Raw genomic sequence first — 70,714 nt, forward strand, 5'->3', positions numbered from 1 at the left:
ACATGAAATACGTATGTACACATTGTACACACAGAAAAATAATTATTCTACAGCCAAGAAAAGCACTTACTTATTTTATTTTACTTCTTTTAAATAAGTTTTCTTACAACAAAGAATATTTTTTTACTAATAGTTTTCAAATATCTTGACACAAGTCTTTGAAAAGCCAGAATATTGTTTTAAGTAAATGTAATTCTTACAATGACTTTATGGACCTTACAAGGTTATGTATCCCGCAAATCTACCATAAAGTCATTGTAAGAATTACATTTACTCAAAACAATATTCTGCTTTTTAAAGACTTGTGTCAAGATATTTAAACACTATTTAGTAAAAAAATATCTTTTGTTGTAAGAAAACTTACTTAAAAAAAGTAAAATAAAATAAGTAAGTGCTTTTCTTGGTTGCGTAGAGTGATTATTTTTGTGTGTATATATCCAAAGCAGTAATGAATATTATACTTCTCTACATATATATAAAAGTTATCTTTACACATCATGCTCCAAGATGGTCTGGCTGTACTAATGTCAATTATACATTTTACATATATTTCAGACCTCAAACGTCAGACTGCAAACCGCAAGCGTTGCGTGAATCACCATATCGTCAAAAGAAGCCCGAGACAAAGCCCGCGGGAGAGATGCCACTGTTCGGTCAACTGAAAACAAAAATGAAAGAAACGTCGAGGAAGTTCCAGGTCCTTTTTTGCGTTTCTCGTCTCTCCGTCGTTGAAATATTTCTGCACAAGTTGAAGGCTCTCAATAGATAACTTCCAACAGAATCCCTTGCCATTTTTTAAGAAGACTACGAGTCGCGCCGTGGCGAAAGTGAGGTTTTTGTGCAACGGCCTTAGGGCTAAACGGGTATTGGGATTCAAGTGCAACTTGAAAAAGTGCGACAGCACTTTAACGAATTGCAGCGCTGGAGCTTGTAGGAAAAAAAGCATGATTTTTGGCGAACCCAGTAATCCATGCGGTTCGAAAACGGCCGATTCTAGCGTCAGCGACATTTCGACAGGGTCGAGTACAAGTGAAGATAGGTTTTAAACTTGTGATTCAGATATCGATATGTTTTTGTTACTTACTGTATGCTATTTCTCATAAATTCAATCTCTCAAGAGCTTCAAACATTACTCGATTCGCTGATTCAAAAAGGGAGAAAGGAAAAAAAAAATAGATAATAAAATTCGGGATTGTCAGGTACGTTCTTCGATTTACGCGAGCGTTAAGTAGCGATATATCACTGCCTAGGCATACAACAGGCAAATCGACTTTTATTGCTTTATAGCGCTTGTAAGCCGCGCACCATTCCAAGTCGCACGTGTAATCTGGAATGTAAAGAGCTCGTTATTATGGCTGCGCTATTCAACGGACTGCCAATTGACAACGAGATTACATGTAAGATGCCAGATTGAGGATGTGGCTCATGACTCTTCTTACGTACACAAAGACGACCTGTTTCTCTGACTTCAATATTTTTTGTAAACGTGCGAGTTATTGTTATCGTCGATTTTATTTTTTTTGCGACCGACAGAAAATTTTAATTATGTTCAACGAAGCATAACATAATTTACCTTCTACGTTATATTCTTATAAATTCTTACGCTACTATCAAACGCCAAAAATTGACAGCTAAAAATTCCACAATATCATATTCTTAAGAAACAAATTCGATAAAAGCACAATGCAGTAATTAAATCAGCTATTGTAAAAATATGATTTTGAATTGTTTTCAGAAAATTTGTATTTAAATTTGATCACTTACATTTTAATTAATTTTAAAGCGAAAATTCAAGTTAATTTAATTTGGTTAATTTCGAGGGAGAAAAATTCATTCTCGTCGACCTTTTTTATTAGCTGTTCAAAGTTCAAACGTCTATAGCCGCGTAATCGAGGAACGATGATGTGATTCATGCGCGATATCTGTTCACCCAAAATGTGATCCCTCCGCTCTCACCCGCGTGGATCGCATAAATCGCGTGTTTTCCGTCTTATTGGCTGATTGAATAATACATGTAACCGAATAATATTAAACCGGCTGAGCGGGACACGCAAGGTCCATGACGCCTGTCATGTCGGGCGGGTCATGCGTCAGCATTTTGACGAGTTGTTTAGGTCTCGATCAATTTATCGCTTAAGTCACACGCGGAATGGTTGTTGCGCCTGTATTTGTCGATGCAGAATTAACGACGCGATGTAAGATAAGACCGCCGATTTATGAACGCTGTCTACTATATCAATTCATCATTTTATGCCTATTATATGTCCGTCTTAACGTTAGGCTATTCGATCGACACGTCACGTTCGTAACTATTATTTACATTATTGCTCATATTCGGAAATGAGAGAGATATCTCGAACAATAGTCACTTAATGTAACAAGGATTTGATACGAGGAAAATTTTCCCTCGCAATTTTCCAAATTCATTCAGTTGTCTGAAAGGTGATAGACACTCCCGACACGTTTCTTCTGTTATTATAGTATTTTTATACAGAATGAGACATTATAGTTGAGCGCACAGCTCTAATGATCGTCGACATCCGTAAACGCGCGCAGGAAATTACGGTACAAGCAAAACGTCAAAGTACTGACAATGAGTAATATACAATTTCCATTACGCTTGCGTTTTTGCGAAACGCATTTTTGCGAAGACCTCGGATTCCTGGGCGATACCAACTATCGCATAATGGATCACCTACGAAGGAGATCCCCGCGTCGTATTAACCGCGTGTAATTTTGCGACCAAGTGTATCAAAAATATTATTATTTCGACGCGCATGAACGGCGGACGGAGGGAAAAAAAGTATTAATGACAGAGTATTACGCGGCCGAGTGCAAAAATCACCGCTAAATCACCGGTCGGCCGCCTATAATCTCGCCTATTCAACGTAATTTATTACGCATTGATATTTACAATCCTTTAAGGTTAATATCTCTCTCCGCGTCACGACGATTGCCACGCGAGTCCGCTGGTAATGTGAAACCTCCTCGTTCGAGAGAACCGATGATGATCCCCCCTTGAGATTGCATATTTAACGCGCGACCAACAAATTGACCTTCCTAGCGCCCCATTATACGACATTTGCGAATCAATCAAGACAAGTGGGCGGCGAATTTACATCTAATTATGGTGCACGTGGATATATCCGAGAGGTACATTATATGCTGCTATTTCTTTGATCTCTTGCGAAACGGCCGATTGTGCGTTGTTACGTTGCTCAATAATTGAATTACTTATATTTAACGGCAATTGAAGGGTTAACATCAACAGGATCGAGTTGAGAATAATCGCTCCTAAAGGAGCCAATTTCGTGATTCTTTTTGATTCATCACAGATTACATGCAATGTAAAAAATCGCTAAATGATTCTCGCGCAAAGCGATCAGTTGTAAACGGAATAAACCGATGAGTGAGAATAGAATATGAATCAAACACCAATCTCTAAGTTCTTTATCAACATCGAAGATTGACTGACTTATCCTCCGATGGTTCAAATTGTTAGCTCTCGGTCCTGCTTCAATTCCGCGTGTCTATTCTACGTGAATTTACTGTCGAGCTAAGGGAGAAAAAGAGAGAGAGAGAGGTGGCCCCTCGACGCACACAAACGTAGCTCCGGCCGTTGCATAAATCACAATGAAACGCACGCCTCATTATACTTGCAGGCACTCGTGTAATTGCGACGGGCGTGTCTGCGCGTATTTACCCGTGCAGATCCACCGGGCCGGCTGGTTGCCGAACATTATCGCCGCGTATGTGTGTTTGCATTCAGTTTCTATTCTTTTTTTCTTTCTTTCTCGTTCCGTCCACACATCTCGCTCTCTTCCCTGTCTCTCCTCCTCCGTCTCAACGCCATCCGCGACTCACCGATGCTTTCCGCGACCGGAAACGGGAGGCCGGATATGGGCGTGATGCATGACGCGGTCTTAAAAGCCGTCGCGTATAACGCGGAATTATACGTTTTTATTTGCAAAAATGTTCTCGCTGATCCGAATTGACCAGAACTGGCGTCGTGGCTGTCTCTTCGGTCAAGGCAGATACCCCGTCGTTCCGGTACTTTTTATTTACAAAATCGATAATAGCTGCCTAAATCTCGCATCGGCGTACGTATTATGAATGATGAGAGATCGTATTCAATAACCAATTTTACGTGTCAATCATGATCTATTATGACAGATTCTCTTCTGCGAATTCAATGATGGCCTTTACTTCGAAGAAAACTGTAAAATTACCTTTATTATTATAATAGCATTTACCTTTTTTAGAATTTTTATGCTTTTTACTATTCAAAATCCTTAAAATAGATGATGTATGATTCAAGATAAATAGAAAAGCTTCTGAAAAAATTTGCTAAACTGTCGAGTCATTTATGGTACAAAGATACCGATTTCTAAAAGAAATAGAGTCTTAAGAAATGTCAATCGTAGAAAAATAACGTACAAATAACTTAAGGAAAATATGGAATAGTTAGTATATTGAATGGTCAGTATCACGTGGTGGTCCTCCGTGACCGGTACTTGACTTTCCAGGCACCCTAGTGATCATTAATGGTGACCGGCGCCATCGGAACTTTTGTAAAAAAAAAAGTAAATGTCATCCAGTAAAATGACGAAATTTTGAACGACGCAGATAGTTGGACAGCAATGTAAAATAAAAAGTGCGCTATTCGATAACTAATACATTTTATTTTTAATGACGTTAGACAATATATTATTATTATTATATACTTCGGTAATAATGGAAGTTCTATTTGTGGCGTATAGGGTAAATTATACGAAACTCGTCTACTTAGGTTTAGACACCGTGTTAATGAGGCACGTTAGAATTTGTTAGAAACCGCATGTTTTTTTTTTCAAATTATTTCTCTTCAATCGAGTGAATTATATACACGATATATTAAAGTATTAAGCACTTGTAAAATTATTTATCTCTATAAATTCGCGATATAAATCACGGAACAATATTAATAATTACTACATTAGATAGCACGATACCTAGAGGCGGCTAGAGGAAAGGAATGTCTATCTAGCCGCTTCCACCATCGATAGATCACGGCAAATTGCCCGGCGAGCGCCATCGGCATAAAAATAGCCGCGGCCGAGGAATACGCGCGTATCACTATAAAGACGTCGACGCAATTAATTACGTCGGACACGTGGAGCCGAAGCGTACCGTGGCCGGCGATCGTTATCGGTTTAATCTTTGAGCTACGGTATCGATACTCGAAAACCTTATTTCTACCTTGGCTCCTTTTGATGAATTGCGCTGCGCAATCACGCGGCTTACCGCACTCAACGAGCGCTGCACCGTGGAAAACCATAACTCGCCGTGAAACAATGAAGGTGAAAGATATCCCCCAAGAAAAAAAAACAAGCATAAAAAAGGAGAAAAAAGGATGAAACTGAAAGAGGGAGAGAGAGAGAAAAAAAGAGTTTAGCTGAGAAAGAACGACCACCCACAGTGTGTTTGTACCGCAGTTCCGAAATTTTCACGCTTTTCTAGCGGCCGGTTACATCTCTTCTCTCCGCTCCGATATACGTCGCCACTCCTTCCTCCCCGCGTCGTATCTAGCGTCTCATGTAAATGGAGCACCGCTGTCGGATGAATACCAACCGGTGAGACGGCTCAGGTGTCGGGCCGTCCGCCGAATTCGTCATGGATCGTTATTCAAAGTCGACCGAGGCCGGGGATGGGAAGAACGAGTCGGAGCGGTGCGCGCAGCGCGACTATTAACCGGCGCTTAAGATGCACGCGGTATCAGGGTTATTGATACCTCGGCGACAATTTATTGCGGGACTTCGCGTTTTAGGCGCCGCAAAGGCGCACGGCGACTCGATGTTTTACGTTATACGTGAGCGCTGCTACGTGGAATCTCCCGAACCACGCTTAGATACCGATATCGCGTTGGACGTCGAGGCCCACTTGGGAGAAATAACGGTCATTTTGTTCCATGCTGAAGCGGCAAAAGTTACGGAATTATTTAATATGAAAGATTAATCCGCCATATAGACGGATAGAAAATAGTACGTGAAGGACGCGATACAAGAGTATGTACCGCGATGTATTTTGCATAAAAAAGTAGCGGACAATCGGAAGGGTTGTAAACCCTTCTTTTTCCTAACATGCGGTATCACTAGAATTCTATATAAAGCTGCAATTGTGTGTATTTGACGTCACTCACGTAACGATTGAAATCCTCCGACGAGATGGATCTCAAAAATATGAGACGTTTAATTTACTCGCTCGACAGCTCTGTCATTATAATTTTTGTATTATCATGTATTTATCTTTGATTTCTGTGTCTATTTTTTTTTTTAGAATAAGCCACGGGTGCAACCAGGTGCAACGCGATCGTACAATGTCAGGTTACAATTCATAGTCGTTGAGTTCGCCATTAGTTTTTTCCACTGAAGTACCGCGCCATAAGTATGCTTAATGAAACGCCGCCGGTGTCTTTTTAGATATACGATACGTATCATATTTCTGGCGTGGAGCCATCTCGGGTCTCCCCTGCAATTCCGTGCTACTGTGATATGGTTTAATCTATGTTAATTGGCCAAGTTACGTTTCCGAGATCGAATGTCAGATGGACTCGCTGATGAATCACACTTTTTTTTTCGAGATACATTCTTAAAGAGATACGAAATATACGTTCTTGGCTCATTCGTTTCTACCGCAATCATAAATTAACTGAGTCGTGATGGGGTCGATCATCCGAAATCTTCATAAAATCGCCAGACCAAGTGATTTCTCCTTACAATTAGACGACGCGCCGTCTGATTGCAATACGCGCAGAAATACATACATATCCGCTCGCGAGTTCCACCGCGGTTGGTATTCGCGGCGGCTAATCAGCGATCTCGGGCATTTGATCTCGCGGATATGCCTGTCCGTCGGTCACGCGTATATACGTGCGCCGCACGCCCACGCGCGCGGACGCACGAATCGGGCCCTCAACGCGATGCGCGCACCAGTGCAACGCAATGCAACGCAGCGCAACGTTAAAGCAACGCGCGCAATCCGCGCGCCGCGCCGGTGCCCCGCGTCCAGATGATGAAACGGTGCACTCCGGGGCAATTTGACTTACGACATTTTGAAAGCGAGCCGACCGCTCGTGGGCGTGTGTTGAAACGTTGGGATGTCGGACGGGTTTTGCGTGGGCCACGGCATATTACATCTGGCCAGGTACGAGGCCTTATGATGGACGAGACAGGTGATTACGCGTGTGGAAACCACCATGCGAAGGTGCGCGCCATTCGAGACACTTGTGCGTGCGAGTGTGTAGGTGCGCGCGCGCGTACGTGCGTGCGAGAAACGCGTGTAGGTACACCGGAGGATACACACCGGAACAACGAGCGCGTCCCGCGAAGAGGATCGCGAGCGCGCGTTCCGTTCTTATCCCGCGGGATCGCGCCGCTAAGAGGGAGGATGATGGAGATGAATTTCTTGAAGAAGGATGCTCGGCGCTTCGATAATTTGACAGCTGGGCCTTACCGCGCGCGTTAATGCGACCGTGATTCGCACGACTAATGCGTCGAATGCGCGCTACGTTATTTCGTGGGAATGTCGCGTAAATGCGTCTTATAATGCTGATTAATGTCGCGTCAATTATGGAGAAATAAATAAAGTAATTCTACGTAATTCGTAATTTTCGCGAATAGCTGCCAGTTTTGAAAGCGAATTCAGGAAACATTTCAAAAGTATGGGGAAAGTCGGTATGGGGATACATGGATTTAAAGTCTCAATGTAAGGGAATCGGTTATGCGATTTGGAGCGTTCATCGGAATAAAAGTATAATGAGTTTGGATACTTAATGACGCCGGCGCACAGTTATAACCGACTAAAATTGCGGTATGTAATGGGAGGTATAATGGAGCCTGAAATTGTAATATGTGTAATTTATAGCAATAGCAATTACGTGAGGTGATATCCTCTTTGTCGGCGTCATTCTCTTCATGTATAATTATACATTGCGTAATCGCATGTATTAGCGTTATTCCGGCAATCGGCATTAAAACTGGTTCATTATAATGACGTGCGATGTTCCGTAATGTACTCGATTCGAATCACAGTCTAACAATAAGAAAAAGATCGTTTTAGACGTTTCTCCTTTCCTCCTTTCTGCATGTCTACTAAATTTAATTTGACGTAAATACTGGAATATTTTTATTTTGCATATTTTTTTCACTGATTCTGATTCCGTTCGCTTGTATATTTTGTTTGACGGAAAGAGAAAGAGAACAAACAAATTTTCTCCCGTTTCAGATATGTGTAGTTTTCTCTTTTCCTCGTGTTCCCCATTTGTTTGCATACAACCACAAAACGCAAGCGCGCGAAATGATGACGCGAGAATCGTTTCGAATCTCGATTATTTTCCCCGCGCGACTCCGAGAAGCCGATACGACGGTGTGCGTGATCGGGCGATGGCAATCATCGCGGATCCATCGTAGATCGTTAATGTCTGTCTGTCAAGCTGTCGCGTGACTCGCCTACGTCTTCCTCCGAAAGCCGAAACCTGGCCTGTCTGGATCATCCGCGCGTACGATCGCTACTTCGAGACGTCGCGTCAGGACAAACGGACATCAGCTTGCTTTTTGAAAATTATTGAATATATAAAGCCATTTAGTATTGAATGTCTCTTAGGCATAACAATAGTCTAATAATTTTCAATCTTATCAGATATTATGAATTCTAATTTAAAATATTGTGTCACATTTTTGCTTGTACTATTTTCAGATTTTATCTCTTTTCCTTTGATACAATTTTCGGGACTTGAAATATTCCCCAGCATTGCTTGATTTTTATGTAAAAGATACAAAAAACAGAGTTAAGGAATAATCATGCAAAAATTGAGTTATCCTAAAAATGTCCTCGCTATATTCTGTTCTTTTTCTCTTTTTATCGTTTGGTGTATACTGCACACTTCTATTAATTATATATTTTTATGTGCTCCTTCCTATTTCTCATTCAAATTTTATGCGCATATATCTTCTGCGGTCCAGGGAAAGAATGCGCAGAATCTCGTCCTATATGGTCGCGCACGCCTTTCGCCGGTGCACGAAGGCCGCCATTTTTAGTTGTTTCGTTAATTAATCCTGAGTGGCTAGCGTGAAAGCCATTAGTTTTTGTCCCCGAGTGAACGCGTACGGTTAATTTCGCTGGTAGTGGACTCCTGGCGAAACATGGCGGACCTTGGCACGCGAGTCGTGTTACGATCTTCTTGCCTCTCTTTCCAATCGTTCGCCCTTCGTTTCTTTCCTCGTTCTCTTTCGCTCGCCGCGAATGCTCGTCGCGATTCGGCTTGCGCGTTCGACCTGCTTGCCGTTTCTTTCACAGAGATTTTTCATTTTCGACCCAGTTTTTTTATCTCCGCCGTTCGATTAAAATGCAAGCTCTTTTTATGTCCGCAGGGCACTCCACAAAGTGTAAACGTTACACTGCTAAATTCGTTCGCGACATACAATTATCACGCGGTGACACACGACATCATTATCTGCGGAATTTATTGCCCGCCGACAACATACATATTGCACAAACGAAAAAATATCGCAAAGCGACAGGTTTTAATGTCGACAATAAAGGTTCGCAGTAATGGAAGATAATATTATTCGTATCCGAGAATTTTTTAAATTTCTATTTGCTTTAATTTCCGCTTTCATCAAGTTCCACGAGAATTCTAATAATCTTACCGCGCGTGTGTGTGAGTATGTGACATTATATTAATAAATCCAGAAATTTATTAATATCACTGATTTCATCATCAATTATTCACGCAAGTATATCACATTCTATGAACGGTATAAAATATAACTCTTTTATGCAGAAATGCTAGGAAACGGATATGTACATACGTCATGATTGTCTCGTTCCTAAAATTCTATTTGTGTCATTTTAGACAATAATTATATTTTAATAGCATATGTTATATCTTTATTCCCCCTTCGGTATAAATATTTTTTTATTCGCTTATCTATGTATATCGATTATCATCTGTTATATATTAAAATAAAATCGTCCAAATCATGATTAATTTAAATATGTTGTTAGTCTATCAAACAAAAAAATATACGTATATACTTTCAAAATAATATTCTCTATAAATAAATACATCTCGCAGTTTTTTAAGCACCCAAAAGTCATGCTTGGACAATTAAAACGTGAATTTTAATAGAATTCGCATTTCTTTCCACACACCTGACTTCCTGAGCTGATTCTCGCTAATAACGAGATTATACATAAATGTACAAACGATAAACCCGACGTCAATTTCCGCTCAGGGAACATCGCTGGAATAACCGTGGCTGTAATTCATCGCTGAGGCATTAACTGTGCAGAGAGTAGATTTTTTTTCGAGGCCAAGACGCTTGCAAATATCGCCGCTCGTACGTACGTAACGACGAGCGAAGTCGAACGAAACGATCGGGTCGACTCGTGCGGCGTGCCGCAAAATTGAGAGTTAACGAACCTCGACGAACCCGCTGACACTCCGGGATTGCACAATCCCGGTGACGGGTGTACGCCTATGCACGCACACATACAAATACAGCGTTTCTAAAAAATCATTCGCTTTCCATTGTAAATTTATTTAAAATGGATTTGGAATACGATAGGGGTAAACAGTGCAGTTGTTGGCCACTCTACAATGATTGGCTACATCTTAAACAATTAAAGATTATAAAGAAATACTATTAAAATGTTTTTAATTGTAAATACAAAAATATTTAACACACTTTTAAAAGAAACACTTTTAAACATTTTAATAATATTTCTTTATAATCTTTAATTTTTAAGGTTGTGGTCAATCATTCTAAAGTGGCCAACAACTGTACTGTTTACCTCTACCTTCTTTTGTTCGGCGAGGACTCAACGAAACGTCACTTTTAACTTTTAACGACTTTGCTTAGGAAAATTCTAATCGTGAAGATTATTCGTGTCTTTAAAGCTTCTCAATTTACCATTTAACTTTCCATTTTACGATCTATGTAAAATTGTGCTTAAAACACGGAAAAATTTCCATTTTTCCTGCAATTAGCACAGCTGATATTTGCAACTCGGGATAATACCGACTTCTGGGACATCCACATCGTGCGCACATACGTGAAGACACACTTCGCAATTTATCGCTCGCGGCTTCTCGCGCGCAATCTACGGCCGCGAAGGCGCGATGTGTCGAGTCTGAGAACGTATGACAGGTAATTTATTCACCTGCAAAATATCGGGACGAGTTCGAGTTTCCGGGCACGTACCACCGACAGGTCATTTCCCTAATTGCCTGGTTAGTCGTTTAACGGTTTGTTTACGAGAGACGAGAAGATCGAGAGTAGCGTGGAATTTCCGAGCTCACGATCACCGGTGAAGAAACACGCTTCTCGTCGTTTCATGGATCGAGAGGATGCGTCTTAAAAACGATCGTTTACTGTGGACCAACGTTTTTTTCATCATCCGATGGACACTCATGACGACCTCGAAACTTAACGGTGCGAGTTCTTCGGGAGACATTTCTGAAAAGTATGTGTATGGGACGTCGGGAGATCTTGACGTTATCTACTTCATCAATGCCGGAATATCCAAAGTGGTAATCCCAATTGCCTTTTTACCTATAAAGTCTGTATTTTTACAAACTTTTAATTCTTATTGCAAACGAAGAGTGTGTGTTAGAAATATTCTTCCCACGCTTCTGAACGTATTGAGGCATCAAATGAAGGCGCAGGAATTTAAGGAAGCTTCGTTTGCGAAGTCGTTTTAACGAGGGACAGTACCGACATATCGACGTATCTCCGCGGGGACAAAATCCTCGTACGTCAGTGGCCGTTCCTTGGCACGAATTGCGGCGCACCATACACCACGGAAGGCGTTCTCGTTTCGTATGGGGCAGGATCGATCTACGGGGCCGCCATCAAGACGAGGGAGAGAGAGCCAAGAGCGTTTTCTGGTATCACCTTATGGCGAGCGGCAGATGTGCACCCGTGTTCCCGTCCCTATCTCCTCCCTTTTCTTGCCTCCCCGACTCCCCTCTGACCCTTCGTCCGCCGCCCTTCCCTCGCGGTTAGGCGTATGCTCTTTCTCTATTTTATGGACTCGTCGCCCCCGAGACCTCAGGTCCCGTATATTTACCATAAGGCCATAAGCATCGGCGAATACCTAAGCGACATTTAGCGACTGCGCCACAGCTTTCTAATGCTACCATTGCCCGAAAACTTTACCGGTAATAAATACGCGAGGCAATCGCCGGTAATAAAGGAGCATGTTATCGCATAAATCACTGGTGAATTACCGATACTCAGCCTGCTCGTCTCCGCAAATGCCACGTCGTTATTGAATGGCGTCGGAAGAATCGACGCAAAAATTGCGTCGTCCATCCCGTCCATCGCAACGCGATCGGAAAGTATATAATCCAATTTTTACGCAAAATTTTATTTGAACAGAAAACAAAAATATATATTTAAAAATATGCAAAAGTATTACGTGTATAAAATTCAAAGTGATTATTTGCAAAGCATTCATTGCAACTGAGACGTTTTTATATTTAAAATAGGTGACATTTAGAACGAATGGTTTCCGTTCTAATTCAAAGAATGGTAATTGGAACAATGGAAATTTTCTGCTCTGACGCTAAAAATCCGATACCATTTTGCTTTACCTAATTTGGGAACATGAAAACGGCCCGGTCTCTTGCCGCATGGCGTTAGATACCTATCCTACGAGAGACAGGCACAAAGGAAAATAATTATCTCTCCCGTCGATGTGAATAGATAGGCGGGTGTATATAGATACGTTTTTGTAGGTGAAGATTATTACTAGCCAGCAGGATGCGCACCGGTTCACTCAGGTATACGAAAAGAACGTTAATCGATCCACCTTGATGAAACAATCTTAGGGTCGAGATCAAATCATCGCTTCTAGGATATTCTAAAGTTTTTAATACGTATTACTACGTTGAAAGAATATATTTCAGATTTTTTTTACATCAATTTTATTATTTTACTACGTAGAAGGTAACTTTTACTGATCATAGCAACAATTAATCTAAATTGTATTATCTTCGTACAAAACGTAATTTAATAAGGATTTACGTGATAGAGTATATTTGTATATGTTAATATGATGTATACTTATAGAAAATTGAATTGTCATAACTTTGTCTTAATGATTAAATATTGACGAATCCCATTTTCTAGCGGTATTAATCTGGCATAATAAAACAGTCTTTTAAATATATAACATGAATAAAGACAGCATATATATTATAAAATTCAATATTATTATACATGTCGTTTGAATATCAATTGCATTATGTTCATGACAAGTTAATGCAGATATTAAAATCAGAAAAATATCGAAATTATTAATTCAGAGCAATGGATATGGATCGAATCGATGTACTACGTTAATCTATTATGCGCAATTTGGATTTCTTGTACTGTTCTAGCTCCGATGAAGGTTCCATTATCATAGAAGAAGAGGAGCAGGTCGAAAAGAAGGATTCGCGGCAATCAAGTTCTTTACGCATTCGGCACCCGAAATCTCGTTTAGATTCTGGGATCCCAGGCACGATGAATCTCGTACGCTGGACCTTCCTGACATTCCTACGAGTGAGCATCAACGACAAAATCTGGACGCGTCTCTTGAGAGCCCGCGAATTTTGCGGCCGCCGTTCGACCGCGGAACGGCAAACTGGAATCGGGGTCTCCCGGGTTCTTTTGATGGGTGGAATAAAAAAATGGGCGGCGCCTTGGATGTGCCGGGGCCCGATCTAAGCCTGAGACCGGGCGCGCCGAGGCCGGACCTTAGATCCCGTCGGTCCCTTTCCTTCCTCTCGTTCGTTCGGACCGCTTTCCCTCCTCGCGCGTCTCACCCCTCGGCCGTCCATTGATGGAAGAGGAGCAAGGAGGGGAAGTGGAAGGGCCGACGAAGGGGGCAAGTGGATGAAAACGGCCAACCACCGGCAGCCTGCGCGGCGACTCACGACAGGAATATCAAGAGATCCTGCTATACAGACCTCGGACAAAGGCAGCTGTGTTGTTGTTGTTGGCGTTGTTGTCGACATCGTCTTCGATGGTCGTCGAATAAAGTTATGGGCTTTGCCCGCACCCGTTTGTCCTTGTTAGGCTGAGAGATCCCGGGGCTGTGGATCGAGCCGGAGTATCGATATCCTTCGGCGAGGAACGTCGCGCCGTTTCGCAGCGACGCGTGTCTTGATATCACGATTACTCGTAATGAGGATCGTCAAAGAGACAGAGAGACAGAGAAACAGAGAGAAAGAGAGAATATTCAAAAGTAAGAGGTAATGAGCGAAGAAAAATTAATCTCAACTCTACTGATCTTCATAATAGCGGTTTGATTTGATCTTTAATCGATACACTTTTCACATGTTCTCATTTAACATATACTACGTTTACGCGAGCGTTATTGCGTTAGTAACTTACAATAATTCCTTTGCGTAAACGGGATTTTGTAGTAACTTACGATAATTTACTCCGCGTAAACGGGTGAATTATCATAAGTTACTGCAGAAGTAATGCTCGCGTAAACGTAGTAATAGTTGCAGACGTGAGTTGTAGATATAAGATTGCATCATTATATTTAGCAGAAACTCGAAATTGACGTTATTATTTACTCTCATTAAATTCTCTCATTCCAGTTTCAATTTAAAATCTACGAAACTCAGGAGGAAGCCGTACGAATTTATCCCAGTTACCAGTTTCTTCTCCGGCAAAGGTGACCGACCGAGATTCCGACTCCCGACGAATCTTCGACCCATAAATTTTAATCATAGAATTGCAGATCACGGCTCGGGCTGGCTTATATAAAGCCAGCGCGAGAGCTGTTTGCGTGATTGCCGCGGCGCTCTCGTCCTTACCCTCCCTCCCCCCTTTTACCCCGGAGGCCCGGCAACCCTCGGGAGACGACGACCCGATAAGCGGGTCCGCGAACGGCAGGCGAAAGGGAGACACCGTGGAATGAAATATCTCTCTTGCTGCCCACCGGTAGGAGAAGAAGATTCTCGTTTCGTCGGGTAACACACGCGCGTGCCAGCGTGCGTGACGCGCGCGTCCGCGACTGTGTTCGCGGACGGCCGGTACGTATTAATCACGCGATTCGTCCATAACCGTATTTCAGCTCGGTCGCTTACTCAAGTCGGGCTTTAGCAGCCGCGCTTCGTGCGACCGCTTCTCTCTCTTTCTGTTCTCTCCCGCTTCTCGAGGGATTTTTGTCCCGGCGATTACTTCTGTGCGCGAATTTTTGTTGAATTGTCGTCTCCCGTGTATGCATCGCATCCTAATACACCTTAATTTAATGCATATTCCCTCTCTCCCCCTCCCTCGGGTACTGTCTTTAAGACTCTAAGAGGCGTTGCTCGAGATTACTAACTCCCGTGACAAGCATCACCATCACGAATCATATCGTTAGAGCAGATCTCGTTGGCCTTATCATTTTTTTTGTTCGATCAATTTGTAAAGCAAAAAGGTAAGTAGATTCGAGTGCATTTTTGATCAAGGATTGAAATTTTGCACCAAGCTTTGGCCATTATAACGAAGCTGGGTCTAACGAGGCTGGATGTTCTATAAAGTATATTTTCAGTATTTAGTTAAATCACCATAAGTTTCTCCGATTTATTATAAAAAATAATGGAATTGACGGAAAGAAAGAGCAGATTATTGAACGAAAAGATAGCATAATTCTAGGATTTTACGCGATCTATAATACGATACACAAATACATTTATATTAAACAATTACTGCGGTCGAGCGTAAACTGATTGATCGAATCCTCGAGAAACTATGCTACGTATTCAATTTCGCGACTGCGGGATCGGAGAAACGCGGGAGAAACAGGGACAACGAGCGCGCTGATGAGAGGGCTGCGCAAAGGGCGAGGAGAAAGAGAAAGAGAGAGAACCAAGAGGGAGAGTGGGAGAGTCTGAAACGAGTATCGTAAGCGCTGCGAAGAAACTATAGTGAATTTCGTCTTGGGTGGTCCAGGATCGGCAGCGGGACCCTGTCGCGTCCCCGCGCCGCGCGAGCCACCTCGTCGGATAAAGGGGCTCCTCCCGGGCCCCTCTGCAACCACCGACGGGCGAACGCCGGGCCCCCGTCCTCCTTATCCTGTATACCCCACTACACGACAGCGGCACTACGCGAAGGCGAAAGGCCAGTCCTATATCGCAGCCGCTACCAGCCGCGAGTGGAACGCGGCTCGGGACGAGAGACGGCCCGCCGTGCTCATTTGTATGTCTGTAATTAGATAGCCACCCCCTAATACGATCCCCGCGCGCGAGTGTTATTATTTCCAGCCACGAAGAACGCCGGTCCCCTCCGTGGAGGCACGCAGAGCCGAAACCTCTCTCGGTCTCGTCGATCTTCCTGCGGACCGAAAGAGATAATCCGTCGCACGATTGCCGTTCCCTCATCGCGAGCCTGCCGAAATATACCTACAGCTGTTACAAACAACAATGTCTCGCGAAACGCGATATACGAAGGCAGGATAGAAAATAACTTTAAAGTCGTCTTTCATTTGAATGATCTTTGCGCATTTATACCCTTTTGCTCTGGGTATTTAATAATTAGCAACATCAAGTTTGTTATATTAATTGGACGCAGGTCTGCAATCCGGAACCAATTTCAACTTACTTTTAGAGCAAATTTCGCGAAACATTAGAAATAAAATTCTGCGCCAATACATCTCAAATATAATGACCAAACTATAATCCTCCTCAAATACAATTCCGTGTGTTATATATGTTTTTAGAAACTTTCCTGCCTATGTGAAGTATCACTTTGCAATACAAAATTAAAAATCACAAAATGGCGTTTGATTCTTTATTACATAACTGCTATGCATCCAATTCATGTTTTTCGAGGTTCGTTCACTTTACTCTTTTGCATCTTAAATTTTTTATGCGTAGGGTTGATGAAACATTTTACATTGCGAGGTAGAGAAAATCGACGCTGTGCTTACGTTGGCGAAAATTTAAGTTGATTAATAATTTTGGGTAAATTATACAATCGTTTAACTTACATCAGACGGTGGTTCCGCGTCGGTAAAAACGCCAAGTGCTAATAACTACCAATCTAAATGACGAATGAGTTAAGTGTACGTTGCGCATCCTTTACAGCGTTTATTACTAGTGAAAATTACACATAATAACAGAACCATCCAGCGGGTTTATTTATTATTCAATTTTGTTTACGCACGAAAATAATTATAACTATGATTGTTAATTTCAGCTTATCCGCGTGATAAATGAAGAGCGACTAATTTTTTGTTTTTATAATATTTCATTGCCTAATGTAAGGAAAAACTTAACGAGATATTGCATTTGTTTGCCAAAAACATAATCTTTCTTCTATGAAATACAAGATATATTTCAATCGTTTGCATTTATATACTGACAGAGAGAGAGCAGCTAAGATTTATTTGCGCTAGTCAAATGATTCGCAGTAATAAAGCATCGCGGGGGAATTAGATTACCGAGGGCCTACAAACAATAGGATTCAATTAAACGGCATAAAAATGGAAGTCGGCCAGTCACACGGCCGCGTATACGCGTCACAAACGAGGGGTCGTAGGTGATAATTTACGATGCCCCGCGCGCGATCCCCCACTTGTCGGATTAATAGAGGGTTAATTTAGGCGAGTATCCCGACGCGCCTGTTATCTCCCACGCAGTATTTGCACAGCTCATCCCAAATCGTACGTATCTCCCCCATCGCCCGCATAATTATTGCCGCAACGGTCGTCACGGCTCGTGGTTGTGAATTTTGAATTTCCGACGAGGCGTGTAATCGACGCGCGTTGTTGTACACGGCTATCTCTGGTGGATTTTCAAATATTGAGCCTCCCCTCTCCCTGCTCTTTCCGCCTACGTATTTTCACGTTGTTACTGCCGTTGTTATTGTCGTTCTACCGCACACAACGGGCGATAAATAATTACTTATTGATTTCACGTTCGCACGCAATTTTTTCGATTATCTTTTCATTACTTAAACGCAAACAATCATGACGTGATCGTTTCGCTTTGAAACATTGTTTTCATCATTATAAAAATGCATGATCAAATGGCACTTCAGGATGACGCAGAATGATCGAATCGCGTCCGCGACGAACGCAGACGTTCACTCGAGTAACTTACTCGAGCAACACCACGCCGGACCGACTCGTTATTGGCTCCCGTTGTGCTAACGCAAACACAGATGGCTCGATTATTTCGTGTGGCGAGTAAATGAGAAATCGCGCGAGATCTGCGGCCGTCCGTGGGCGCTCGTTGCTGCGAGCGAGGTTTGTATGGTAGAGAACCGCCGAGCGATTTACGAACGACGGGCGCAGCGGTCGCCCAACTATGCACATCGCGTAACGACCGCCTCTAATCGATGATTAGAAGCTACCGTTCGTGTCGGTCGCTGCCGACACGCCGATCGTTTCGTTGCTACAGGTTCGCGCCGGATCCTCATGCCACGTACACTTAAATCATCACGCACACTGACAATTACACAGGGTGTTCTAGAAAGAAGGTAAGAAATAACCACGGGTCTTTATCGGCTAGTTGAAAGTTACTCTTTGGTCTTAAAAAGATTTTACCTTGATTGTTTGTGTATCAATATTACGATATTTAATATATTATATATTATATATCCATTTTATAGTGTTCTTTTTAATGATAAATGATACAAGTCATTTTTTTTTTCGAATAATTGTGATATTTTAAACCATAATTCTCAACGATTTTGTAGCTCTTATAAAGTTCGAAAAATACACTGTTAAATATTAAAAGATGATATTTAAACCAATACCTTTAGTTAAATAACATTTTGTTATTTTTAACTATGTGTGTCAAAATTTATTATTTTAATACAAAACAGTATTATTTTAACTTCATTGGTTTAGTTAAATTAACGACATATTGAGGAGTAGGAGCACTGATGACCTATAAGAATGGTTAAAAATGACTCAAATTGAGTGTAATTTGACACTACGAATTTAACTGTGTATTTCAATATTTCAGTTTTACTTTTCACCATATAGCAATTACCTTGATATTCTAAACATTCCTATGATTAATTAAAAAATCGTACATGCAATATTTTCTTAAGCAAAAGTGAAGTTTAATTTAAGCGGAGGCTCTATTATTAATGAAATCTGATGCATCCTGTCTAGGATACTCAGTATAGCACGTGTACTCATCCACGCGCGGGAATACCGCGACTGATAGTTTCCACTTAGCGCGCACTATCAACTTAATTGTCGCTTCTGAGATACACGCGCGTACATCGTTTCCACGTCGTGTCCTCGAGGGGGAACGTCGTTACGCCAAGTGCGTAGACGCGGGCAATTTTCACGGTAAACATTTCCAGTCACTTTTTCGCCGCATAATACTCGCTCTCGTGTTTCTCATCGTGCTTTAGCAGGATATGATCGTGTATGCGTGGAGCCGCGAGGGAAAACGCCTACGCGGTCGCGAGGTTCGTTAGTCAATACATTTCACGACTGTCTTCCAAGACGCTCGCGCTGTAAGGAAGACATTTCAAAGTTCGGCGTTTAAAAGATTCAAGGAAGGAATTTTATCGCAACTAGTTTGCTCTTTCTCCTTCCTCGGATGAAGTAAGTCGATATCTTTAAAAGAGAACTGTATATACGGGTTCACAAAAACATTCTACTATTCTAAAAATCACTATCTTCTAATTCTAATTGCAAGTATCAGACAGTTAAAAGTATAATAACCAGGTCGTAAATCGTTAAGAAAATTCATATACGCGTACTTGATCACGGGTTGCTCCACTTAAGATTTCAGATCCTCGTTCCGCGAAGAATCAGGAAGAATATGACGTGATGGGAGAAATCGCGAGATGCTCACGCGTGATGCATCTCATCCATCGGGCGTACGAATGTGTATGGTAATTACTTGAGCTCTTCTAATCGGTCAACGTCGTCGTGGGTTATTAATAAAGACGCAAGCCCGTGCTTGCTATCCGTCCGAGTTGCTATCCCATTTACGACAGGATCGGGCCGACGTCGATGTCTGCGCGCTTCGTCCAGTCATAATCATTCATTCGGACATTAATATACGAGCGTATTAATTAATTCGGCTTCATCGCCGGTAGCGTTCGCCGCGACGGTGCTCCTCGACAACGGAGACGTTTTCTTTCGTGGGAGAAGCGTCCGTCCGGTTGGTACATCTGCGTATGAAGTATGTAACAAACACGACAAAAACTCGTTGACACGCCGCTACTGTACAAGTACGATTTTTCGTGCCAATTTTTTTTTTAAACGCATCGCCGCACAACTTTTTATCCGACGGTTCGGCGAGGAGAAATCTCATTAAGCGCAGCACGATTAAATCTAACGTGGCAGGTGTCATGCAAGGATCGGCGACTCCTTGCCCTTTTTTTCCCCGAGGCCCGTCAGAGTCTCGGGGATCCGCGGAATGACGCTCGAAATTGTGAATGCGTATAATGTAGATCCTTACGTATTTGCCGCGTCGCGAATTCAATTCCATTAGCGTCAAAGAAACGGACCGGCCAAAAGAACGACGCTAATTTCCTGTCGTTAAGAGCGGCGATACTTCGCGAAATGACACGAGGTACCTCGCGTTACCGACGACGAGAGACAGTTGGCGAGAATTCGGTCGACGGGGAAGTAAAAAGGACCGGTACGCGGCGGAAACGCTTCGGTAACGGTATACCGGCAATAACGATTACGTAATTTACGCGTTAAAACTAAACCGACGATGTTCGGTCGAATGCTGAATTAACGAGGTAATTCGTTCGGCTGGATGCGCGACGATGGAAGAAGTCGTTCGCGATTAAACAACCATGTTAAAAACAAGATGAAACGGGTAGCGCGAGCGAAAACTCGTCTGTACGAAGTCATGGGTATCTTCATGAAGGCACATTCATATAGGGACGAGACGGAAATTAATAAAATATATTTTCCTATAGAAATATTGTAAAGCAAAGTTATTGTGATTGGTACGAATTCTGTGTCAATGACAGTCAATAGAATTTAGAGGACTATGTTTCGTGCCATTATGTAATTTATAATTAATAAAATAATCTTAGAAATTTATATCTAAATATTAATCTTAGAAATAAAGATTAATGTCTGTCAATTATTATTAATAATTTTTATTAATAAAATTTTACAACTTAATATTAATAAAATATTATAAAAATTTCTATGAAAACTGTTAAAATTTGTTACTATAAATAAAGATAGAAATCTCAAATTAAAAGTTTTAGTCCACATACTCTATGCGTATCGCAAGAATTCAAGTTGAGCTGTTGATGGACCAGAACGATTTGTGAGGGACGTTATCTTCACACTGCAAAAATCCGTCCCTGCATATGTGCTGATGCGCGGATACATTCCTGGAGACAGGATTCAAAGCGGAAAAGTTGCAGGAGTTGCTAATTGGAAGATTCTGCCTTGGGCATTGTCGCGACAACTCTTGAACGAAGGACATATTTCAAGGCTGTGTGTTTCGATAACAAGCTTCTTAGTAATTAAAGTGTAACTTTGTCAAATTATTTTCGAGGTTTAATTAAAATTTATATACTGTCATCCTTTTCAGTCGTTTTAATATTATTTTTGGATGAACTTCTCTCCGTAATGGCATTTGAATTATAGCAGTTTCCATGCTGGATATAAACTCCTGGATATGTTTCATTTGTAGTAGTTAATATCGTTAGTTTAATTACTCTTCGTTTTGATTTAAAAACATGGTACAATTAAAAAAAAAAAGAGACTGTCCATCGTGAAAGCATATAATTACAAACACGTGATATAATTCTTTTAAATAGAATTGAACGTTATAATATATCATTCAAGGATGATATTATAAAAGATAAAATGAATCATCATACAAAGGATGATGCAAATTACTTATCATCAGTGTAATTTAATGCCCAGCCTATCATGTTAAACCTTCGATACCAACAAGTCCGTCAGGTCAAAGGAGTCATCTGCGAGGCGTCTCGCGCAAAGCTCATAAGCTCGTGGGATCATCTCAGCGGTGTTTCCGGCTTACTTTTCCTCGCGCTAATCGGCACCACGCTGTGCCTCAACCGCGAATGGCGCCGCGCCCGGCGTAAAGTCGCGGGATCGTCGTAAATTTTTTCCCTTTTTCCTTTTTGGTCCCGTGCGCGCGACTTCATGCGGCGACGCATATACGGCTTTCCACGGCTGACAAATCGACACCGACCGGCATTTCCATCGGCGTTTTTTGCCGAACCCACCGTGGCATGGGTGGTCTCAGCCTTCTCCGCGGGACCCCTCGAACCCCTTCGTCGTTCGCGTGAGCGAGAGCGAGGTCTTCCTCCGCCTCCCCCTTGCGCGCGCGCGCGTTTATTACGATTTTATGCCGGTCGCAAGACGGAGGGAGACGAAGGAGGGCGTAAAGGGTGCCTGTCACAGCAGCGCCAGGAATCGTTTATGGGAGATTATGGGACACCGCGTTGCGGAGGGGTTGGCGAAGAGATTTTATCCCGCCTTTAAGCGAGGGCAACAAATGCCGTGGCACGTTCGATCAACCGACGCCTCACGCCGCGCCGGCGTCTACTCGTCGACGCGGTGTGCGACACGACCGGCGACTCCGACTTGGAAATTTGCATTTCCGAGCCCCAAGATGATCGCCGAGCTCTATTACCGAATAACATTGTGCCAAGGACCTACCGCCGCGGTAGGAAGTTAAGCTCGAGGGTAGACACGCTACACGTTTATTTATCTAAGACATGTGCGCGCAATCGCACGAGTAATTAGCCGTATAATCAAGCATGAATAATTTGTTGTATCTGTCCGATATGATACTACGACGATATATATCACAGTTCAGGAGTCTTGTTGTTTAACTTATTATTAAATTGGCTGAATGATCCCTAATCGCTGAATACAGTCGCGTTCTTCGACGAAGATCACGTCGTCGCGGCGACGATAAATTTCGCGCGGATGTCACGACCGACTAACAAACTTTTATTCGTCAACATTTAACTTAATTAAACGGCGTGCCATTACGTACGCGGCACTGCGCAAGAAATGTAGCTCGACGCGGACGTGCGCTCTTCCACGAAAGTCTCGCTCGAGAGAAAGAATCGAGCGGCTCGAGGAAGATCCTCCGACGGGCAGGAGGGGAAGGACGCGTTGGTATTTTTGAGAATTCGAGTACTAAATAAAACATCACTCGGTAATGCTTCTGATCGCCTCCTCTCCCCCTTTCTCCTCATCTCCACGCTGGCCAAAGGGCCAGTCGTTAGTACGTCCAACGTATATGTCTCGCGCACACGATCTGGTTCTCATGGTACAACGTCTCCCACGTCTCGCACGTCTCGCCTCGTCTCCTGCCTGTCGCCGTCGTGATCTTCTTCTTCTTCTTCTTCCTCGTCGTCCTCGGCCGCCATCGCCGTCGTCCCTCCGCGCCGGTGATAGAGAAGCAAACCGCAAGGGCGTTCATCACTGTCGTCGGATACGACCGGGACGACACGCAGTGCGCGCCCTCGCCGACGAGAAAAATCCCGCGAACGACGAAGAAGAAAGGAGAGGACGGCGAGAGGACTCGACCGGAGGAGGCGGCGCGAGAGACGGTACCGCGAGACGATGCGCCTCGCATTCCGCGGCCTTGTCCCGCCCGGTGTTTACAGAGGTAAACGCGAGCGCACGTGCGCACCGACGTGAATCGAATATCGCGGTGCGCGGTTCGAGAAAGGGCAGTAAGTTGGACGGACGCGTTAATTGGCACCTGTGCCAAACGATACTGGAATAATATCAAGAACGATAGCGAGAACGACAGATTTCACAATCCAAAATCTCCGTTTGTAAGTTTCTCTGTACGGGCAGGTAAAAAAGCTGTTGATATAAGCATGAAAGAAACTGATAGCTTTTTAAAATAATTTAAGCTTTAAAAAAATAAAATAGAAACTATAACAAAAAAGGAATAAAGAAAATTCACAGTTTATTCCACGCTTTGCGAAACAATTGTCTTGCAACGTCGAGTGCGAATGTACAACAAATGACCGGTTGTCCCTCTATCGCGGCTTCCTTTCCATTTCACGTCGATAGGATCTATCGATCGGACGTTATAGGTATACGTATAATGCCAAGTTACAAAGATCGGCGGCTCGCTTCGATCCGGTACATCGTGCACTGTCGCGTCACGGCAAAAATAGCCGCGCCAGATGGGTCGAACTGATATCGGAAAAGATATCACGCGCGGACCGCTCTGGTCTGATTTGAATAACAAAACGCTACACGTCGTTGCGGCTGTCACGTATCTTGAGAAAGAGGTATGCGACGCGTTAACGTAGAAACGATCCTTCCGCTAGGAGGAAAGTCTATTGAGGTCTTACAGTAAGAAAAAATGTAAATTCTACTGCAACAGATTTGGTCTCTACAATAGGTGTAAAAGCCTAAACACAAATAATAAAGCTTTTCGCCTCTCGCTCCTTTCAAACTTAAAACTGCATACCTTTGGGCGAAAATAAATACTGCATGCAGTAATCTTAAGTTTAAGGCCGCGGGTAATAACGTTACACTCAGGACTTATAACAGAAGGCTTAAAGGCGCACCCCCTATTGTCATGACCAGGAAAGAATGCGTATCGAATCCTATCCAATGCTGGTGAAATAAGGAAATGATAATATAATTGCTAAGTGATTGTATCTTCTTAATAATTTCTTAACATAATGATTAATAATTTTAAATATAATTATTTTTTAAAATAATTTCTGCAATAATTACTCAAATCCAAATTCTGTCGCGCGTAAATTTTTTAAAAATACCACACAATTACATAATTTCATAACAAGCTTTAATTATTATATCTGACAACTGATTCTCTATAAAATGGAGCATTAATTTTCTTGCTGAATTATTTATATTCAGAATAATTTATAATAGATCTACTGTTTCTCAGATTGCTAACAAAATGCCGTTATGGATCTTAGTTTTAATTTTACGATTAACCCTTAAATGCCACCCGGGGTTCAGCGGACCCCAGACCCTTTAGAATGAAATGTTTTCAAATGTTCTTGCCAAAAATGGAGCTCATGCTCCCATTGATGATAGTTGAGTGATTGACCTACCCGTTTGTGCACTTAGCAGTACTCAGTTTACTTAATTTTTTATACTATGTTGAAATTGAAATTTTAACAATATAAGTATTTTATTCTCTTTTCTAAGCCTTGAACAACATTGAAAATAATTTTCATAACTAAATATAAAAAAATCAATGAGTAAAGAGACATTTTTCATACTGGGGTCTTTTAGACCCCATGTGTCATTTACGAGATTCTTGAGAGGTGTGGCATTTAAGGGTTAATTGTCAATTTAAATCTGCGTTCGCAGAAGCAAACTGTTTGCTAAATATGCATTGTCAAATACAAGTCTAGGGTGTTGAACAGTACAAAGTGGTTGGAAGTGATTTAAGGTGAATGTGGGTAACAAAGTAGTGAAGAGCGGGGCATCACCATGGGAACCAATATCGATTGTCGAGAGGGGCAAACGGCGCCGATAAATGCGAACGGTGCGAAATCGCGTTTCCTTTTTTTTTTTATTTTTCAATCTCTCTTTAAAACAGCAATATCAAGTAATTCAATCCGCCGAACGTCACTCCGATCCAATTACGCGCTGACGTGTACTCGTACTGAACATTTTTTTCCCCCGAGCCGAGATAAAGCAGATTCTCGAAGCAGAAACTTCCGTCCGTAAAATTGATCGACTTTGATGTCGCTACGTATTTTGTAATTCGCGATCGGCAATCGAGTGTTGTTTATTTAACGTTCAATTGATTAGCTACAAAGTGGTCGGTTGCGTGCGAATCGTAGGACGTGATATCAGGTGCAAGTGTGTAATTTCTGAAGTGCAATATGTCAGTTATAATTTAAGCGAGGAACCCGTGTCGGGCAATAGCGGCTCTTGCGCTCTCTTCCTGCAATTGTATACTCAAATCAAATAAAGTGGGAGAGAGTGAAGTAGCGCGATGTTATCGCGCGCACCGTGGCGAACCAATTACCGGCGAGCTCCTTAATTTACGATCGTCAAATTAACCGGCAAGCTCCACTGATAACAGCGACGGATCGTACGTCCATCGGCGATGCGGACAATTTCGCCCGGTTCGGCCCGCTCCCACCCTTCCGGACGCTTGAATTTCATCGTCATAAAAGGGGGTGGAAAGCGCGATTCATTACGTTTCCGTGGAGCACCCTTCGGCTCGTGTGCCTCGCCTCCAAGGAAATCAATTCAACGCTCGGAATAAAAGATAAGGGTGAGAGGGCAGGCACTAGGCTAATGTATCAATCATTCTGTTTACGTAACCTCTGACACGTGTTCGTCGAATGCAGACGCTCGGGCCGTACGAGTATATGTACGTGTACGTATGGTGCGCGCCCTTGCGCGCGCGCGCGGGTGCATGGAGAGAACCGGAAGAGCCGTGTTGTAAGCCACGGCCACACTAACCCCGCGGAATCAATAAGCCTATGCTCTCTCGCGCCTGCCCTCCTCGGCCCTTCGGGGTTCCTCTCTCCCCGTTTGACCCTCCCTTTAACCCCTCTTAGTCGCCCCCGCGCCTCCACGCGCGGCGCCCATCTTTCCGCGCCTTTTCACAAACCAAGTCGTTTCCTCTTTCCCCGGCCGTCCTTCCGCCCCATCGCCCTCACGATAGTCGAATCAGTTTCTCCCTCCCTCCCGTCCCTTCTCACCCTCTCGCGAATCCGCATCGCGACCCTTCGACACTTCCATGGCTGACAGCGGCTTTCCGGATACTTTTGAGAAGGGGAACAGAAGAGCGTATCCGTGAAAACGATTCCCAAGGAATTCCGCAACGCTGACGGAATTCGCGTTGCGGATTCGATACGTCCACGGCGAGCGAGCGGCTGCCGAAATAAATCAAATTTTGATTTATTTTCTAATTGTTCCTTAAAATTCTAATCTCCTGCTCAATGTTAAAAAGAAAATAATTATTCTTTAAAACTATTTTCTAAAATTAATCGCTTAAAAAAGAATATGTATCAATTCAGTTTTTAAGGAAAAGGGTATATATGTTGACGATATAGTTATCTATATGTTTAAATTTACTTATTCACTTGAATTTCGTTACTTATCAAAGTCTTGCTTTCTCCCTACGTTAAACGTTTAAATATTTACAAAAGCATGAGTAGCGAGAGCGAGATAAGCCGGCAGAAGCAAAACGCGAAGATTCCGCACAACAGCAAAGTTCCAGTAAGATCGACGCGATCAAATCTATCGTTCCCTTCATAATGAGGCAATGGTGCAGCGTGATGCGAGGATCGTTCAATTCTCGCGAAAGCGCGGGAGTCCACTCTTTTCTCCTGCCGTCGGGGTTTCGTCGAAAAAGCATCGAGCAAACGTTCACTGATGCAGACCGATCGGATAAATCGATACGGCGGAATGTGTTTTCGTTTGGTTCTCGATTCTCTATTCCCCGGACCGGGGGCGAGCCGGGTTCTCCATTCATTAAGGCGCGGCGGCGCTTATCGGATCTTTCTTAACGCGATGAAGGCGCTTTCGCCCGGCCGCGCCGAGGTGTTACGGTTCACGTTTAATTAGGAGCAACGTGCTGGAATGAATAAGTTAATTAAATAGCGTCGGTGACGCCGGGCGAGAGACGCGGAAGAAAAAGGACGCGAGAGTGCGCGGCTCTGAGTCTCTCACGGAGATGGAGGGAAAAGAGAAGTTCGCAGTTTATATAAAGCCAAACGTCTCTTAATCGCGCCGCGCGAGATCTCTCCGCCAGATGCACGCGCACGCGATTTCATCGCGGCACTCGTGCGAGGCGAGTGTCGCTCAGCATTTTCACCTCCGATTGTCGAATAATATTTTATCGCTTCGTTTTGTCAGGACGACGTCGTCTTTTGGATTCGCGCGGTGAATCTAGCGTGAGATGTAGAGATTACGACGATTTTTTGGGGGATCCGACAGCTGTGCGTTACGCTCGCAGGGACGCGAATAAAGCTCTGTTGGAAGTTGAATAGACACGGAAAGGTGCATGTTAAAGATTTAATTTATGCGATATGATATAAGTAAAATTAAAATAAAATAATTATATTATATTGTATGTATATAATAATAATTTTATTATAGTAGTGGGGAATTTTTACACAGCGGCATCTCAAGAGAGGCTTCAGCAATAATGCTGCTTACAGATCTTTGATAAAATTAACATACTTATAAAAAATTATAATAATAAAATAATAAATCATTTCATAAATCACATGTACAGATATCTGACTTCTGACATATACGTCGGAAATTGTCAAATTGTTATGTTCACTACTCGCGAGATTGTCGCGGTTTACGGAGACGTCGCGCAGCGGGCAATAAAATATCGCGATAAAATCTTCGCGTACGATCATATCGCGGGATTTCGTTTCACCGGCTGCCGTGTGGCAAGCCGAATCGTCGCATCAGCGCGACGATGCAACGACGCGATCGTCTCGCGATTCCCTCCTACGGAGCCGCATCCTAACGCGGCGCGAGTTCTCCGCGAGCGCTTTTCTGCACGCCTCACCTCACGTGTGTGTGCGATCGCTCGCGTGACTCCTCAGTCTTCCTCGCGCCCTACCACCCTCATTATTGCCCTCTGCCTCCGTCGCTCGCCGTTCGCCCGCGCCGCCGATCGAAATAACGAGCGAACGACCGCGCCGATCGTAACCCCGTAGTCAAGTGCGCGGTAACGTATCCGATCGCGTATAGCCGTGACTGTGGAAACGCCGTCACGAAAATGCGCACAAATACGCCGGTGGGGAAACATGGCGGAATTAATTGCGTATTACGGCTGGCCTTTGCGCGAACCTGCACTTACGCCGGTCGATCGAGGCGCAACGCTTGTCCGACGAGCCGTATTAACGCCGTCGAGAATACGCGTCTTTATGACAGAAAACTCTGCACTCTCGTTATCGAACGTATTGTCAGCCAGAGACGTATTCTTATCCGATTTTATCTATTCCGAGAAAAAATTCCATTAAAAGAATTGGAGATAAATTTGGCAAATTAAACGCGCGCGACAGTTGATTGATATATTTCTTGATACATTTAACGATGCGTCTTTGACGGACGAAAATGCAATTTAGAAAAGGAAACTCAAAGGAATTTAAATCAATAACATTATCGTATCTTTCCTCTTATTTTATTTTAAAGTGAATCAATAATTTTATCTTAATGAAGTGAAATGATAAAAATTAGGTACAAGAATCAATCGGTTCAACTATTTCAGTAATCAGTTAGCGACACTTATTGTTAGACAAGATGTTTCTGTCGTTATGGGAAAGGCATTTTCTCAGGTGCTAACGAATCGTAATTGTGAGGAATTTACATGGATCTATGCGTAAACTGGTTTAGGTCTGCAATTACGCACACACGTGAACGGATATACGCACTATTACACTTATAACTGATATTATTTACGGCGTGCTCGCGCAATCGCGCAAATTAACCCGCAGAAATAGTGTTACGGAAATCTATAAGTATATAGCATGCCGCTTTCAATTACGATTGTAATTAAAAGAACATCTCGAGAAACTCGCGCGTTTAATCAACGCGCGTATTAAACGACTATATTCCCCACACGGTAAATTATTTCTTATCGCGCGGCAGCATGTTTGTATACGTAAAGAGAGCACTGCTGTTTCCTTGTGTGACGCACTTTATTTGCAATTCGCGAGAGATATACAGTGCCAGCACTGTGGTTGACACACACGATGCGGATATTCTTTCGCTTCCTTTACCGCTACATTTTTTTTGTTAATTTACGATACCGTTATATGCATAATAAGTATGATACACATCTATTTCTCCTGTTCCATTGTGTCGAATGACGCTGTGAAAGCTACATATAATGTAGGACAAAATAATAAAAAGTATCTAGGAATGAGAAATTTGACATACAAATTAATATACATCTAACGTATTACTTTGAAAAAATATTTAACACGATTTGCAAATAATTATTTATCAGGGAGCGAAAATCTATGAGGTTGCACGGTAAGTAATTATTTTTGACGTAATGCCAAACTGACAATTTATTTTTAGTGTTTTTCTTAAAAAGTTGTGGCAGGTTAAATCACGGATTTTTAGTTTAATACTCTATTGGCTAGCAAGCTACGTAGCTTTTCATGAAAGGTGTTTATTACAATACAAAAAGATATTCGTTCAAAAAAATCTCTAATTCTGTATCAAAATGTCACGTCGTAATTTTTCACAAGCCAATCGATTTTTCTCATTCTTAGCAGTGGTCCCATCTCCTCCTCTCCTCTCCTCGGGCTTTCACGGGTTGGTCGTAAAAAGCGAAACGAAAGAATCTGCTTGGTTGGCGAGAGCTGCCGGTGCGAGCTCGAGCGGCGCGAAATAGGCTCCGAGAGTTCTTCTTGGCAGTGACGGCCTGACAAATCAAGCTGAAAATTGAATTCTGGGGGCGCCCGTGGCCTTGTGCACGCACACGCGGTGTGGGCGTGCGTGCGCGTATAGGAGAGCGTGCCAGCGAGGGCTTCCCAGCGCGTTTGTTTCTCACCACCGCGCGATGGGCAAAATCGCTAATCCAGGCGAACGACAAAGGCGTGAGCAACATAAAATTTCACGCCACGGAACAGATTAAATTCTGCCCTTTATGTAATTACTTAAATTCCATGCGAAATTTCTCCTGTCCAAGTTACCTACAAGACATTTTGCGAGTCGTCCTGCGAGTATTTTGATATTCGAAAGAAGCGTGTGGTGTTGGAAAATCTCCATCTGTTTGATGCCTCTCGTCACGAATATCTTATTATTAGGCGGCCTGTTTTAACGCTTGTAAATAACTATTTTCGTGTCCCATAGTCTCTCAATTATTCATATTATTGACGAGCACATATGTATGCCGGCGAGTTGTCAAACCGAGACCAGTATTTTGCTTAAGGAACCGTGATAATTGTATGGCATTTTCAATATCGCAGTGAATCCGCGATTTTCTACCTGAAAGAAGAACGAAATTTAAATAGCCGTCGAAAAGCTGGTTGTTTGAAAACCTGTGCGTGTGAGTAGAAATGTTATACGAGCTGAAACAGGCACAACTATTTTGCTTTCTGATCAAATGTTGCAATTTGAAAAGGATCTTTAAAAAATATTAATATGTAGACCGAATGAGTGAGAGAGAAAGAGAGAGACAGAAGAAATTGTAAAAAAGTATACTATTAAATAAAATTTTACGAAATAAGAGAAATATCTAAAACAAGATAATTTAATGCTCAAAGAACACTCGTTACAGCAGTCGTTAAAGTCGAAATTGCAACTTTTGGAATAGCTTTTACATTATCAGAAGATTGACAACAAATTATTGTTGAAATTTGCAAAAGAAAAATTAACGTACCGCTCCGATGCTCAATGGCAGGTTATTTAGTTGAAGCGCGTATGCACAGTTTGTTAAGTGTATCAATGGCTGCCTGTGTTCGCTTGTATATTAATCATATATAACTGTATCATACGTAAGGCACCCGACATGACACGTGTACTTAAGGAACTGCCAACCCGAGGCGATGCTGTCGACAAGGGGTCGCTCTATGAAAACCATAATCGGCCCGGCGACATGGCTTATCTCGGTAAGCTGTCTCCTGGCTTATGTCACGCGATACCCTAACAAATTTCCAACCCCTCTTACATAAATAGGTGCCTACTGCGAATCGGGATCGTATCGTCGCCCAGATATTGGAGGCGCGGAATACTACTGAAGCTGTTTGCCCGTCTCAAAGTATCTATTCATATGTATATTCTTTATAAGTAAATTTGACCAATATGTGAATAACAATAAATAGATAGAAATATTATAACCGTGTTATACGATCAGGCTGGATCTTTTTGTGCCTAATAATATATATTCCTATTTACATCTCCTATTTTGCGCAACAAATATTCGCAGAAATTTCTGTTTATAGTTTATATTGAAAATGAAAGAGAGAGAGAGAGATACCTACAATCATCTTCAGAATATTTTTTCGGTATATCTATTATAGAAATCCCTTAGATGAAAAGTAAGGAAATAATTTAGGGTAATATTAATCCACTTACCGTAGTCGAGAACGGCTAGAAGTCGTAGAGGAAAAGGGAGCTCGAAATTGGTTAATTCGAGTCGCGTGCTCGTGCCGTTCTCGCAAGTCAGGAGGATATACGCGGATGCCATTGCTTTCGCGTTCTGAAATATTCCGCGATGTCAGCGTTGAGTATAACTGCCGCTCGGACCCCATGCCCCACCATAATTATGCGGGCGAACTCCGGTTCGCATACTCATACTTCGTTTTAAGCGGCGCTCGCTACCGGAATTTCAAACCGCGCAAGAAGACGCGAAAGACTGGCCGCCTATTCTAATGGTATCTCATTAGGTTTTTTTAATCACTGACATTACAGCAATCCGGATAATTGCCGTTGCTCCGGGCACCGCCGCCTGCCGCGTTTATTACGAATATAATGAGCCACGGAGCACCTGAGCTTGCTCCCTGAAGGGTGAGCGGGACCACCTGAAGTTTCGAAAAAATCCCCGCTCTGACAGGTACCATTTTTTTCGGGCTTCCAGACTGGGCCAAACCCGATCGATACGCGGCCCCGAATTTTTCATTTTGAAATGAACTTATGAACCGCGTACTCCTGGCAATTTGCTTGATGGATAAGTTCGGAGGATTGGGGGTGAAAGATCGATGGAAAAGCATCGCAATGGAATTCGCGAAGCTTGGCGTTGCACTGATTATAAAATGATAATTTAGGTATAGAGTATATCAAGACTTATAAAATTTTTAGAATTCTAAAATAACACGAAAATATACGTTTGTGTAAGTTTTATTTAACATTTCGTTGCACTCATTAGCTTGGTACTTAAATTAAAACACAGAAGTCACGCAAAATAATGTTAACGTCGTGATAAAAAGGAATCCAAATTTTTATTGTCGATTAGGATACGCAATTTGTATTTCGCATCTTTATTTATCGCGAGAAATAAAATGTATCCCGTTTAATTATGACTTTAACGCGATGAGAACATTCGCACGGGGACACGAATTCAATTTGATTCTGGGGTGATGCGATGACAAATATTTTCGTCGTTTTGGCGCGCTACGAGAGAGCCACTTACAGACGTTTTACATAAGGGTGCGACCTACGAAGGGTCTGGTATGCCAGACACGCGCCGTGATTTGTTTTCCCTTTCCACAACGACCGGTCCCCTCGCTGCAACTGTCCGGGAAAATATTAACTCGATCCGCACCTCGTGCTGGTGATTGCGAATGCTCCGACCACGATTTCACGTCCCGGTATCGACGTGCCCGTCAATTCGCATTGTTTGTTATTCCCCGTCATCCGGTCGTTCGATTTATTCGATTTTGTTCTTCGTGAAAATATCAAGGTTGCATTTTTTACATGATACGGGTGTTGTTTTTGGAAAAAGAGGAAAAATATGCGATAAATTATTTTCACGAATGTTACCTTGTGACGCTTATTTACACGATAATTAATTATTAAATTTCTTGATACATACAGGTAGCAGAATAATTAAGTTATGTGGGTAGAAAATGCATATATGAGTGCAGCGCTTACAGGTTAAAAGTCTCTTAAAAGTGAGAAATAACAGAAGCGAGAGCGCGCATTCGCTCTAACGAGCGGATATACACTCGTATGACTCGTAGTTTGACGTTCGTACCCGCCGTTGTGGATCTATGCAAACGAGCGGCTAATTATGTTGCGAGCCCGTAAAAACTGCACCTTGTTACGGTAGCGCGACGTAACGACGGGCGAACGAATTCGTATAGGGAGAGAAAGGAGACGCCGATCCTATCCGCATTCGTAGTATCTCGCTCGGGCGATTTCTTCGTTGACAAACAAGGGAATTCGTAAGAAGTTAGAAAGGGAAAGGATAGTGAATTGGAGTATTCCGATGCTTTACTATATTGCGGTGCCTTTAATACTTTCGCATATTATTGTTATTCGATTATTACCGGTGTTTCGGATATTCCAAAAAATATTCAATATTCCGATATATTTTGTTGTCGCAACATCCGTTGTCTATATATAAATACAATATGTCTTTGTAATATAGCACCACAAAAAGTTAACACATTTATTGTTTATATATTCAGATATTCCGGCACACGTTCACAAAAGTACCGCGATATCACAATGTCCTAATATCTACTTCCCTGGCGGAAACTGCAACGTGTCTTTCTCCGATCCGGATCGTACGATTTGTAATAACGTGATAAAATCGGCGCGATGCTAGTTGGACGCGCGTTTACAGCGAATATTCCGAGAAGGCGAAACGAGATACGCGGCGCACCGCCGGCAACGATCGCTCGGGCAGCAGCTAATTATTTTCTTCGGCACCATTTCAGTATCCAGAAAACGCTCATCGGTGCCGGCTTGTGCGTTGGATTAGCGATCCAGAAGCCGGTCTCTCCCTCGTTCGGAACGCGCGCGGCGGCGCGGCGCAGATACGAGACGACGCGAGAGCACCTGAGCGTACAAACGAAGCGAGGCTAACGAGAGGAAGGAGGACGGTATTAGACGAGCTGGTAATAAGCCGAGCCAATGGGAGGGCCAGAGAGGGTAGCATGTCCTCCGCGAGGAATCGGAAGAGGACACGGCGAGGCCTCCTAAAGTAGATTCGTGCCGAGCAGCGGTGTATAATGACGCGCTCGCACTCGCTTGCTCGCGCGCGCGCGCGCACGCGAGACGAAGCGACGGAGAAAAATAGGAAGACAGGGTACAAAGGAGGGAAAAGGACCTCATGTCGTTCGCGCCGCGGGGTGAAGTGAGACGCGACGAGGGCAGAAAGGGTGGAAGAGCGAGGTTAACAATGAAGGAGAGGAGAAAACGAGAAAAAAAGATGCGACGAGGAAGAAAGAAGAGGAAGAAGCCGGAGAAGAAGAAGAAGAAGAAGAAGACGACGACGACTAAAGAAGAGGGGGAAGCTTCGAGTGTCGGCACCTCGCCGCCAGAACGGACCACACACGTCGTCGAGTGGCTCTCAACTTGAGGATATCCGCTTCGGATTGCAAGTCCGAAAGGGTTACCGGATTTATGATTTTCGTCGGGATTTGGGATTATTTTTCTTACACATTTACCTGTCGTTATCTCTATCCCTTCATCTGTATCTTTTCACACGTGGGATAGAAAATCGACAGGTGTTAACAAGTAAATCAGTCTTAAATGTAAACGTCGCTTATAATTTACAATAAAATAAAAGCGCTAGTTACATATCAAATAACATTTATTATTACGAAAATATACTTGTAACTGTAATATAAACGACCTGGTACGATTTTCGTTCATTCAGAAATGTTACGTGATATTACGAAAGTTTGCTTTTAAGGGTTCACTTTGTAAAAACTGAAAAAAGCCTCTCGATTAATCCGATACCGCGAACTTCGAGGAATCACGTATTTGAGCGTGGGAACTTGAAGCCGCTATCGCGCCGTCGTATCAAGAATGATACGTTACTTCGTATATGAAGGATGTTTCTGCGTGGCCCTTGTTGCGAGAAGAAAGCGATATCCCGATGGCGTGACAGGTGAAATCACGACGAGCGGTTCTCGCTCTACTTCCGCGGGGAGGGATATTCGGCCTCGGCTTTGGCACGGCAATTTCGCGGGGCCCTGCCTGTGTGCAGATGAGATCGCTCACGGACGGAATTACAAAGTTGCATAGGCAATAACTATCCCTCGGGCTGTGCGGCTGCATTCGGAATCTGGATAATGCGCGCGAAATCGGGCGCGAAAATTATTTCTCACGGGTACGGAGAGGTGGATATCGGCGTGCATCGATAGCGCTTAATACGCGTAATACGCATCGCGGTGACCATCGATATTAATCGATTCGATTTCGCGCTAACGTACGAATTTCCAGCCACTGTTTACACCGGAGCGGCGCGGCGCAGCGTTGTGCGCGTACGCGTAGCGCATTAAAATTTCCAATTAAATGTGCACGTTGGTTGCGAAGTAGCAAAACAGTATTGCGGACGTCGTGTCGCGCGGAGCTTTATAATAATGAGATGAGATGTACGTTAGGAGCGGCACGCCCGCGAATTATAACCCGAGCCGAGGAATAACGACGTTAAAGCGTGGCATGACGGGTGAAATCTCAACGAGCGGCCGATTCGCCGTGCGTCTCGCTGCAGTCCGTGGATGATTTTGCACTGACGACAACACAATGATATAAAAAGTTTCTCCGGTTGATTAAAACGGAGAGAAATGTCATCCCCGCAATTACCGGCTCTCCCGATGCGGTCATCGGTATGCGCTGAGCGGCATGCACGGAGGACACGCACAATCGTGCCAATGGCCATCGATCTCGGTCAATCTAACAGATGTCGTCGAATTACCCGTCTTTCTTCGGACATCTTTCATCGTTCTCACAGTGACGACATCGTGCCATGCGAGAATTTAAATCCTTACCGAAATGTCGTATTATACCGATTTTATTTTGCGCAATATTCTTTGCACGTTAATTCGAGGTTCCTCTTGTGCTAATTAGCGCGAGTGTCCCGCGCTCGTTCATCCGAACTAATATACTGATTATTTTCGAGCAATCGAGCAATCGAGCAACGATCATCTGAAAAAAAATGCCACGCTACGACGCGGCAATATTAACACCTTGAATGGCGAGAGGCTCATTTTGCGAATTGCGACCTTCGAGTTTCTTACGGCCTCTCGATTCTTCGTCAATCGCACGATCTCCAGAACGTGGTCCCCGATTCCTTTTATGCGTACGAATTTCGAACGAATGCCCGCCGACTTCTTTGACCCTTTCACAGCCGCGAGCCACGCCGAGAGGCTGAGAGTATCGTCGACGACGCGCTGGCTGCCACATTCACATGCAAATCACCATTGAGTGGTAACGTTCTCAAATATTTGATCGCGTCGATGCAATAAAGGAAGCTGGTTTCGATTGGGAACGGAAATTTTGACTTTCGTCTCGGCAATATGGACACTGCGGAACACGATTTACACCTCACCTTAATTATAAGCTTGTACTTAAGTCGAATCTGATTAATTATGGACATGACCAAAAAATATTCTGCAAATCGTGGACGACGAAGGCCCGGCGAATTGACAAGTTATCATCCCAAACTTTCAGTCTTTTTATGCAACTCATTGATTTTCTCTTGCGCGTTACACGTATCTACAATATTTTTAATTAAATCGAGAATATTGCAAAATATTTTGTCCGCGTTCACGTGGTACACTTTGCAGCTTTAATTAAATTTTATATTTATTTAAATTCGCCATACGTGAGAACGGCTCAACTACAGCTTATATATTTAATAGCGAATATATAATACGACATATAAGTCTTCAGTTCTTTCAATTTTCTTTTTCTTTAATCGTTTTTTCTCACTTCCATCTGTTATATACGAGGACTTTTCATTCTGCCCTTTCAATTTTTCCCGTTCGTGGCTTCGCTCTTTTCGTCTTTTTTACACCCATACTTCGATAAAACGGCCGCACGCTAATACATTCCGTGTTAGTGGCAAAAACGCTTCACGGGCGCGTTTGATCGCGATTTTCGAGCGTGTCGTTTCCAGCAGATTCGCCACGCTCGTGGTACCGGCGAAAATGGAAATCTGGAGAGCCTCACCTGGTAGCGATAATGTCGAACCCTACCGATTTTTTGTGCCTGGAGAAACTGGTGTTCCCGATTCTCATTACATTGTTCGTCATATATATAATGTATAGTATGTGAGTCTTAATAATAAATTGAGTACATAACATAGTTAATTTTACTGAAGTTTAATACTAAACGATAAATTTTAGTAAAAAGCATTCCATCGAGGAATTCCGTTCTTATACAACGTAATACATTTCTATAATCTGTTGGTGTTGCTTATATGTTATTAGTCACATCACTACGTATCGTAAGAAATTCTCAGTAAATACGGAAGATAACTTGGTAATAAATTTAACTAAAGTTTTATCATTTTAGTTGTAAAATTTCTTTTAATTAAGCAAAACACGCGAATATAAAGTCATGCGAATTCGATTCAAAAAAGTAGAAGAAACTCATTCATGTAGAAATCCTTAGAAATGTTTTTATAAAGTTTGTTTTGATTTGAATGCAAATCTTAAAATCTAACACAAAGATTAAAAGATTAAAAGATATTCATTGTCAGACTTACAATCGTACAAGTCGATTTTAAAAATGAAAGGATCACGAAATTCGCCTACCTACGAGTTAATCGCTATTCTAAATCCTATTTGTTGAGCTAGCCCGCTTTCGATGCGCTCGCCAAGCAGGTATAAACGTGTGTTTGCGTCTTTCACTTCACGCCCTGTCACCCTTCTAAATGTCGAATGTCAAAACAGGTTGACAGACTATTCTTACAGCAAATGTGACTGGGTGAATGGAACTTTTGTAGAATTTAGGATTTTGTAAAGATTAAAAAAACAATTTTGTTATACATCGTAGAATTTTTCTGTCTATATCTGAAGCTCTATTATCGGGTCTCCTAAACAAATAATAATTTCCGTTATTTAATTTTATTTTGTTCTAACACATTTATTTAGCTAGGCGTTAAACATTTTTAACTCCTTCAGGGACGATGTAAGTTAAGTATATTTTTTTAAAATTGTAATATTGATGACAAAAGCAAAACGAACAATATTCACTACAGAGTATTCTTAATTTTTAAAAATTATTTTCTTTTTTGTCTATTATCTATATCTATCTATACATACTATAATTGTTACAGATTTAAATTAAATAAAATACAACTAGACAGAGAATTTTAAATCATTTTTTTCTGATTTTGAAAATTCTGTCTGAAGAAGTCAAAATTATTAAATTATTAAATATATTTTGCAGAAAGAATAAATTTTGTTAAGAAGCAATGTTGCTAGGAATTTTGTCGCGGTTATTACAATCGGTTTTTTGGGACAAAAAATATTATTTGTTATTTTTTAGGGGATTAAGTTCATACACAATGAAACACTTCGAAGTCTCTAAATGCCAGTTCCAGACAAGACTTATCCATTGTTCGCAGGTGTAAAATTTAACGCATTATAGTAAAAGTTTATAAAAAATAAAATTTACTTTTCATTTTAAGAGTAACAATAAGAAATATCTCTTATTCTGACAATGAGAACAATCGTGTCATTTTTCTGCTAGAAGAAATTATACCTGCCGAATTGGATTGTCAAGCATGTCAGTTTTGATGTCTCAGTTGATTCAATGTGGAAAATCCGATTATCTTCGCAGAAAGTGACAAAATTCCGCATAGTGTTGGACGTTTGTCCACTGGAAGTATTTCTTTTCAGACGAAATGCGTTACTTTTCATCAGGACGAGAAATAATCTTTTCTGTACGTAGAAAGTCAATATCAAATTAACAGAAAGAATTTCTTATAACGTGCAATTTTGCAATAAATGAGTTATTGGAATAAGACATGATGATAGAAAATGTAAATGAAAAGGATGCGATATACTTATATGTATATACGACAATATCTTTTTCTACGCATTTGTTAAATTTTAAGAAAAAGAAAAGGATAGATTGAAGACTTTTATTATAATAAAATAAAATAATTATTATTGTACACGCATATTCGTCTGCAATATAAGTTAAAAGTAGAAGTAATTGTCTTTTTTAATGCACTTCTGCACGCGAGATGAACATGATTACGATGTCTATTCTCATACACAATTTGCGATGTAATTTTAATTCCTTTATGAAATGGATAATTAGAATGACATATACCATAAATAGAACTGTTTGTGGTTCATAATAAGTAAGTAATTTTGAGAACAGAGAGAATCTAACGCTTTTTCGTAAAATAACGCAACTTTATTCAAGTTTAAAAAAGAAATGCACTTCCTAAGGAAAAGAGTTGCCGACACACAATTAGACACAGAATAATGTGACCTTTCGTCGCTGTCCTTCGCACTTTAATTATTTTATGTATTTTTCTTAAGTCCTTCAATTTAAATTAACTATGACTGCAATATATATTATAATCTCTTTTGTCTGCTCTAAATATTTCTTAAAGCCGAAAGGGATGTTCCGCTCATTGTCAGCTTTTGAACTATCGCCCCGTTTCACGCTTTAACACTGACTTTGGAGGAACCTTGTCAAGACGTGACAGGAAATAACTTATTCATGCGAAGAGAAAAAGTTAATTGGGAAAGTGCATTATCCGCCAGGGTAATATCACGTTGATGGCAAGTATAATTTATTGTAGCGTATATGCATGTTGTACAATACATGCATAATTACGACGAACTATGTGATAAGGAAGTTCGCGACCATGTTCATACTTGTAGAAAACGATATGTTCAAGTAAAAAGAATCTCTTATTATACACACAAACAGGCGTTTCTTGTAGCAAAATTTCCTTATTGTGCGAAGTCGTGAAAAATATAATATACTCTGCAGGAGAAAGATATACGCTGAGAGGCGCGGAAAAAAGATACCTATTCAGAGAATTGTCCCAAAACAACTACTTGACTTACAAATCGCCGTAAAATTGAAAATCTCTGGCTATTACCCCCTATTTGCATTCTTCTAGTGATGGAAGAAGTAGACAAAAGAATTTAAGTGAAACGAATTTTTGAAGGAAGTCTTCAGAATCGCATGGATAATGTTATGAAACAAATTCGGTATTTGCTTATTCTTCTTCAGAACTAACTTGATTTTTTTCACGTTAGTCGTCTAAATTTTATAATGTAAAACTACTTTGTTTTTTTACAAATTATAACGCAATCGACTGAAATTAATTCACTTGTAATTCTATTTACGTTTATATTATAAATAATAAACTTATCACAGAAAACCAGTATCTATATAATATATAAATTATGTGCAGGAACAAAATACTTATATTTGAGATAATAATGAAAAATATAATATATGTTTATAGAAGAATTATTTTTAAATAGGTAGAAAAGAAAAGGAAGAAAAAGAGAGATAATATTTCAGTACTGCACTGCAATAATAAATATATTAAAAGAAGTAATAAATTATTCATGATATTTTCTGATATAACCAAGTGTTAATCAAACTAACTTTCTTTTCAAAGATTTATGGGATTATTCGTAATTGTTAGTTTAAAACAGATTTTCATAGAGATTCAATCAAGATGCATTGCACTTTTTTCTGCGTGGCAGAACAGCATGTTGAAAACACGCATGCCTGACTAGAGTATGTTGTACCTCCTTTATAAATTACTACCCTTCGGCGTATAAAACGATAAAGCATGATTAATGGCGGTATACTAGAACCTCATTGAATTTATGGTCGCGTCGCTCGGCTGAGACAATCAATATATAGAACCAGAGTCCAACGGAATTGAATTTACGCGTCTTTTCTGCTATTGACGACATATGTGTGAGCGCGTAGATAAGTGACGTACTTAAAGTCATAAGAAAATACACTAGAAAACTTTGGTGATAAATATAGAGCATAAAAAACGTCATCTCTTAAAAATGTTATAATATTAAAATGACGCTCCTCTAATTAGGCACTGTGAGAAAGTTTTTTTCGAGTTTCACTTTGTGTGACAATAGGCTACAGCAATATAATAGAAACCATACAATGTTGTAAATTTCAATAGATAGTTGTGGATTCCTTTTAGCAGTCGGGATCCTAAATGACCGTTTAGAAGGTTTATCGGAAGGTCCGCCATTGAGAAGCCTCCATCAGACGCCGATACAGTATCATTAGACGTTCTGTAAGCTCAGCATCACCGAGTGGCCGAATATGGCGCTATACGTTGGATCTTCTCCGGTCCGGTGGTCATGAACAATGTCCGAGACCTGAAGGTAACGACCATCGTTCGACCACGTAAGCTGGCAACGAGTTAAGTAGAGGAGATGACCACGCTCGCGTCTCTCGTTCGTGGCAAAAACCATCGAGAGAGCGGGCGGGCAACGCGGGGCGATCATCCTGTTTCGCGTATGTATGTGCGAGAAGCGCGACTGTGTGCGAGTCGGGATATACGGCTTACATCTATTTTCCGCGAACGTTCGTCGTGTATGGGACAAACGAAAGTTTACGGCACACGTGAGATTTGCTTGTAGCAAATGAATTCGTAAGCCTCTCGTGCAGAAGTACACGAGTATTAAATGGGACGTTAATTTTTCAATGCGTCCCTTCCCTCGTTGCAAAAATCAGCGACTACCTACTGTCGAGACAAATTATTATTCGGCGAAATTTATTTCGTATATCGAATCATGAAAGAAATGACACGATTGTGTCATTTAAGTTATGCCAACTACACAGAAAAAAAAGAATATTCTTGATTTGAAAATATCTTTCAACATGGAAATTTTGAATTAAAATTATATTGCATTAAACGAAAAAAACTTGCTTGAATGAAGTCATTTATATAGTTCAACCAAGAAAAAAAAGTTGAAATAAAAAGTAAAAAGTTCTTATAAGAAATGAAATTCTTAAAAGAAGATTATAGATTGTTGCGTATATATGAAATAATGACGCGTTAATTTGAGTATATAAGTTTTGATTTGACACTTCTTTTTCTGTGTAGGACGTTATTGAGTAAAGAAACGTCCGCGATTCGCTTATTGATACATGATATACAGCGTGGAGTAAGAGTAAACGGCCTGCGAAATCCTTCACTAGTCCCCTAATTTCGCCATGCAATGATAAAAGCATTTGGTAATCGCGGGCACTCGCGCAATCCGAGGATGATAGAGCACAGACCGGAGGCTGCGGGGCACGCTTTCACGGAACAGTTGGCGAGACAGTTTCCGCGGCGGGCTGAGCGCGAGTGGCCCGGCAAGATGAACTCGCCTCGTTTATCACCTCCCCGCCGATAAATCAGTACGCGCGGAATGCTTTGCGGTTCCCCATCGTGTTAGAACGGTTCATAAGCAGCGGGGCTTCCCTGGGGTGCGGTTATCTTCGCATGTACCGGGTGTACATTATCTCAACCGGCCCTCTCGCGCGTCTGTCGTATCAAATAGCGCGCCCCGTCCCGGCGAAACGCCGTTGAACCATTATCGAGGGTTGAACGAGCGAGAGTGGGTGTGGTCCTGGTGTGTTTATAAACTGGATTAAGGAGAATCAACAACTCGACGTTCCGTTCCGCCGTGCCATTTATTCAGCACTGACGCTCGTCCGCCACCCTGGCCGTCGGATGCTCGTTCGTTCGCCGATCATTCCGATTGATCGCGTATTTAGCTCGAACGTATACCAGTCGCGTGTAGACCTATTATTGAAGACTGTGCGTGATGGTTTGCTATGAGAAATATATAAGAGAGGGATGGGCAATCGGTGCATGCTAGAAAGATATCGTTAGAATCATTTTAACTCAATTTTGTTCTTGTTGAGTAGTCGTCACATTTATTGAACAATATAGATCAGTAAAATTAGGTTCTCACATTCAACGATTTGTATTTAATAAGTATGAGGTTTTTATAACAAGTGTGCCATTTTTCAGTTATTTATTAGCACTGGATTAGACACTACAGAATTTAGGAGTAGATAATAGAATTTCACAAGGTTCTTATGTGTATATTTTTCAATATACAAAGCACACGATTAACTAAAATAGGTTTTTGCTATCAAATTCACCAAAATTTAACAACAAAACGATTTTTATTCAGCGTTTCACAACAGAAAGTACACGTGTATATTTCAACTCAAGTTGGCCACAACGATTGTTCTAAAACTTCACGAACCACAGATGAAGGGATGAAAAACAGTTTTGCGCAATATTCTGTCTCGCGCGCGCATGATTACACGTAGGATTCTGCGTTGCTCCAGAAAATATCGTTTGCTCCGAAAAAAACACGGTGGACGAAGTCGGAAGACGGAAAGAGAAGAGGGGAGCTGCAGAGGAGAGCTAGAGTCCCTTGGCTGCGGTTGCACGCAAAGTTGCATGCGAGGCTCTCCCCTGTAGAGGCGGGTGCTGGCGTCTGTCCCGCCCACCGCTTCCCCTCTAATGGACGAGTGGTAGGGCAGCCGTTGCGCCTATTGGCCTCGGACCGGTTCACGAGGTCGTACCCGCATTAATTATTCTAAATAAGTCGTCGCCCCTGCGGCGGCTGATTATAGAGTTTGCAGTGCCATAAATAGAACCCGTTTACAAATCGCGCTCGGGGAATAATGATCGCCGCGCGCTAGGCCTGCGCGTCTCGTTGCTCGCTTTTGGGGAGAGAGGATTCGCGAGACGAAAAACCCAATCAATCCCTGACGTCCCAGAGCGGCGATTGGTCTCGCCGTAGGCGTTTTCTCTCGAGAGACTTCGCGGACCCGTTCGCGGCACCGCTTGCGCGTTCTAATAAGGGGATTAAGGTTTGCATTTCGGTGATTTGCTTCTGCCTCAATGTGTATAACAAGAGATGGGCTGGCAGCCCGAATAGGACCGTTTGTAATAATCTACATCTGAATCGTTCACAACGCAGCTAACCAGTCTTGTGAATTGTAATTGACTTGTGATTGAATGACATATGGTATAGCGATAATTGGAAGATTTTCTAGTAGTCAACATATACGCTACATTTATATTCATTTTTAAATTCTTTCATCAAATCATGAAAGAGTTTTAAAATTAGAATTAGAATTATAAGAGAATATTTAATCTATCTCATTAAATATAAAAATATATATCTCTATTAGTGAATTAAATAATACACAAAATATTATAAAAGATTATTACATGATTGTATTCTGTTGTATTTTTTTTAGAAATTGAAATTTTCAGTATAATATTTTATTAATCAAATCAAGAAATAACAAGTTTCTTTTATTATTTATTGAATTAATGACTCCATTGGAATTTTGTTAATTAATTAACGCAATGATGATATACTCTAAAGTGAAAGAAAAGCTAATTCAATGGCGTCGGTAAGCTAGTACATATAGTCGATCCTCATTTTAAATTTCAACTCGACAATTCCATATGGAAATTCTTGAAACGTTTCTTGGCTTGGCTAGACACTATTGATAGATGGACACGTTGTAGTTATTTATGGTTGCTATCTCTATTATTGTCTCTACGCGAGACGATCTTGCGGTTAATGATCGCCCTGCGGCTCACGTGGCAGCTGGTGTCCCTATAGGTGTGGCCATTAATAAACCCGTCGGCCGTAACGACGATCTTACAGTATTCGTGAACTTTGCAACAAGGGGAAACAAAGGAATATGCCTCCTGTCGGGTTGAAGAAATCGAGCCGACAGAAACCGAGCTACGACAGTCATCCACGAGGATCGGAGCGTGCGCTCGCGCGTCAAAAAGGTATCGGCCATCCGAAGTCGGTCGCGCGTTCGTCACAGGGAATCGTATATTCTCTTTCTTGGAATTTTGGGTCTTAACGCGAAAGGACGAGAGACGTAAAACGGACGGACGCACAATTCACCGACATTATAGTCTACATTGTGGCGACTGAGGACGTCGGTTCTCGAGACGGTATAAAAGGTACACCTCGGGGTAGCCACGTCAGTTGTTATAGCGGCACAGACGATAATCACAGAGAATTGCGGTACCTTCCCTACCCTCTTATCCTGTTCATTGCTTAAAAAGAAATTTATAATTTTCTCTCAGCTTTAAGCGTACCGTAATGTAATGAGTCCGATATGATGGAAATGATCGTATATTCGAGTTTGGGTACATGAAAGTAATGTAAAGAAAATTAAGTAATAAATATGTAAGGACGTAATAAGCATGTAAGTAAAAAGAAAAATATGTAAAGATATGTAAAAAATATATATGTATACGTATCATAATTTTGCACTTTATTTCAACACAAACACTATTTTTATGTTCGCGTAATCAAAAAAAATATAAACGTAATTGTATTTCCTCAAATAACATTTTACATTTACTTTAAGACAATGTCGCGTGATCTACTGCTATGTTACATTGACTGGCTAATTATTGTAAAACTATCGGAACGATCAGTAGCATGTGCAAGAGTAAATGAGATGGGCGATATGGTAATGGAAAAAGATATAAATAACACATCGTTAACACCAGTGGAACCAGTGGCTGATAAATTGTGGTGTATTATTCGGAGGCAATCGATATATGGACAATAATTGGCGTAAAAAATGATGTTTCTGTAATTTATGATGTAAGGCTTCGTAAGGCGAAGCCCAGGCGAGTGATGGTAAAATTGATCGCTGATAAAAATGTTGATTTGTCGAATGCGAGTACACTTATAACTTCCATTTGAAAGCTTACTTCAGTGCATCACGTTATTACGTTAATTACACGCTTGCTCCATGCTGTATATTATTATATCAAATAGCGTTAATGAGCTTATTAACTCGGCACACTTGGCAAAATAGTTAAAGTTCATTACTTCGCAGGTGTTTTGAATTTCTTAAATGATGCATAATTCGATAAATCATCGCACGGATCGCATAGGATGGCGATCTTTAAATAGAAGGAGCTGTAAAAATATGCATCTGATATGGCATTCTATGAAAAGGAAACATTCTTCAGTTTTTATCTGATATGCTGCAGTACGTCGCGTCGCTTGTATATCGAACAAAAACATTTTTAATTAAAATGTTATTTTATATCTAATTTAATAAAAATAAGTAATTTTTATATCTTCTCTACATTTTTCTGATGGCGACTAAATATTTCTAAGTTTATCGTTTATTGATCTTTTTTTTTTAGATAACGTATGTACGGTTTTAAATTTGCAAATCGACCGCGACTCCTGGATGCTTGCACAAGTCTCATTTTTGCGTCGTCGCATCAATCAGGCGTGTTCTTCTAGGTGTGTGAACGGCAGGTCGAGTGTCTCCACCAATTACCGCGCGAAACACCTGACTTATCGCGTGCAACCTTTACATCGTGAGGCGGATTTCGTTATGGGCTTTAATTGCAACCGTTTTAACGACAAGTCCTTATACATCTCGCGTGTTTCTAATGCGTAGCCTCACTGCTTTCATGTCAGGACCGAATAACGCTTCGAACGAACGAAGAGCATCCTATACGCGATTAGACGTTAAAGAGTTAATGACCGTAATTTTGTTCCGTTGATTAACAGACAAGAGTATCGTCATCGTTGTTCCATGTGATAATCGCGCTGCGAGCAAAAAAACACGATCCGACGAACAAAAAATCACCGACACTGACGATTTAGTCTGTTTTTTAATTTTCTAATTTAGTCTGGTTTCTGATATAAATCGCAGAACATATATAAGAGGATAGAATTACAACGATCTTTAAAAACGTGCCAGATAGTAAATAATGCCACTTTGTTTTACATTTATCGTATTACAGCTGGTTTCCGACTTTTACACAAATACTTCAAGTAGATACTTCAAGATCTCACACGCATTCTGATAAAGTATTCTAAAGGTGCTCTTTGAATTTTTACATATTCAAATGTGATGCGTGCTAAGGTTTACGAAGCAGAACTGATTGCGGAAGGTATATTACACGGTAGCTGCATTGTGAAGTCACGTAAAGTGCCCGAGAAAGTGCCAAACAAAAGACTCGACTACGCTGCTCCTCTCTTTCCAATTGTCTCTCTGAAGCGTCAGTAAGATTAAGCGATCTAGGAATAAGTTACGCGCTGTAATATATACATATATATATACATATATATAAAGATGAAAAAACTGTACACATTGATATGAAGTAAAAAGGAAAGATAAAGAACATTGGAAAAGGAACAAAGAGAAGATCAGCATCTGTCATAGGGTGAGTAATACATTTGTTCCGTTAACCGTCGCACAGCCATCGGAGCCAGAAAAAAAAGAGAATAATAGCGGGTCATGACGCTGATGGTGTTTGTGCAAATTTTTGTATGAAGCGATTCCGACGGGTGACGATAAAATCCATGTCTTACTGAAAAGGAAAGAGTTGAGGGAGAAAGAAGGAGAGCGCTCTCTTCGGCTTGAAGAAACGAATTAGTCGACTTCAACCTGAACGGGTCGACAACACCGCCGCGGTGGGGAGGAACAAAAGTATGGAGTAGTGGGTAGAACACAGTGGGAGGGGTGGTAGGCGTGGTATAGTAGGGGAGAGGCGAAAACGTGGGCGAGACCTGGGAATTGGACTCGTGGTGAGGGAAGAACTCCTCCAATGGGGCGGAGAGATGTGAGTATTCTCGTTATTGTTCGCAGTGGCGCGGATATTCGTATATTCCAAATGTGCATAAAGTTAAATGGACTGTAAATCTCTGTAAACAAAATTTCGCACAGAGTATTTCACAGCAGCTATCTGTTTTTGTAACAGTTTCTTAAACAGAAGTTGATATAAATCTAAAAATATTTTTATTTAAAATATTTATATTTTTATATACAGATGAGATTTATGGTATATCTTAATTAAGCTTCGATCCAACGTAACAACATAAAGTTGATGGCAAAATCCTTTATGGTAAAATTAACGATATCTTTCAGTATCATTTTAAAAGCAAAGTACTTTTCTCTTCGCTTTTTTTTTAACACAGATATTTTTGTAGTGTCAAAATTACACTACATTATATAGTACATCATATAAATGATGCGGATCAGCCACGCAATAATTGACTTGTGTGTTTAAATGTAGAATAGATATTACGAAGATATAATAAATAAAATATTTGAATTGTGTCAATAAACGAGTCTAAATTCTTCGCCTTATCTTCATTAATTGACTAATTATGACAAAAGTGTAGAATTAAAGAGAGACGAATCTCGTCGCGAAACTGGGAGTTTGGGAAAAGGCGTCGGTAACATTGATCCGCAGGAAATTCGTGAGAGCGCCCCCTACTACCTGTACCACTGGCGGTGGGGATGACGACGGGCGGAAGGGGGTACGATACACCTTATGCCAGTGGGCGGAGCCTTTAGCCGAAGAGTTAATAGAGATGCAATCGAGAGTGTCTAGTGCACTGCACTCCGGGCTGCGGCGTAGGAGGAGTGGAGGGACAGGGACGAGGAGGGACAGGCGGTAAGTAGGGACCTCGGGTCCCCTAGTTTAGACATCACTGAGCGACGGATGGACAGCCAGTCAGACCCGTCACAGCACTCGCTAGAGTACTCGGAAACCTCGGGAAAAGCCGATAGCTGGAGTCTTTGGCTTGGACCGGCTTCATAGACGAGACGATAATTAACACGAGCTGCCCACTAGACCGTATCGGACCCATGAATATTTCTAAAAGCTTCTACTAAAGCTTCTCTAAGAAGAAGTGGCTTCTTTTGAAATACGACACTTTTGAAAATATTATAATGGATTCGACACAATTTTAAAGGATTAAATAGTGAATCACAAGGACGTGCAATAACGAAGGGATTCGCGGTAGCCTTCGAGGAATGCGGTGCATGAACATGATTGGCGCGATTGGTGACACGTGACTAGTGTACATGAGAGACTGTCGTTGGAATTAACAATCCAGAGATTTGCAACTGCGTGACAACGGCGGATTTGCGACGGAGCGATCTATTGACAGCAGTGGACAGTGAAAACGTGTTTCTTTGTCAATATAGTTTCATTATTAACTTTCCATTTCATTGTATCGGACAAAGGTATTTTGATATATGAAGTATTTTGATATTTAAAATGAGCGTTGCACTTGCGGCTAGGGATTCCACGTATGCTCTGCAACTCGCCAGGCAGCATCATTATCCTCATCGCCACGTGTTGTCGCCGGTGATGCCGCATCAAGTGGTTCGTTCGCCGGATCGCCAGCGAAACGTGTCACCGTTGCGCTTCAGCGTTGTTAACATTCTCAAGCCAGATTTCGGTAGCAAAGCCCTTCGCACGAAACAACCTGTATCGTTACATAGACCATCGCTTTTGCTTCCGAGGGATCTCAGCCTATCGTCTAGCCGACTGTCACCGCAGTTGGTCCACAAAGAAAAGGACAATTTCTCGTCTCACAATGGACTCACGCCACCACCGTCTAAGCAGAACGGGCTAAGCAGAAGCGGCAGTCTCGAAAGTCTCGCGTCCAGCAGGAGCTCGGTCGCCAGTAATACGGTCACCGGTCCATCCTCCTTATGCTCTACGTCATCCATTGTCGGCGATTCTCTAAACGGCGACGCCACATCCGGCGGCAGTTCCGGTAGCACGTCGACAAGTCAGCAAAATGGCACTAATGGCCAAAACCAGTTGTGGCCCGCGTGGGTCTACTGTACCAGATACTCGGATCGGCCGTCCTCTGGTAAATTCGATAGACATTTATTTCACCTCGTATATTAATATATAGCTCATAAAAAGCTAATATGCAATTGTCACGGAGTAAGTAATTGATGCTTGTATCTTATTTCAATAACATTAGAAAAGTCGTATCGTTGAAAAACTTGTACTTTTTGATTTTTCGTAACGTTCTCGTTATCTCGTCGCGAGTATCAACTTCGCGCTTGGTTATTGAACTGGTACGTCTAACGATGCACGTTAAAAAGCAAACAAGTTAGAAATTCATCAGATTTCCTGTGCGCGTGGTACGTGACTTGCGTTTAGCTTTGCACATGCAAGAAGAACTTGCGTGGTCGCAACGTCGGAAATGTCTATCAAGATGTTTTGTTCACTTATGCGTCCCATAATGCGCTCCAGTTACAAAATCACGATTGTCCGCTAATTAAAATCCCTACCAAAGCGTTTGAAAAATTGTGCGGCATGAAGGTAAGTAAAAATCCTTTCGCGAGCAAAACACGTGGCTTTCGTCCGAGCTTATCGCGAGCTTTGTACCTCGAAGTCACGGATCGAGGAAAAAGTCGCTCCGCGTTACTGCGCGATTAACGGGAGCTTAAGTGTAATCGCTACTTTTTACATATATAATCGTGGTCTCTTCGCATGAATTATACTTTCTCGGTTTAGCGACTCTATTCGTTTTTACGAAAAAAAAAAAAGAAAAGACAAAATAGAAGTGCACGTGGCACATGGAGAACGCGATGCCTAATGGTATAAAATACCGAATAACGAGATAATCGGGCGCAATGTAGGGTCGAGAGAAGGAAGACGTATGTAGCAAATAGGAAGATCTCTGCCTTTGTGTTCGAGTTCATTAGTTAATTAGTAATTTTTTTGGTTAGTTCATATTAAACATTTTACCGGGCAGTAATTCGGATACTGCTAAGTTTTCTCATGTGTTTTAACGTGTCACTATGTCACAGCGGGTTATCACTCTGATGACAACAGAAGATCGAATATAGATATGAAAAGTCCGAACTATTCTCGAAACACGCTAGTAATACGTATTGCATTATATTTAATGTTTGAGATAAGACGCGCGCGTTTTAACAATCCGGTTTATATGTAATTTGAACTAGTATGTGCCCAATTCGACTCTTGGTTAGAGCGTGGTTCTACGCTATCATAAACCGTCGCGATCGCGCATCGATGAACTTATTTAAATGATTAATCGCTCGCGCGAACTCCACGTTAATGGCGTCCAACACGTGCGGACGCGAGTCGTGATTACCCGCGACGCCTCGTCGACAAATTGCAGCGATCTCTGCCTCGAGAGTATCTAATTACGCGTTCGCGTTAGATAACAGTTCGCCCCACAAATAAATTATGTGATGGCCAACATACGAACCTAATGTTATCCCGTCGCTCGATATTACCGCAATAAGTTATTACACTCCGCGCAGAGAATCACGGAACTTCGAAAGGATCGCTACATTTAATTGCAAGTATAGCTAGGCGAAGTTAACGTACGACCCAATGCCACCTGCGCTTGTTCGCAGAACTTAATTGTGTAGAACCTACATTCTGCGAGCTACCATCTGTAATCACTGCCCCACATACGACACTGCCATTCTTCCGTCTTCTTTGTGGCTTCTCTTTTTCCGTACGCCTCTACCTTTATCTTTCTTTCTCTATCAGGTGAATGCCCATCGGCCTGTCTTATACTCGGGGTGGTCCGTGAGTCTCGACCCGATAATCTCGTTACTAATTGTCGAGTATCGCCCACTTATCTTACGCGAGCCTCTTCATCGTCGAGCGTTAACCCCTAAGTGGGATTTCGTGTAACATTTTGTACCATTTAGTGATATATAGAAAGAGAAAAAGAGAGAGAGAAAGAGAGAGAGAGAAATAAAAAGAAAAATTTTACGTATCAATATATGTATATGTTATTTCTGCAAATTCGTTTATCTTAGAAAAAAGTGTCAAATCAAAACTTATATACTCGTATATATGTACAACAATCTATAATATAATCCTCTTATGAGAATTTAAACTGTTTTTCTTGGTTGAATTACATAAAATGACTTCATTCAAGTTTTCTACATTTAACGCAATATAATCTAATTCCAAGATTTCCATTAAAACTAAAGATATTTTTAAAACAAGAATATTCTTTCTTTCTGTACAGTATATTCAAAACATTAACAAAGTTGCTTGTTTTGTCTTGGTGCAATCGCATTTTACATTCAAAACCACGTTTGTATTTAAAGTACTCTCAAACGTACTTAATAATTAACTTTGTACAGATTGTAAGTATATTTTATTTCACGTAATTCGGTGAGTTCGTTTAATCTCAGACTCTTTTCGCATCTCCCGTTGCGCTTCCATTGTGCTGCGAACAGCGGGAGTTCGTTTGAAAAAAAAAATTTCTTGGAAATATGTGCAATGGCATTAGGTATATAACAAAGAGACGAAAGACTGAAACCTGATAGATTAGAAATTATCATATATATAGTCGTTTTGAACGGTAAGACATTATTCATTATTTATGATAAAACTGAAGCGATGATTGTGACAAAAACATCATGTTGCGGTTTCTCGCGGTGATGAAATCGAATTAATATTTCGCATTTTTAAAGCGATGATAATGTCCAGGCAGTAACGTTAACGATCGGTATGTGAAACGATCACATATCTTTTTAAATTACTATAAGTATCGGAATACATGACTTCTTTCAAAAGTAATAATAATGCGGATAATTATATGTATTTTATGTACTATCGGTAATGATTACGTTTCTCTCTCTCTCTCTCTCTCTCTCTCGTCGTGGAGATATATATTTTAAACTACAAACAGCTGAAACGATCAGTTAACGGTTTCGCCGAAGATAATAATAACATCGGCGATAACTACAGGCGTGCGCAGAAGCACGCGGATGTATCCCAACTCTACATGATTGCGTTATCTATGTTAAATAAAAATCAAAAGCGTGTAACGCTAATGCTCAGGATTCTCGGCGATGAGCGTTACCTTCGACGATACGCAGCGCAGGGCGATCGGAGTACCTACTCGTTATCGCGCTTAAAAGCATGCCTCGCAAAATTCCGATCGTGAACGTGAGAAAGAACGCACACGTGACTCGATCCTTGACTTTTTAATAACGTAATCGTATCACGTTAAGTCGTTACGAGAATATAAACGGTATAGACATTAGCAGTCGCGTAAAATTGCAATTCGCATACGAGAGCGCAACTGTAATTTCAGATACGCCGCGCCGCGCGTCGTGGCTAGACGAACTATTTCCGCCTTCGCTAAATTCCAAAGCGGTTGCTCAGAATATAGTTATTCCCCGAGTGTCCTTCCTTTACGAGGCGAGCGAGCGCGATCTCTCGTCGTCGCGAAATACGCTGAATCACGGCGGTGTGTGGACAAATTGATGAGAACGCCCACTTTCCCCACGATAATGCCGCCCGCCTCGCTGCCTCGAACTTCAGTCACAAAAGTCGGCGCGTGAAGATTAATGCGGGCTTTCTTTTGTCGTTTCAGGACCGCGCACGAGACGAGTCAAACGTTCGCAGAGCGGGAGCGTGAAGAACAGCACGCCGGAAGAGAAGAGGCCCAGAACGGCCTTCAGCGCCGACCAACTGGCCAGGCTGAAGCGGGAATTCACAGAGAATCGATATTTGACGGAGAGAAGGAGGCAGCAGCTCTCACGGGAGTTGAACCTGAATGAGGCGCAGATCAAGATTTGGTTTCAGAACAAGCGGGCGAAAATAAAGAAGGCGAGCGGACAGAAAAATCCGTTGGCCCTACAGCTAATGGCGCAAGGTCTTTATAATCATTCCACCGTGCCGGTGGACGAGGACGGCGAAGAGATCGTAACCGGAAGAAATCATTGAGACTCGCATAAATTCAAATGGCAGCGACGAAACGAAGAGTTAGAGACTAGAATGACGTGTGACTGTAGGCGCGCTTAGAAGTTATCATCAACATTGAGCGCTGTCTACAAAAGTCTACAAAGAGAAAGTCGTTAAAATATTATTTATGAAGAAATTCCGAGAACATAATAATCATAATGACTGTGAGTAAAGACTGAGGATAAAACACATAATGAATGAAAGGTACACTATCGTAACGAGGAATCGAATCCGCTTAACAATCTTATCATTAGTGCAATCGAGGATTAAATACATTATTGATAAGTAAATTGATATATTTAACAAAGAGATTTTTATAGTGTATGGTAGAAAATTATTTGGCTTCAACATTTTCGTGCTTAAACTAGATAAGTATTTACAGAGTTCAAATAATTTTGAATAAATACAATTATATGTACTTTGTAAAAGTATGCTGATTCAAAGGAAATGAGTGAATGACTAGGTTTTAGAGAAAAGATAGTTCACCAGTATGTAGGTTTTGTAAACACTCAATATGTTTTATTTTTATAGTAAGTTTCATGATAGTTTTCATCTATTGACTATTGCGAGTGGAAAAGGCATTTGTGTATGACATATTTTAATATTTTTAAGGCTCCTGGGTAGTCACCGCGGCCATATTGGATTCTTACTATCGAGGCGAGGAAAACACCCAATTTTGTTTTGCATGCCATTTTCAAATAAAAAGACATTTCAATAAAACATCACTATAGATCGTTTCAGAACACTTCCGAAATTAGCCGAAAACTACCCTTTTTCCTCGACAATAAACAAACAGCCATAAAACGAAGCCTAAACATACGGGAAAAACAGCCGTTTAACGACTATCGAAAGGAGGTGAAAACGTTCCTTCCGCATGCAAATCTTACTTTTCGGCCAATTTTATGATTTTCACGAATACGTTAAACGTTAGAGCACAAGCACAGAGCAAATAATAAAAAATAGCACGCACAACAAAATAGGTTGTCAACATGTCACAAGACAGAATTCTCCATTGGAGAGAGTGAGAGGAGAGAGTTCTGATTTCTGCCGCGACGATACGTCGCCACCGTCAACGCAGAGTTCTCGGCTCAGGGACCAGGAGCCTTAAACACAAATCAAGGGATTGCTTTAGTCGTACAAAGAAAATTACTCTTAGCATGAAAGTGAAATATGAAAATCAGCAATTTAGATTATATTTAGCGAGCTAAGTTTGTGACTTATATCTGTCGGCTATAGATATAAATAGAATTCAGTTAGCTTGCAATACGAGTTTCCTATTAAATTAAGTATAAATTATTTATTTGTACATAATATGTATATATAACGATAGCTTGTGATCTTGTCTATATGTAAGATATAAACTAGGGATTAGATGGCGATTATCGTACCACTGCATGAAACGATCTCACGTTGTATATTCCTCATTCTTGTATACAAATCTAGATACATATGCTTGGGGTTGACGTTGTTGCGTGTGTGGCGTATAATGTATGGTTGGACGTCTTCTCCCCAAAAATACCATTCGCGACTCTCAGTGATTTGGATGGTGACTGTACTAGTATGTGCCCAATTCGACTCTTGGTGAGAGCATCGATTGACAAATGAACAATTTGATGGAATTGTTTATACTCCCAAAAATACCATTCACGACTCTGAGTGACTTGGATAGTGATTCCACTAGTATGTACCCAATTCGACTCTTGGTGAAAGCATTGATTGACAAAGAAGTAATTTGGTGGAATTGTTTATATCCCCAAAAATACCATTCACAACTCTCAATGACTTGGATGGTGAATTCGCTAGTATGTGCCCAATTCGACTCTTGATGAGCATCGATTGACAAACTGATTGAGTAAGTTGATGGAATTGTTCATAAACCTAGTCGTTGCGGCCGGACGACGCTTGCAAGAAAACGTGTTCGTCCGCGTGCGGCTGGTTAATGTGGTGCGCGGAGCTGCCGACTTGGTAGGAGCACACACGCGGCTATTACATATGATACAGCCTTGGCCAAAATTATTAGGCACGTAATCATCACTGTATTAAATCTAATACCAAAAAAAATTTCTATGGTTTTAAAGTTATTTACTAGAGTATTTATTACCTATTACCTATTATAAACAAATTTATATATTTTTTTTATTTCTTTTAAAAATAATTGTTATTTTGAAAGAACTTCATTTTAATTTAGGGTGCGTAATAATTTTGATTGAAGCTGTACATCTTAGATGGAAAGTACGTATAACGTATATATCCCACTGTATTCCGCAATAAATGATCATAATATTCCATGTAATCAGCTTACGATCTTTAATTGTCGCCGATTAAATCGAAATAAAAAGAATCTTTTATCTTGACATGCGCATTCTCTTCCATCTTTTCCTCATCTCTCAAAACCATGCTTGGTCCAGATATTCCTACGTTCATGTTCAGTATCATGTATCATGTATCTTGAAAAAAAGGTGAAAATTACAAAAGTGAACAGATTTACTAGATTTCGATCAATGTAATCATAAATAGTCTAGTGAATTTCCTCACTTTTTAAATTTTCATCTCTTTTCAAGATATATGATCGACCCTCAGAACTTATTCGTATTAATATTAAGTGCCCATGAAGTAAGTATTAATCAATATTGATTGAAAATATTTCGCACATGCAACTATATTAATAAATCAGCAAAGTTTGAAAGCGATGCAAAGTTGAAAGTAACAGCAATGCAGTAATAGTTAATGAAGATGACTGACAAACATATCTTGTGTTTTGGCCTAATAGATTTATGTGAAAAGTTAATAAAAAATACGTATAAAAATAAGTATAAAAAATACATTCCAAAAATACATTCGAAAATCAATCGCAAAAATAATAAGATATAAACTTATATTACTTTGTGAAATTCCTCACATTTATATCAATTTACATGTAATAATATAATGACACGATTATCAATTAAACCAGTGATTATAAATTAATATGCAAGGAATGTTTCAAGCAGTAATAAATTAAAAATTGTAAGATTAGAAAAAATAGCTGCATAACATTTACAAATAATGTAATAAGTTATAAAAATAAGGTTAATAATTGATGCACCACGGTCACTCTAAAGCAACTTATTGCTCTAATACTGCATTTACGCGAAAGTAACATAAATAAATGCAATAACGATATAATGGTTCAATCACCAATTAAACATGTAGCAATTACATTGCCGAGAGGCGCTTAGAAATACCTCCATGCGGCTGCGGTATAAGCACTCAACTAAAATTATCCCCGCGTTAATTAGCATCGTTACCATACCGGCGTGCTCTACGCTCTTCACGTGTGCGCGCGCGTAAGCGCGCACGCGACAAAGTCGTGTTTTTGGAAAGGCGTTCTGTTTCACCGGGAAAACTCTCAAAGTTCCCGTTTTCGGTAACGCCTCACGACGCACTAATTGATCCCGAACTAACGAGCCGTCCGGTATCTCGAGCGCGGCCGGTGAGGTACTCAAGTGGAAGTCTGATCAATGTGACATGTGATCCTCTTACTGCTATTAGTTTTATTCTACTGTAACGCGTTAAAATTTATTGTCATGCTATTTATTGGGTTGATTCATAAAAAGTGAGTTTCGTTTTACTTAATCAATTAAATTTATATTTAAAAATGTTATAACAGTATAAGTGCTGATTTGTTAATAATACACTCCTAACTACTTATAGCAGATAAAATAATTAAATACCGTGAGTAATATTGATTTCTCAGAAGAAATGTGATTCAGTAATTATGCATAGTAAAACAATATATCCAGATTTGTAAATCCAGATATTGAGCGCGCCTTTTAATAATAAATTCAATATACATATGAAAGGTACAAGGAGAAAACGATCAATGTCCATCAGAGAAAAATGCAATTTCAAGTTTTTCAAGATATTAAATATCTCCCAATACAGTACATCTTTCGGTCTTATTTTCAATGAATTGTAACTACTCTTGATCGAAACAGATAAGAATTATGAAAGTTCTTTGAAAATGTCACAAAATAGCATGATCAGATCATTTCGATAAAAAGTGGACTTTGATCATTTTTCCTCTGTACCCTTCATGTACATATATATGTGTAAAATTTTAGTAGGTACAATTTATAAAATAATACTATTTAATATTTGATATATTTAACAAATCGATAATATAAAGTTTTATATAGAATTGCTATAGGATTATTTGTTGGCGCATTACCTTACGTCATGTATTTCCTTTTCTTTTAACTAGAAACTTTTCTATTAGTTTGGTTTTTCTAAAAGAACAGTGAATCGGGAAACATCGGCTTTTTGAAGTGTTGCTAACGGAATTCGATCGAGGATGACAATAGGTACGTCAATATTCGAGCTTGTTCACCCGCGGACTTGTCGCGATCGACGCGAGATAAGCGATATAGGTGCGCACCTGTTAGACGATATTGCGTGCACACGTATGCGTTTACGTGCTCACAGAGATCGGATTTACGAGCGCGTTTTTTTCGGCATCGTGTATAGCAAAGCTGTCGCTAGTCGCGAAAGGATTATGACCGTAAAAAATGCGAGAGAATATCGCACACATGCATTGCTTAATTTCGTTGTATTAAGAATAAAACGTAAATATACGTATATATATGACAATATATATAAATATACTCCCATATACATGTATTGTCAAGCAAAATGGATTTGTGGTCGCAACAGTATTTTTTACAGATGAAAGTAACAGTCGTTGTTGCGTAGGGATATAGACTTAATATGTAGACTTAAAGCAATTTTGAGGTCTAAAGAAAAATGTTGTATGATGCGGAAAGACCATATCTTCTTAGTCGCAAACGTAATATTTTTATTATTGTGTATTTGATTCGTGCAAAAATATGATTAAAAAAATCTTTATAGTATATTAAAGAGATATGTAGGTAATTTTCGAAACTTTTTAAATTGTTCTCGAGCTATTATATATGAAGAGTACAAGGGAAAACCGATCAATGTCCATGTTGGACTCTGATTGTTCTTCCCCACAAGCGTGGACTATGATCGTTCTTCCCCAGCACGGTACATCTTTCGGCCTCATTTCAATAAACTGTTCTCGATCAAGACAGATAAGAATTGTGAAAGTTCTTTGAAAATGCTACAAAATAGCATAATCAGATCAATTTCGACAAAAAGTGGACTTTGATCGTTTTTCCTCTGTACTCTTCATATACGCATTTATATTATATCTACTTTTTGCATGATTAGAGTTATCAGATTGTGACGTATTAAATATACGTTAAAAATGTAAGCGTATAATGTCGCGCGCGCGTAATAGAAGTAATTGGATCGTAAGATAATAATTGCCCGCGTAAAGACACTCAAACTGTTATTAGCCGAGCAATAAAAGCCGAGTACTGTGACTATATACTGTGATGATCATGAAAACACCGCAGATCGTACCACGAATTTTTATTTTGCGGAAAGTCTTGTTATCGCGTTCTGTTATCATTAAAGCAATTTAGACTTTAATGCCTTGAGCATCGATCGTTTATTCGCTAATCGACATCCCTTAACGACCCATACGTCAATTAATTACAGCGAGTGAGAAATAAGTGTGTTTCGCGCGAGCTCGTATAAGACTTGCAAATTCGCGTTGTTCGACTTTTATCGACGCACGTGCTTTAAATATATGCACGTCTATGTACGTGTGTCGTCCATGCGTATCATATATTAATTATCATAAATTTGAATGCCGAAGAAACAGGAATGAATAATAACAACGGTCTTTGTCATTAAAGATTCATGTGCGCGCCATGACGGAATAATTCAAGGAATCGTTGATTATCGTCTGTAATATGGTGGTGATTCACAAATGACAATTGGTATACGCATTGACTGAACGCGTTTATATTGCTAAATGCACCCTGTGCGTTTTAATCTTCAGGCAATAATTATTCGCGTATTATCAGACACGTACATCACACACGACTACGTTAACTTTTCAAACAAGAGACATTTTGATGGTCATGTATAATATAATTTTGTATAATCCGCTGATAATCACTCGACCCGTATTTCACGGGCCAGGCAACGACGTCCGTCGTGCCACCAGCATTATTACTTATCATTAATTTAAACGTGGCGAACACTGGATGGGGTCGAATGGTCGCGGAACGCGCACGGAGAGGGCAACGACGACCTCCACCGCGCGTCGTTGGAAACAAACGCACGGGCGGTGGCCCAAACCGGGGATAAATTACAGAGTCGTTGTCCTGGCCATTGTATTTAACTGCGGCGATGCGTAATTGCTGGAACGTCGTTGCATACGCGGGTGGGGTAGAAAGAGGGGTCACGGGGCGGGGGAGGGAGAGGAGAGATCCGATAGGAAGTGAGGAGTGAAGGGGTGTCCCGGCGGGACGGAGAACGGGAGAACGAGTTAGAACCTAGAAGGGACGCAGTGCGAGGGGCTATGCTCGGGGAGGGACTCGGGGGAACGGGCCGAAAGGGGATTGCCACTGTGGTCGAGAACCATAGTCATCGGAATGGCCATTAGAGGTCTGTACGTTCCCGCTAGTGGCTCACTAAATTTCGCCTTCTTATACCCCCGCGGACCACCACCGCCTTGCGCGATCCACGTGAATTAATGGCTGCGGTGCTTCGCGCGCACCGTTTATTACAATATCAGCCGCTGCGGCGGAGCCGAGTTTCGCGTGAACTCACGCAACGCGCGACGAACTAGTTTTCGGTTACGGCCGGAAACGTCCGTCGTTAATTGCATGCTCAGAAATATACAGAGTTTATGATCCCGGTCTCCTACGATGGAGGCTCAATTCAACCATGCACGGTACTGATATTTTATGAAACGTCATAACACACGGTTTGTTTATTTATTGGAGATAAATTGACGCCACCATAGTGATCGCGTGACCCAAATTTTCAATTATAATACGTACGACTTGTACCGCTTTAACCCATTTCTAGCCACTGATATATTTTTGCACCAGAATTTTTCGGAGCACCCAAAAATTGGAAGTTTTTCTTTGCATAAAAAGCATCATTAAAGGTGCCAATAGCAAGCCCTCAACAAGGCATCGAATAATTCCATCAATCGAGTAGTGGCCATAGGTTAACAGTTCAACATGAGATGAATATGAAGCTGATCGAAGTTTAAATCGAGGGGTAAAATTTTATGAACTGTTTTGCAAAGAAGAGATTACCATTTGGTGTTATTAATACATTACCAAAATAAACTGCTATATTAAAAATAATTCTCTTTCAACGCACACATGCTTACATGCTGACAATAATTACGCATACAATTAGATGTCGATTCTTGCAACGCATCATAATTAAGAACAATCGTTCTGTTTTAAAAGCCTTTTCTCGGTATCACGAAAAAAAAAACTCGCGGATCGGTCGTGCTTTTCCCCGCCGTTTTCGTTCCTATCTCTCCGTTTGTCGCTAACGAGTGTAACGAGGTTCCGGCCTGTCAAATTAAAGGCGGATGGCGCGGCACGAGCGGCGAACCGAAATTTATTGTCGCGCTTTCGGGAACCAAAGTCGGGTAAAGGCCACTTAGCTGCCCGTAAATGCGTCGTCCCTATGACGACGCGCGGCCAGATGGTTGGCCAATAGATCACTTCTCGCGAGGAAGAGCGAGCCGCGCGTCTTAAAGGACCGCGTCTCGAGACGCCACAAGAAATTCGAGACTACTTGCTAGTCGCGCGACGAAATGCACTTTGCCGGTCGCAGACGTCTCGTTCTCGAGATTTAATTCACAAGTCAATGCGTCAGAAAAAAACATGCACCGCTTTAAATAAAATTGCTCCTTTGTAATAAAATTTATATCTTTATTCGTCAGAAATTTCGAAAGTAGAGTCGATACTAATTTAAATTTGTGCCTGTGTTAAAAAATAGACACTCTTCAACGATCACATATCGTTAAAATCATTAATTATTACGTGCGATTATTTTATAAGCTATACCGTCAAGAGATTTCTATTTTAAATATGTTAAATGTTATAAACGTCACGAATACAGATTTGACGAAAACACAGCTTGTGTTCAGCCAATTTTCCTGATCGATGTAAATCGTTCGGAACGGAGCGACAACAGATGTTCACGTCGGACACTACGACTCGGGCTATTGGGAAACGCCGAAAATAGAAAAATCTCGGCGAAATATAAATTCCGGCTAATAAGCGGGCCCTTTTAAGCGCAACCCTCGAATCGCAACCGCGGACGCGTCGAAAGATGTGTGCCTCGGCCCGTAACCGCGTAATTGGCCGGGCCGCGAATGCGACATTAGATCCTCGTTATCCTAACGAGCTGAAATAGCGAGCGCGCGATTGCGGAGAGGAAAGATCGGATGAAAATCCCGTGCGTGGCTCGTGCGGAGTGACTCCGGGGAAGGCAGCGCCTGAAGGATGCGACGCGTGCGTTGCTCTATTTTCGCGAGAACGTGACACGAGCGCACGTTTTCACAACTTTGAAATATTCGAGGGTAATTTGTGTAGGGAGATTGGATTTATCGCGGACTGTGTTAGCGCGCCACGAACCCATACGTGGAGAGCGAACTATTCATCAACAAATTGTTATGAATGTGTTGAAGAGGCAATGATGATAATAATGATGATGATAGTGAAGAAGATAGAAACTGTCCCAAATGCCCTGGCTATAATATATTTTTTATGTTAACAGAACAATCTTATGTCGGAGCCTTTATAGCTTTACATTGCGACTCGTCAAAGAGTAATCTTTATTCATTATATCTGATTAAATAAAATAAATTCTTCATAAGAAAAGCTGAAATCACAAGGAAAATGGTTCTAGCAACAAACGATTATTTTCGATAGTAAAAAATCTTTTAACTTCGCAGCCTAAGGTACGTGGCTTAAAAAAACCACCAGCAGGCCGCATACACGAAAGTACGCGAGAATGGTCGTAATGTATCGTTCAAGATCAGCAAGTCGAAACGATTCGATTCGGTATGTGGATAATCATAGGAAGTGAAGGCGAATCGAAAGGATGCGGAGCAAAGCGTGCAAAACGTGAAGATTTACAATGATTGAGCGTTATCAGATCGGTAACAATGGATAGGTAGATGCGCCTTTATTACGGCAACACAGAAAGCTACTGCAGAGTGCCGAAAGAGCCTTTTAGATCAGAGCCTCGTCAAGTGCAAGATCAGATGAGCATAAAGAAGACCGGCGCGGCGATGTAATAGAAATATCAACAAATAAATATAATATAATATGATTATATCATCATTTTCTTCTCAAATTTATTTAATTACTTAATGATTCATTCTTAATCGATAGGATATTTTAATGTTATTCTTTATTTGCGCTGCCAGTTTGTAAATGATATCTTAACATCGCGAGCTTGTCTACGGCACATCAACTTTAGTTGATCTGTCAACGATAACATAACAGAACGTTGCATAAAAGATTCATGGTGTATTTTTCGATTTGCCATGTAATCATGTACGAATTATCCGATGAAGTCTGATGATGACGCGAGTCGATCCATTCGGAGTTCGCAAAAGGTATGTATCGCTCGTTACCACGACGTTTCAATACCGAGCGTCTCTCGATATCGAAGCTACCTGACAGAGCAAATCGAAGGTAGCGCTAGGCAAGGCCCCGTCTGGCTTCCTCGTTCCTTTTCCGGTTCGCGAAGCACGCGTACGGCTCACGGCGCGGCGCGGCGTTTCCCGACGGCCTCCCACGTGCGCGCGTTTTCCCGTGCGCGAACGCGGTGTATAAGGGCATAAAGGTTTGCTCTCGGTTCGCCCGTCGTCGTCGTGAGGGCCCCGAACACGGTAGAACGTGTACACGTCTCTCGGCTATATGGGACCGGAGGAGTCGGTAAGAGTAGAGAGACCACCCAACGCGATCGCGCGAGACTTCTGGTAAGAGGGTCGAGAGAGAGGACCAGAGCGAAGAGAACGAGAAAGGGAGAGAAGCAGGAGCGAATACAACGAAGGGAAAGAGAGAAAGAGAGAAAGAGTGATTGCCGGGGGACGAAACGGGAGAGACAGAGCGCCGTGGAAGGAGGAGAAACGGGCATCTGGGCAAGGAATGCTTGTCGGGTCATTAATGCGCCTTGCTATGCACGCTCCTTATGGATCTGACCAAATCAGTGACCGATTGCCCTCACCCCCTTGTGTCCCTCTCCCACCTCTTCCTCTTTCCCCCTTTCCGTTCCCCCCTACGGAACTGCAAAGTGGACCGCGGCTGGATCGCTGGGTCTGTCGGTGTATCCATGATATCGGGATGCTCCCGGGCTACAAAGTTCGTTTGATGTCGGTGGTGATGTTCGTTCCGGTACGCGCCTGCTAATAAAAGATCGGCTAACTTTTATCGGGTCGAGAGCGAGAGCCGCAAAAGCGGATGAACGCGTGGATATGAATTCTGAGAACGAAGATAATTGTAACATGAGTTGAAAGGAGCATAGAGCCGTCGGACGTCTTCGCGTGACTAAATCAATCGTTTTTTGGCAGAGCGGAATAAACGTTGTGTTGGAACTTCTGGTTACGTTAAAAGAAGCTGAAAAGATGATTGTCACAAGTGTATTAGGAAAGACAATTTCGGCTCATACTTGCATTAACAAAATAAAAGACGACGATTGCTCTGTCATTATAGCTAAGATAATATACAATACGATACGCATTCACGTATATATAAGATTCAGGAAGAATCCAAAGATGTACGTGTTTAGTAATAATAGTTGCATATAAATAAAATGATGTCGTCAATTATTCGAAATGTATCGAAATTTAAACGAAGACTATAGAATCGTAGACAGCGTATCACTTACGTCAGTTTAACGACAATAAAAAGCCGAATTGACACGAGAAGGGGTGGCAGAGCTAAAAAATAGTAACGTGTCTAGTGTCGGGTCCTAATAAAGCTTTATGTCGTATCCATTTCGTGCGTAATTGCAGCGCCAATGGCGGGAGGTATTGTCGGTAGCGACGCGGGATACCTGCCATACGCGCCGGTAATTAAATTCTTTGAGAGAACGATCGCGGAATGTACAGGCCGGGGCACGCAATTAAAAGGGAAACGTTTCGTTTCGTGGCCCCAAAGGACGCCGGTAATTAAAAGAATACGGCTCCGGTAATCGAGCCCGAATCCTTCGCCGCTTTTTTTCCTTCCTTCTCCGTCTCCTCTCTCTTCTCTCTTTCCCCTCTCTCCTCCCCTTTTTCTCACCCTAGCTCCTTTTCTTCCTGCTTCTACCGTCTTCCCCGTCCTGCTCCTTGAACTGCGAGGAGTCGCGTCTTCAAGAGAATCGCGTAGGCGGACTGTCGGCCGGCATGCTAATATTCTTTTTCACCCCATCCTTAACCGGCCACCCTCGCTTTAAAAGGTGTGACGTTTTTATGAGCAGCCGCCGCGCTGGTATCACCCCCTCCGATTGAAATAGTTCCGGGCAATTATCGCGCGGGAACGACCCCATCCACGTCCGCGTTACACCCTTATCAAACGTCGCACAGCGGCTCCCCTGTCCCCTCCGTCTGACCAATGGCGCGAGAGAAAAAGTCATTGCCCGCGTGTAAGATCGCATTTTCTTGCACGAGCGTGGAAAAAAAGATCGCATTCCCGCGCGATCGGCCGAGCCCCGATAATATTTTTCACGCCGACGAGTCGATCTGCGCGTCGTAAATTTTTCAGGTTTTCGGTTTTATTGATCGAGCTCTCCGAGTGAGTTTATGGATAAGAGAGTGGCTTTTTCTAGATAACGATATTCATTCGCGAGAAGAAATTCAGCCTGGAAAGAGAGAGGGACAACGGAAGGCCGCCGGGATAATCCGAAGCGGCGCGCCTTCGAGAGATTTGCCTAACTTTTAGATTCAGGCGCGCTCTGTTATAGCGTTGAATGTATCTTTATTGCAATACTTTAATAGGACTCCCGACACGCGAGAGGCGTATAATAACCGACGACGAGTCATTTAAGCATCGGCGCGCAGGCCGCGCGCGATCCGTTGTTGTTCGCATTACAATTTCAAATCGGCCTTCCCGGCGCGGCGCGCAAGCAAACAAGTATCGGAAAAAAATCAGCCGTGAGATTCGAAACGCGAGACACGTTTATGTCGGAGGGGTGCTATAAACGGCGCGACGATGGGACGGTGAAACGAGGGCCCGAGGAACAGAGACGGAAGGTTCTTTCTGAGTTTTATTGCTCCGGCGTGGCTGATTCGGCACGCTTTCAGGCGCCGCTCAAAAATCCGACTTGATTAAATTTTTGATCAAATTACTTCGAGTTAAATAAACATCCAGCCGTGCGGCGCGGGTTAGCTCTCATCTCTCCCTTCGAAATCGAAAAGGGGCGGATGGCCAACTCCCTTGCGCGCGAATTCCACGCGTTCGTTCGTTCGTTCGTTTTGGATAATGTCTGACAAATCTCTCCTTTGACATCGCGCAATTGTGCAATAGTGGTTAATTTGCATGGCATCGAGTGACTATTTACTGCGCTATCAAGAATTTTTCATTCGCTGGATCTACGATATTCTAACAAAATTCTATTAAATAATATTTTACTTGAATTACTACTTTGAATAATTATTACCTCTAGTTTGATATGCCAAAAGCAATTGTATAAATAATATAATGTAAATTTTTAACAAATAAATTGTATTTTGCACAAAACATATGTATAAGTATACATGAGTTATATAGTGTATGTAGAAAATGTTTTCTGCAGTCATGTCTTGCATACTTACGAGTGTACTTTATAATGCTATTGTTTCGTAGGTGTCCAAGAAGGAGATATGCCCAACAGCCATCGGAAGGCGGACAGAATTTGAAGCGAGGCGCCGTCTCGCACGAGCTAAATTTCGGGGGCGGCACAATCGCGCCTTCGGATCCTTTAATTAATCGCAAAGGCTAATGGCCTGCGAGAATAAAGTTCCTGCCCAGGTTCGCGGTATCACGAGAAACGAAGAAAAAGGAGAGGCGAGGAAGAAAAAACGGGCGACGAGAGAGAGACTGCGTTTCTTCGCCGACGCTCTTATTCGTGCTGTCGGTGTCGAGGGTGGAGCGTAACATCGGGCAATATAACCGACGGTTGTCGTTCTCCACCCCAAGAAGGATATTTGTGTTGTCTAACCCCTTTAGGGACGGCCGGCAATGAGGCTAATAGACACGTACAAGTCGTAAAAAGCGCTCTCTCAAGTCCGTAAAGTTAAATGTGAGAAAGCTCATGGATGGAAAGCGTGAAGCTTCATCTAAAGGTACACATACCTTAAGTGTACTGAAGAAAAGAGGGTGGGAGGGGGAGATATTTCTTTACAAATATGGTATGGTAAACGTTCCTGTATCTTCTTTTAACACTATAAACTTAGACTGACAGACTCACTATTATTACGTAGCAAAATTATGGAGAGCAGTGCTTCTTTAAAGTTTCTCCCTTAGAGTAACCTGGCTTGGTAATTTCGTAAATGACGTACGAATCGTGTAAATGACTTACAGTCAATGCACACGAAAAATTAGTTTCACGTTCTCGAAGACGTTTTCTTGAAATGAAGTTTAGAGAATACGCTACGTCATCCTCATAAAGGTGAAAGTCTACCGGAGAATAAGAATTTACGGATGACGGCGGAAAGAAAGAGAGAGAGGTCTTTCGCGAGAACACGGAGATAAGCTACCCTCGAGCGCCTCGTTTCGAGGGTCGACGTTCGCAAGCAGTTAATTAAAAAGCAACGAAGTCGAATTATTTTCCTCGAGACGAAAGCAAGTGGGAAAAGTTTCACACGGGGGAATGGTAGAACTTCGTATGTAATCAAGGGCATGATACGAAAATCTTCATTGTGACTAATCGTCGCTCGAAGTATTTTCTTGGAGTGAAACGACTCTTTGCAGAATTCAATTCCATTAATTACCGAAGCAATATTAGAAGTTTATATTACGGTTTTGATAAAAAGACTCATTATCTATAAAAGCGAAGCGTTTCAATTTCCTGATTTAATAACTGATGGCACATAAATTCAGCTTCAAAAATAAATAAATTAATTTTCCACAAATTTCTTTACTTTACATTGTAATAATTACTTTATTTTAAATCTTGATGCTCAGGTTGATGTAAATTGATAATTTAGTCATTAAGAAAATTAAACTTGTGTATGTATATCTCCGAATTTCATTATTTTACTGACATATGGCGATTCGCACTTTATCCGATTCGGAGCCAATAAAATATCCAGCCGGGAGAATCACATTCCAAAGAAGCGGGTGTCCGGTATCTCATGTTTTCACGACGTTTCTCATTGTGATGCACCCCCGGTCGGCCGAAACACAAGTCATGCACTTCATCGCCCGTTTCAATTCATCGGTGCGGTTATTTAATCAAACATCTCTCCTGGCGCTGGTGCTAAATGTTGGAGGGTGCGACCCTTTTCGAGCGGAGCGGCGCGGCTGCGAGAGAAAGCCGGGGACGAAAACCATTTCGTCCGCAGAATCCGACCTTCGTGCTATCGGCATTTCGCACCCCCGCGCGTCGTCACGAGTAGAATGGCCCCCGGTAAAACGGCCCGATAACGTCGGATCACGATACAACACTTACTTTTCCGACCATTTGTCGGGATTTGCTCCAGGGGGGGCTCCCGGGCTTCGCGCGTGTATTCATCTCGACGCCACAAGACAATATGCCGTCAATCGACTCGTAAGAGGATCCCCTCTTGTTTCTTCTGTTTGTATTCATCGTTTGTAATCGTCGCAACGCCGCGCCGCAAAGTGAAAACCCTCGTTCGACTGACGATCTCTTCGCACGAAATGACAAAGCAGCTTACGCATCCATTATCGCGACTACCGGGATTACGATAATCGAAGAGTCAATCAGAAAAATAACTCTTTACACATAAAACCATAAAAGTTTAATCGTTTCATTTGACCTATAGATTTAATTGTTATCTATTTTCATTATATAAATATTCTCTTTGTTATACAATCTATTTTTAACATTAGAAACCTAAGACTTGTAAGGAAATAAAAAGTTACAATTTGTTACAGTTTTGCAATTTAAATCTTCAGAATTTAAGATTCGTTTTTTTTAATTGTTTAAATATTTTATCTCTAAAAACAAACGGCTGCAATGAAATACGCGTTTTACTGGTTCGTAAAGTACTCGCGTTCTATTTTTAAATCCCGGAACGTATTCGCGCGCAGTTTCCTCGGTATATTTTTACGGCGTGGTATATTTTCTCGAGTCGCGAGACGTCAGCTCGTCTATAACGACATTTCGGCAGGTTTCCTCTCGCATCGCCGTCGTGATATGACAAATGCGAGAAACGGACGCGCTTGAAACGCGGGCAGAGGAATGCGTCGTGTCTCGGAGGTGAGAGTTTAATGTGTACCTGTCAACGGGCCTTTGAAGGTGGATGGCGCGGGGCTTCGCGCCGTCTTTTAACGATCGCGGACCACCTTGGCACTCGCGTCAGAATCCACCAGGAAGTCGGCCTCACTTGTCGAATCGTTCGTTACCAGTCATTAGCTATGCTCATAAATGTATATAGGCATCAATAAGAAGACGCCGTCAGCAGCGCGATCATTTCTCATAGCGGATCGGGACATAAATATCGGACTGCAGTGATCAGCGATCGCATTAATCGTGCGCTCTCGTTCTCGCGGGCCGGAATTATAACGATTACCGGTTTAATAAGATCAATGCGCGGATAATGATTCTGTTAGCTGTGAAACGTTCAATACCCGAGTATGTTAGACGTAAAAGGCTCGTAGAACGGATGCCGTTTGCGAGTAAATGTATCATGTGATCAGCATCAATAAAATGATTTAGACATATATAAAATTTTGTATCTATCTTACTTAGAACAGTGACATGGTATCTCCACCATTTTATTACGAAATAACAGGATGATTGCAATAAAATTTCCAATAATTAACATAAAGTACGACGTCACACGTTTATTCAAATTAAATTTAGTTCAACGTGGTAACCACACGTTAGCCACGTTTAGCCACAATGAGCAAGGATTAATGGCTTTGGGATAAAATAGACGAGCGCGTCGGTACGATCGCAAGACGGATCGCGAGTCCCGGCTTCAAGACTTCTAAAGCAGACTTGGGGATATTCAGGGTCGAACGAAGTCGCGTGTAATATAATCGACGCGTTCTCAATGGGCACGTCGCGGCGAAATTAAAGCGCGCCGCGCCAGTGTCCGCTCGGCTTTGTATACGTCGAAAGCCATCGGCGAGCCCTCGGCGCGGGTCAGCGACGAGATTCCCGTACCACGAGGTCGTGCAAAACCAGTGCGATTTTCATCGATAATTTATGGCGATTATTATTTTCATGCGCTCTCGCGCGCGCGCGATGGTTTGGCGCGGGGGTGGAGGAGGACCTCGGGTGAATCAGATTTATCGCCGGTTTCTGAGTTATAAGGTAGTGTATAGGAACCGAGTCTGAGGCTCGTAAGTCATGCCGACGTACCGTACGCGAACATGTCGTGTACATGTGTGCGCGCGTGTCTTTACCGCGGAGAAACGACGACAGAGAATCCGCGGCGGAGGCAAGGAGCCCCTTTGTTCTTGATTGCTGACTGTCGTGCTTATAATTAGTAACGGATCGCGCGTTTGTGAGCATGGCCCTTCGTGTGCACGCGGACATACGCGAACAGAAACGTATACATCCCAGTGACATCTCTGATGAAATAAAGCTTCATTCCCTCCCAAGCGATTGTGCAGAATAATCACGGTTAAAAATATTCGACAATTTTCTAATTTTATATAGAGAAGAATAGAATGTACTTTCCTCTGTAATTACATACTTTTTTGG

General features: G+C 41.7%; 1 protein-coding gene across 1 annotated transcript; it reads left to right on the forward strand.

Annotated features, from left to right (window-relative positions):
- Window positions 1–48,933: 48,933 nt before the first annotated feature.
- On the forward strand, window positions 48,934–53,972 carry LOC112464613 (homeobox protein engrailed-2-A). The gene is made up of 2 exons (XM_025031726.1): window positions 48,934–50,072; window positions 53,589–53,972. Exons 1-2 carry the CDS (start codon window positions 49,469–49,471, stop codon window positions 53,939–53,941), a joined length of 957 nt encoding a protein of 318 aa, XP_024887494.1. The 5' UTR covers window positions 48,934–49,468; the 3' UTR covers window positions 53,942–53,972.
- Window positions 53,973–70,714: the final 16,742 nt, after the last annotated feature.

This window comes from Temnothorax curvispinosus, unplaced genomic scaffold (genome assembly GCF_003070985.1).
Source record: "Temnothorax curvispinosus isolate PA1 unplaced genomic scaffold, ASM307098v1 QBEX01014331.1, whole genome shotgun sequence".
Taxonomy (NCBI): domain Eukaryota; kingdom Metazoa; phylum Arthropoda; class Insecta; order Hymenoptera; family Formicidae; genus Temnothorax; species Temnothorax curvispinosus.

Coding starts and splice junctions, on each gene's coding strand:
- LOC112464613 (XM_025031726.1), top strand. CDS start 49,469: ATGAGCGTTGCACTTGCGGCTAGGGATTCCACGTATGCTCTGCAACTC. Junction 50,073..53,588: donor CTCGGATCGGCCGTCCTCTG/GTAAATTCGATA, acceptor TTGTCGTTTCAG/GACCGCGCACGAGACGAGTC.